Source organism: Embiotoca jacksoni, unplaced genomic scaffold (genome assembly GCF_022577435.1).
Source record: "Embiotoca jacksoni isolate LCO1_2020_lvr unplaced genomic scaffold, fEmbJac1.0.p SCAF_59, whole genome shotgun sequence".
NCBI lineage: Eukaryota > Metazoa > Chordata > Actinopteri > Embiotocidae > Embiotoca > Embiotoca jacksoni.
In genome coordinates this window covers 577,364-649,452 of record NW_027185413.1, presented here as the reverse complement: position 1 = coordinate 649,452, position 72,089 = coordinate 577,364, and the positions used below count along the sequence as shown (strand labels likewise).

Genomic DNA, 72,089 nt, shown 5'->3' with positions numbered 1-72,089 from the left:
TGTGTAAACAGCTGAATGGGTTCTTTTCAGAAGTTGTAGCAGTGAATACCTTCCAGATACCTGAAGGTTCAGTCTGGTGGACTCTACCCATAAACCGGATATAAAAGAGTTCGTAGCTTCCGACTCAGTAAAATGGTTCCGATGCAGAAGTGTCGGGCATGTCTGTTTGATTGACAGGCCTGTGGTGCAGTCAGCTATCGGTGGGCGGGACGTAGTATCGTCAGGTTTCCAATCAGATCGGTCAGATCCACCGCTGGCTCCTCCCCCAGCTCGTCCAAATATGGTCACTTCCTGCTCCGAACTAGCAAGATGGTGACGGACAGAATCTGAACTGGAGGCTTCATAACGTTCACAAACCAACGATGACATCACTGATGGTTGATGACATCACCGCTGGCTGCTGATTGGTTCTGCCCTTCACTACAGCTGGCTGCTAACATGGCCGCATCCAGTATGTGTGTTGTTCCTGGTGTGTACTGTGAGTAAGTCGGTGCTCGTGGTGTTTTTCAGAGCCGATCCCGGAGTGTGACGTGGAGCTGTGGAACAAAGACTTCATGCAGCGCAGCGAGGAGCTCTACGACGCCATGATGGACTCTCACTGGGAACCTCTGGATTCTGTCGACTCGCCCATCCCCCCGGTCTCCTGATGACTTCTCTTTCCCTTCTTCTGCCTCACTTACCCTTAAATATTTCAGCTTTTTATGATTTGTTTTTTTACTCCCGGACTCTCCCGCCACACGGACACCTTCTGGAGGCCAGCTTGAGTGGACTGCCTCAGAACTTCTCCAAGTGAAGGCTGAATGTGTACAGGTGGACTCGTTGCTCTTCACACGTTAACCTGACTGATGCTTACTGTGTAGGTGATAAACAGGAAGTGATGTCACTGTGTCGTCTGTCTACTCCACCTCTGGAGAGATAAAAGTACTGCAGCTGTGTTGTTGTGTGGCAGAATTTCACCTTGTAATTATGTCACTGAGGAACAAACACCACAAACATGTATTGTTGTTGTGATAAGAAGCAAACGCTGACTTTGCTCTTCCAGTTTTTGGCCCCATCTTCCCGAGACAAACACCAAAACTCTGCCTTTATTGTGTTTTGCCATGAACGACCTGTCGGTCCGGGACGGTCATCAGAACCGTTTTGTACGTACACAATGTCAGCCTTTCTGTCCTGTTCATTTTATAATGAAGGATTTCTCCTGCGTTTTTTTAATGTGTTTTACGTGTTTTTTTAGGTGTTGATGTGTGTGCGTAGGGAGAGATGGCAACGACGGAAATAATTAACCTCAAATGTTATTTGTGTCTGTTTTCCAGACAAGAAGCTCGCCGTGTTTCTCTAATCAGCAAACGCTTCGACCTCCCGATATATCTGAGCGCTGATTTCATATGTCCGGTTTCTCCGCAGCGTTTGTTTAATGGCTGAAGTTTTGTATATATTTTCTTTCTGGAGATGTTTTATCAATAAAATTTAGGAGAGAAATGGTCTCCTGAGAGTCTGTGAGAAACTGTCAGTCATATTATTGGGATAAATACCACCAATGTCAGTACGAGCAAAACTTTTTCTCCATTTTTTTTAGTTGCATCCTTGGAAACAGAATCCTCACTCGGATGGGGCGGGGCTTGATCTGGGAGTGGGCGGGGCTTTGTCCGGGAGTCAGCAGGATTTAGGCTGGAATTACCTGGGTGTTAACCAGAAGTTGTTCATTTAAACCGGAGATTAATATGGATTGATTAGAAGTTGCTACATTTATTAATTATTGGAAAACTATTTGCAAACAGCCCCTGAACTGAGCTTCAGAGGAATGTCTTTATCACAAGAGGAAGAGAACTATTTACACAACACGGGTTTTTTTTTTTTTTTTATAGATATAAAAGTTGATATATTTATTGTTATTGTTGGGCTATAGTAAGTACTTTATATTTTGTTCAGCAAATAATGTGTGTGTGTCGTGGAAGGAGAAAGCTGAAAAAAGGAAAACAACCCGGTAGAAGCGAGTCAGCAGCTGGAACCTGCAACTCATCCGGTTAGAACAACGATATTTTATACAAACCTGATGGAAACGAGCCGATGACAGAAATGAACCAGGAGAGTCGCTGGACACAGACAGCAGTGTGTAAACCAGGAGGCGGGGCCACGTGTGTAGATGTGTGCACACAGCTAGTGTCTGTTAGAAGCCTTCATCAACACGGACGCTGACACATTTACTCGGATGATACTCGTCAGAAGTACATGATCCGTAGCGGACAGTCGTTTCAGCCGAGTACTTGTCTCATCCCTGATTACCGAACAGGAAGTGCATCTGAGGTCAGCGCTGTCACGATTAGTCAAACAATGGACAGAAAATCCATCGGTGTTGTGATCAGATTATCGTAATTCTGGAAGCTAAAATGTCATCTTCTGTTTGTAGTTTTTCAAATTTGAGGATTTGCTTTTTGTCCCATGACAGTAGACTGGATGTGTTTGGATTCTGGACTGTTGATTAAACAGAAGACAGCTGGAGGTGTCACCTTGGTTGGTGATGTCATCAGCACATTCATTGATGGTGAAGTTACGTTGGCGTTACATTTGTTCCAGACCTTCATATTCTCCTCAGGATGAACTGTACTCACTTTGTTGACTTTTCCTTTATATTGAAATTTGTTTGTTGTTAAATCTCAGACTAATTTTTCTAGCTGGCACCGATTTGAATGTGTACAATCCTTTAGCTTCCTGAAAAGAACATTGCAATTAACCTCATGAACGTTGTGTTTAATGTCGATTAGAGCTTCAATGATCATTTGATTTATTAATTAGTTGATCTACAAAATTATTCACCAACTACTTTCATAATTGATTAATTATTATTTGATGAAAAATGCAAAAGAAAAAAGATGTGGTTCCAGCTCAAATGTGAATATGTTGTGGTTCCTGTAGTCCTCCATGATAATTCATGGTCTGGTTGTGTTTCTGGTCGGTCGCCTGCTGATCGATCGCTCACAGTTTGTTCCTCCAGTCTGGAAACCCTGTTTACGTTCATACAACCCCTCTGAAGGACCAATAACAACCGCTCAAGCATTTCTTTCCTCAATGCAGTTGCGGAGTTTCAGCGCGTACGGCGGTCAATGACGGAGTCCTGGAGAAAAAGTCTACTCGCGCATGAATTACTTAATTGTGGCCAGAGACAACAGTTCGAGCGCACGTTTTAATTCATTTGTCTACATGAAATAAGAAATAAGCACGGCACAGCAGGCTTTCTCCTCTCAGCATGAAGTTCACTGCACCTCCTTCAACTGTCAGTCCACCAACTATAAAGTCAATAGCATCCTCAAAGTTACCGTATCGATTTAGTATTTTGTGTGCACAAATAAAAACATTTTTTACCTCCATGGCTGCTCCGGGGCTCCGCAATCAATAAGTATTTAATGGGTCCAGTAGTTTCAAATGTACACAAGGTCTCAACCCAGCAGGAGGCAACAGCTGGAAACGTTTCCCTACGAAGTGACCGGGTCCAAACAGTCCCAGTGAATGAAGGTCTGTAATAACAGGCTGGAGGGTCGAGGACATGTAATCAACAGATTAAACAATGATCAAAATCATTATTTGTGGATATAGTGTTGATTAGCAATCATTGGCTTGCTAACAGGCTAAATGGTGGTGAACATGGTGAGCATTAGCATTGTAGGTAGTTAGGTAGGTAGGTAGGTAGGTATTTACTTTATTAATCCCTGAGGGGACATTTTTTTTCGCTACAGCAGCATACAGAAGCAATAAGATAATAATAGAATAATAAAAAGCAATAAAAAATATAAAATGCACAGTATATACAGTACATACAGTACAGTATATATATCTATATATATTATATACAAACAACCAAGAAACAGACAACAGTGTTATTGTTGTGTGATGGATTTTGCCAGAGGTGAGTTATTGTACATTCTTATTGCGGTCAGCAGGAATGATCTCCTGTATCAGGAATGATCTCCTGTATCTGGAATGATCTCCTGTATCGGGAATGATCTCCCGTATCTGGAATGATCTCCTGTATCGGGAATGATCTCCTGTATCTGGAATGATCTCCCGTATCTGGAATGATCTCCTGTATCTGGAACGATCTCCTGTATCAGGAATGATCTCCTGTATCAGGAATGATCTCCTGTATCTGGAATGATCTCCTGTATCGGGAATGATCTCCCGTATCTGGAATGATCTCCTGTATCGGGAATGATCTCCTGTATCTGGAATGATCTCCTGTATCTGGAACGATCTCCTGTATCAGGAATGATCTCCTGTATCTGTCCTTGTGACAGCAGCTGGAGGAGTCTTTTGGAGAACGTCCTCCGCTGTCCCTGCAGCAGGTGGAGAGGGTGGTCAGGATTATCCAATATGGATAATAGTTTGTTCAGCGTCCTCCTCTCCACCACCTTTTCCAGACTATCCAGTTTGTAGCCGATGATGGAGCCGGCCTTCTTCACCAGTTTGTTAAGTCTGTTGGTGTCTCCGGCTCCAATGCTGCTCCCCCAGCAGACCACAGCGAAGTACAGTTCACTGGCCACAACAGATGGTAGAACATCTCCAACATCTCGCTGCACACATTGAAGGATCGAAGTTTCCTCAAGAAAAAGAGTCGACTCATCACCTTCTTGTAGACAGCATTGATGTTGGTCTTCCAGTTCAGTCTGTTGTCATGGAGACACCAGGTACTTGTACTCCTCCACCATGTCCACATCCTCTCCCAGAACTCTCAGCGGTTGTGGAGCCGTCGTCTTCCTCCTGAAGTCGACCACCATCTCTCTGGTCTTGGCCACGTTCAGGAGCAGGTGATTCCTTCCCGCCCACTCCACAAAGTCCTCCACTACTGCCCTGTACTCATCCTCCCGTCCATCCCTTATACATCCTACCACTGCAGAGTCATCAGAGAACTTCTGCAGATGGCAGGACTCTGAGTTGTACTGGAAGTCAGTGGTGTAGAAGGTGAACAGGAAGGAGACAGAACAGTTCCCTGAGGAGCTCCAGTACCACTGACCACCGTATCAGACAGCACACCGCCCAGACGGACAAACTGTGGTCTGCCTGTCAGGTAGTCAGTGGTCCAGGAGACGGTGGACGCGTCCACCCCCACCACCCGCAGCTTCTCACTCAGCAGCAGTGGTTGGATGGTGTTGAATGCACTGGAGAAATCAAAGAAAGTGATTCTCACAGAGTCACCGGTTCCATCCAGGTGAGACTGAGCTCGTTGCAGCAGGTAGATGATGGCGTCGTCCACTCCCACATGAGGCTGGTACGCAAATTGCAGAGAGTCCAGAGAAGATTTCACCAGCGGCCTGAGGTGGGCCAAGACCAGCCTCTCCAGCACCTTCATCACATGAGATGTGAGGGCAACCGGTCGGTAGTCGTTGAGGCCAGATGGAGTCGTCTTCTTCGGTACAGGAACCAGGCAGGACGTCTTCCACAGCACTGGGACTTCCTCCTGCTTCAGGCTCAGGTTGAAGAGGTGTTGTAGGACCTCAGCCAGCTGGACGGCGCAGCATGTTAGCTCTGACAGGAAGCTCCATGTGCTGCTGTTACACACAAACAGCTGTCAGAGCAGCTCACCTAGTCTCACAGGCGAAAAAGCAGAAGTTTGTAAAATGTACAATCGGTCTCCAGACGCATTTTTTTGTTTTTAATTTCTGTACTAGTTTAAATTGTTTTATGGAATAGTTTGGTGAAAACAAGACCAGTTTTTATTAACAGGGACACTGTTTAACAATTACCATCAGCTTGATAATACATCACTGCACTTGAGTTGTTAGAACATATTCAAATCTGGAATCTTTCAAGTTCTCCATTTATTGGTTCTGTGTCCGACTGATCTGGTTCTGGAACCGCTGTTAGTCTGTATGAAGGACAGGAGACAGATTGGACTCATCCGTCAAGACTCTCAATCATTACATCTCAGAGAAAACACCCTTTAATGACTTCCTACACATTGACTTCATACATTTAGAAAATCCCTGTTTTTAGACTTCAGCCCACTTCGTCCTCTCGTCTGTCCGGGATTGAATTCATTGTAGTTTTAGCCCTCCAATGTTGGATGTGTGTGTGTTTTTTTCCAGTTAACTGCAGTGATCACGGCTCAGCTGTGCGTCCTCTGCGTCGGTGATCTTGGTCTTGGTGTTCAGTACTCCCAGACCGGGCCTCCAGGGGCAGAATCAGCCGGGCCCCCGACGGTACCAGACCTGATACAGCCCCCTCCAACTCGGACAGCCCAGCGCACCCCCCCAGCAGCTGGGTGGGGAACTGAGGGAAGTAAGCTAAGAGACAGAACACGGCCATTTCCTCTGCCAGCAGCAGGCAGCAGAGACAGAGGAGGAAGACGAAGGAGCCCATGAAGATGCAGGTCCAGCCCCAACTGGAGCGCAGGAACATCCTGGAAGAAGGAGAGGCGACATGAGAGCAGAGCTTTACAAAGAGGAGGAGGACTCAGCCTTCAGTGGAGAGAAATGTGTCTGTCAGGATCCCTGTCTGACCCTGTGTGTTCACCTTTTGTTCCCCGATCTCCTCTCCTGATGTGTTCTGTCATTTCCCTGTTTGTTGTTGTTTGCCATGTGCTTGGTGTTTTGTTCTGTCCTCCTCTGCCCGCCTCCAGACACCTCCCATGATCAGCCTGCACAGCTGTGGACAATCCAGCTGATCACCACCTGCAGGTTGACACACCGGTTCTTCATCCCACTAATCACCTCCCGACACTATATCAACTCTGGTTCCTGCAGTCCTGGGTGGTCGGTCCATACGATCTGCTACGTCCACTCACCCGCACCCCGCTCCACCTCTATCCAGCCTGGTGCCCTGTGTCGGACCTCGGGAGACCACACACTCTATCCAGATTGCCTGCCTGCTTCGGTCTCATCCTCCACCAGAAAATAAAGTCTGTTCTGTACCGGAACTCGATTCTATGTCTGTATTTGGGTCCTATCCTGTCCCACCTCATAACAGAGTCGACCTGCTGAGAAGCTGCAGACTTCAACACACTCAGTGGCACTTTCCAAATGTTTGCAGACCTCCTCCGATGCACTTAAGACTTCCTGTGTGTTGAAACTGAACTCATCGATCTGCAGGGAAATCCAGAACTTCATTAAATTAAGTAAAAGTAGAGTTCAAACTCAGTGATGTCCATCTTCAAACCCACGGGGGGTTTCAGCTGCCACCTCCCTCTGAGCTGATGTGGGTCGGCTGTCTGAGAAGAAGAGCTGAACAGTGCCGGGCAGCAAGAAACACCAAGAATGACTGGAAATAGTTCATGTTGAGAAGAACTTCTTTTAATACCTGAAGCAGCCTCGTTGGTAATTTGATCAGGCCACTTGAGTTTGAGCTGTTGAGCTAAAAAAAAACCTGCATGTTTTAGTGTCTTTCAGCGCATTGTTTTGGTTTTATGGCCAAAGAATTGAGTGTTTTGATTTTTTTCATGCTGTTATTTGAGCCGTGAAGTGTTGAGCTGCTGAAGATGGCGGATGTTTTTCTCAGGAGTGTGTGGAGATGAAAACAGAGTTGAAAGGAATATTTGACCAACATTAACCAGGTGAACAGAAATTGCCATGACGACAGAAACATGACTCCAGATTACTGTTCATGCTGTTCAGTGTCTGCTGAACATATAAACAGACATCTGTTTGTATATTCATCATATCAACTGAATTAGATAATAACGTGTTGATGATGAACAGAACCTTTTCTCTGATGAGCTGTGCAGCAGCAGAGGAGGATTCCTTCGTAGTTTAGATTATCAACTGTACATAGTATACGAGTCATGAGTCCTGAGCATCCTGAACACAGAGCAGCAGGTGGTCGAGGGGAGTTTGAACACGGCTGCTGTGGAGCCGTTTGCAGGAGACGCTGATAACTGGAAGAGTTGCCCAGGAACCGGCCGCCAGGTCGGTCAGGACCAGCAGCACCGTGTTGAGGAACATCTGGACCCGGGAACAGAACTCTGATTGGATCTGAGCTGATGTCTGAAAGTCACCTGCTGCTGGTTCTGAATGCGACCGTGCGGTTCTGGATCTGCTCGTAGCTTCAGAGGAGTTCAGCTGCAGCTCACCGAGCTTCTTCTTGGAGCTGTAAGTGGAGCTCCTCTCTGAGCGGGTCCAGCAGCTTCTCCTCTGCTGGTTCTGGCCGTGGAGGGACCGAGGCCTTCAACGGTCGTAGCTTCAGAAGACTCCTTGAAGTGTCTCCGTTGGAACTGCAGCTGCTCTCCTCTCCTCTGCCACGTGTCTCCGCGGCCTTGAAGGTGTCACGTTGCTGCGACTGCAGTGACTGAATGTTGAACCGGTTCCTCGTGTTCATGTGGACACGACAGAGTTTCTGACTCGGTGAAGTTTAGAGGCTGAGAGTTCACCGAGCTCCGCCGACAGGAGCCGCCAATTAAGCGTGTCATCGATTACATGTAACGTGTCACATTGTGTGTGTTTGTGTGTTCATGTGTATTAATAGCAGGAACGTTTGAACTGCATCTGGGCTGAGACTCAGATGTCGTAGCAGTCTGTCTCTGTCAGTCGAGAGGCAACACGCGTGTCATCAGGCAGAAAGTGGGCCATTTTATTTTTGTGCCGTATTATTTGCCTTATAAAGTAATTTAAATTATTTGCTTTTTTTTTTGGGTTTTAGCATGTCGTGCTTTATTTGTAATTTAATATGTTATTAGCCACTCTGCTCCTGCACCTGCAAAAGTTCTGCTTCGTTTCAAGGACCAATCAGAAGCGGCCAACAGAGTCACAGGAGGGCAGGACACCCCCCCCCCCCCCCCCCCCCCCCCCCCCCGCCAGGTGGACACCAGTTAGTGGAGCCGGTATATAAAGGAGGAGGACGGGCAGGAGGACGGGTAGGAGGACGAGCAGGAGGACGGGCAGGAGGACGGGCAGGAGGACGGGCAGGAGGACGGGGCAGCAGGATGGGTAGGAGGACGGGGCAGGAAGACGGGGCAGGAGGACGGGCAGGAGGACGGGCAGGAGGATAGGGTAGGAGGACGGGGCAGCAGGACGGGGCAGGAGGACGGGTAGGAGGACAGGCAGGAGGACAGGCAGGAGGACGGGTAGGAGGACGGGGTAGCAGGATGGGTAGGAGGACGGGGCACGAGGACGGGTAGGAGGACGGGCAGGAGGACGGGGCAGGAAGACGGCCGCATCCCTGGAGGAGGAGAGGACGGTGGCCAAGATGGAAGAACCAGAAGCAACACGTTTCATTTTAGCTGTTGGACTTTCTTTTTATATTTTAGTCGTTCCTCTGTAAACTGGACTTTAACTCTTTTTAACTTGTTTTATTGACATTAAGCTGGACTTTCTGTTTTAGTTTAGTTTAGTTTAGTTAAAATGTAATATTACTCTATTTTTATTTGTATAGAAGTTGTATATAATGTGCATTTTAAACTTTTTTTATATTTAATATTTTTTATTACCTCTATTTTATATTCTGTAATTTGTTGCTTTGCCCTGTACATGCTTCTGTAACGACAAAATGTCCCCTTGCGGGATTAATAAAGTATCTATCCATCTATCTATCTTAACATCCGACCAACCATGGACTTCCATGATTGGATGTGTCCAGTCAGACCTCAGTGACACTGACTTCAGCATCAGGAGTTCATATCTGGATCAACATGTCTCCACACGACAGGAAGTGACACGTTGGCCGTCTTCAGGTGTTTGAACCATGAAGACGTACCTGCCAGTAGTTGTCATGGACCGCCCCACCTCTTATACTGTTCCTCTTTGATACGTCCGTGAGCTGCCCACAAAGAAAGGCCATGTAAGATGTTACGTTGTGCTCATGAGGGCTCTTACAAGTGGGTACATCTGACCGACATACTGATGAGCTGTCTTACAGCTTACAGTCCATTACCTGTCCAGAACCAAGATGTCCTCCATGAACGTTCTCACCAACTGTGCTCATAACATTTGATGAATTTACCCGAGTCTTATTATCAGATGATTTTATTTTGAGATGCAACTGAAAATCCCTTTTGAAATATTTATGGACCAATTTTGGTGCTGAAGTGTTGGAAAGTCCAGATTGGTAAAGTGATCCTCTGCAACGTGAAGCCGTTTTTTCAGGGAGCAGGTGGTCGTTCACCTTCCGGTCCACTCCTGTACTTATCGACATTAACGCTGATTATATGACTGGATGAAAACAACTGATAAATTCTTGCAAGATAGACATGTTGATGTGTCACATGCATAGATTGTAGGCTTGTATTAAAGTCTCATTAAAGGTTGATGCTGCAAGCAATTGTGGGACTGCGTTGTCTCCTTTCAGTGAAGCTCCTTTCACAAGCATTTGAAGAATTCAAGTAGCTCTTAATAAGCGGCTGCTGCTTGTTTAAATCATTTCACCCAGTCAGGAATCTTCTGAAGGAAAATCGACTGTTCGAAGGCACACGAAGGTGAATAAGATTTGAATGAGCGTTTGGGACAGACGCATTTAGTGGATCACTCAGTTCACAGACGTCCAGTCTCTCTCAGGCTGCCTGAGGCCTGACTCCTCCCTCTGCTCTTCACCGGGTATAAAGCAGCTGCTGTTATTGTCTCTCTCTCAGCTGTCCTGAGCCTTGTTGCTGTTGCAGGTATGTAGTGAATCATCGCTCTTCTTCCAGAACACCAGTCGAACATGCTTCTCGCTGTGTGCCAGTTTTCAGCTCTCCTTCAGTGTTGGGGACCTCGTGGTCTCCGGACATCTCCTGTTCGGTCAGCAACGTTCCAGACGTGGTGAGTTTAACCCTGTGGAGATGTTTTAGTTGGCAGGAGGGTCGGCCGGGTCCAACTGACCTGGTCCTTCTGTTGGAGGTTCTCCTGCTGCAGGTTGGTTTTGTACTATTTTGCTTTTCACTTTGTTCAATTTAGATTCTTCTTTTCTTGACTTTGTTGTTTCTGTTATTTGCTTCTGTGGCTGTTTAGTTTATCCTGGTTCTTTCGGGTTCCTGAAGTTTTTCCCTTTTGATTGGGCGTTGTATTTGTTTCAGTTGACATCATTTTATATTTTGTTCGTGTGTGTGTGTGTGTGTGTGTGTGTGTGTGTGTGTGTGTGTGTGTCCTCGGTTCCTCTTATTTTCTTTCTTTAGTTTTCCTTATTTTAAACTAGTTTTATGAATGTCAGACTTCTCTTTAGATTTTAGTTTTGTGAAGACTTTATTTTAGACTAACATGTATTAATTTGAAGAACTTCCCACAAACCGTTACTGAAAATGGGACGTATGGACACATGGACGTATGGACACTTGGACGTATGGACACATGGATGTATGGACACTTGGACGTATGGACACTTGGACGTATGGACACTTGGATGTATGGACACTTGGACTGATGGACGGACGCACAAACTGGGAACCAACTACAGTACTTCCTTCCGCAGGTGTTACTATTGAAGAGGCAGTTTGAAAACTCGGCAGCTGGCTGAGCTGTGAAAACTATTTTCTCCAGCAGATGGCAGTGCTCGTTGGTTCATGGCGACGCAGCTCAGAGCAGCTGTCACTCACTGGGTGTAGTGTTGCTGCTTTCATCTCACTTCTCTGAGTTTCTATATATGACTTGTTTACAGGCGTTTACTCTGAAATAACCCGTAACAACAATAGTTGTTTTTTTTGCCATCTGACTTTTAAAATGATGAAGAACAGAGTGAACTTGTCTTGAAGTGAAACATTAAGACACAAAAAGTACAAACTACTGTCTAAAGACTTAATAATATCAAATATATTTTACCAAGACCTGGGATTCAGAGCAGTACGATGGTTTCATTTCAGGACCTTCCTCATCATGCAATAATCCATCAGATCCGATTGTCTGTAGTGTTTATAAAACCACCAGCGTGTCATAAAGTCATTATTAACACAGAAGTATGGATATGCAGAACAATGGGCAGAAAGTCTGTATCTTTGCAACTGAGCATATCAGTTTACACTGAACTCCACATTGTTATGATACAGCATTTACAAGTATTGATATTACATCACTTTTATAATAATTAATAGAATAAACAGCAGCAGTAATTCATATCTTACAGTCCATGGAAACTGCTGATCTCCTTTTCATGTGATTGGCCTGCAGACAGCCACAACAAGCTGCTCACAGTCAGAGGAAAACAAGCTGAGTGGCGTTTCTGCCTTCAAAATAAAAGCATTGCTTAAACCTTCTGGGGAAACGTGATATTGTGATTTTTTTTTTTTTTTTTTTTAACCGGCTTTTAAGGAGACATTTGAGATCAAACGGCAACAAATGCTTTTACAATGTTTAGTTTGTTGAATATAACCTTTGTTTCCACGTTAGTTTTTTAGTGCCCATGTTGTATGTGCTGTTTGAGCAGCAGTGAGAACAGCTGGTGTTGCTTCTAAATTTAGAGTTCAGCCATCACAAGCTTTGACTGGACTTTTTAAAATGTCTGCTCAGGAAAAATCTGGGCACATTAATTTCCTACCTGTTGCAATTATTTACAGACATTTGACATATTTTTGTTCTGAAAAAATTTCTTGAATCACAAGGTTTTGAAGGCAAAGCCACACATATTATTTACCAGGACTCACACACTTCATGATTACCCTGAACAGGCTGCTGCCATGGAAAGCTTGACAATTTAACTCAAGGTCCCAATAATAATAAATGAAGTGCTGTAAAAGCCCAGACAGTAAAAACAATGTCATTTGTACTCTTAGGCAGATACATGTCTGCCACTAAGAAAACCAGGAAGGTGGCTTTAAAACTGCAAATTCATTCAATTTAAAAAATACGTGAAATTAAGATTTTTTTTTTTTTTTTTTTTTTTTTTACACAGTGACAGAAAAACAACTTCTTTTTTTATTTTACAACTTAACAAGACGAAACTTTGAAACGTTAAGAATACAAAACAGAAGGGAAAAAACAAACAACAACAACAACAATAACAAATAATAACACACTGGCACACAACCAGCCTGACATAATTACATCTTACTCATCAGGTCAAGTCAACGTGGTTTTTAATCTGGCAGAGTGAAGTCCGGTCCAGGGGGGTCCACCAGGCTGAGAGCAGCTTCTGTATCTTGACAAATACCTTGACGTATTCATGAAGGGTGTAAGTCAACCAGAAAAATCAGGTTTAATTAACCGAACTTCAGAAAAACAACAGTATATTTAAGTAGCGCAGATCCAGGCACCTTTTCGTGCAGAGCGAGGTTTTTTCGTATATCAAGGTGAAATCTGAAGGATGAGCGGACCAGGACGCGTGTTGGTGAAGATGTGCTGGTGCAGGGACATTTTGGTGTTCATTTTGAGGTAAACTCTGCCAGTTTAATGTTTTCATTCACTGCTTCACTTTGCCGGCCAGAGAACACGCTGGATGGATGAAGAAGTTTAATTTGATCCCTCCTTAGTCACTTCAGTCTTCAGGATCTTTTTCAGGACATAACAGGAAAAAATCTGAGATAAGAGTTTTTCACATCATTGTTGGTGCAACTCTTCAGCATGTCCTTATTATTTAAAGGGGTTAGTCACAATGTCAATGTTTTCCCCCAGAAAGGGGCGTGTCGAGGAGAGCCCCGCCCTGGATGATGCAAAGGCTCATCAGGAAACTTTTGGCTTTCAGCACATCTGCCCCATTTTGCAGGAAAACAAACAACTCTCAGTAGACTTCAATTTAAAATAGCTCAAACTAGTAAACTGGTAGAAACATTTGATTCACTTTGGATTTGATGAGAGAAGTTGAATGGGAGTCTATGGAGCCGGAGGCTTTTTGGAGCCGACCTCTAGTGGCACTGAGGGAACTTCTGGATTAGCCATATTTCCAGCCACTTTTATAAAGTCTATGGTTTAATTGGAGTACAGGTGACCTTTGACCCCAACATCTAATCAGTTCATCTTTAGTACCAAATTCTTGAGCTTTAACGAGAACAGGACGGACAAGACGAAAGGTGCATCCGGTTCCGACCGTCACCGGAACGGAAGCGTTGACCGGTTGGCTATTATTTTGAAAAGTCAGACAGGAAACCGCATCGTATCAGGTCGCGGACGGCTCACCGCTCTTCACTCCAGAGGAGTGGGAGCGTCTTCCATCACTTTGAAGAGGAGCGACTCCGGCAGCTGCAGCGGCCGCCTCTCACCCTCCCACGTCCCGCCTTCAGTCACCGATACAACACCACCGGTGGAACCGGCCGCCATCTCTCCGCCGATAGGTCCAGTTCTCACCGGCTCATCCGTCCACATCACGTCGCTCCGGAGAACAATCTGCACACTCTGGACTTCATCAGAAGCAACAGCGCAATACTTTCCCTCCGGTTCTGAATGACGGGCGGTCGGTTCGACTTTGACGATGGTGGCACCTACTGCGGAGGCTGGGAGGACGGGAAAGCCCACGGCCACGGCGTGTGCACCGGTCCCAAGGGCCAGGGCGAGTACTCCGGCTCGTGGTCGAACGGGTTCGAGATAGTCGGGGTGTACACATGGCCCAGCGGGAACCTGTACCAGGGCTGCTGGGCGCAGGGGAAGCGGCACGGACTCGGCGTGGAGACCAAGGGCAGGTGGACTTACCGGGGAGAGTGGACTCACGGGTTTAAGGGTCGGTACGGAGTCCGGCAGAGCCTGAACACACCGGCCAAGTACGAGGGAACCTGGAATAACGGGCTGCAGGACGGGTACGGCGTGGAGACGTACGGGGATGGAGGTGAGAGGGGGGGGGGGGGGATTCTGTGTTGCAAAAACATTGTGCAGGTGCTCAGTGACCACTTATTGACACACACACACACACACACACACACACACACACACACACACACACACACGCTTCTTCACAACTAGATGCCTAACTCTGACCTCAACCTAAATATAAAGTTAATCCTAAATCAAAGTCAAGAGAAAGTGAGGACCCAAAATGTCTTCACTCCTGTGGTGTCAAATTAAAACTGGTCCTCACAAAGATAGTTGCTCAAGCACACACAGAGACACACACAAACACACTCACACAAGCACACACAGTGGAACCATTGGTTTGTATTTAACATGTTTATTCATTTTGGAGTAAACTTCATCTCCCCTTTATACAAACAAACTGTCTGAATTATCATAAAAGACATCTTTAATTTTTGACTTTTCACAACAAAGGTGATTTATGAAAACAACCATACCTCAGACTTCTGTCGTTTTGAGCCTATTTGAGTCTGTGAGATTAATTATTCTGCTCTGATTTTGCTCTTGGGCTTAAACATATAAAATAATGAGATCCGTCCTGAGACTCTCAACACACCCTTGTTTTTATCTACATTAAAAGCTCGACTTGCATGTGCAAGTTGTTGAAGAGATGTTTGCAGTTTACTCAGGAAAAGTGGCAGAAAACCAGCCATGATTGGACTTTTCAAGTTGTATTCTTTCACCACAGCATTCGGTGCCTTTTGGTTGCACAACAGACACATTGGTTTATTACTCATTATAAATATACTCATTATACTCACTGCAGCCAGCAAAGCGAATAAATACCTGTCAGTCCATTTATTCTGGAGCTTGTTGATAATGTACGTCTCTCTATAGCAGGTGTGGTGCAAGTAATCTCATAGCAAATGATTCCAGCACACACACACACACACACACACACACACACACACACACACACACACACACACACACACACACACACACACACACACACACACACACACACAGGGTTCCCTCCCATACATGCTACCACCCTTGTCTTTGATTCAGATGTGTTAAATTAGCTCAAAGATTTGTACCTGACTTTATTTATTTATCACTCCACATACTTTTTGTGGATTTCCCCTCAATGCTGCATCATTGAAATTGTTAGTTTCCACTGCGTCTAACGTTTACTCATTGGTTGTCTCTGAGAAGAGTTGGTTTCACGTTCAGGGGTGGGTAGGCCTCTCAGTTTGGAGAAGCAGCAGCTGTACCAGCACTGAGCTATGTACCGCCGTGGACAGGGTCAGCACCATAACGCAGTTCGGCCACCTAAAAATAAACCCACTTAAAGAAATCAGTATCAGTTTAAGTGTTCACTATGTTTAGAATATTTTCACCACTTTACCTTGGAGTCACACGGTCTTTCTAACAGGGAAGTGTGCTGTTATATCCAGCTATACTGACAAAAATAGTCATTTTACATCACAAAAAACACAACTTTCTCATCTACCAATATGTTAATCAATGAGTTTGTTAGTGTCATTGTGAGACTGGTGTTTTCTCACTACATTTTAATCCAGTATGACACCGTAGTCACACAATAACACAAACAAACTGAGCGATCGAGGCAGTGGTCAACCAGCAACTTCTCCAAGGTACAATTACTGTTTTTGTGAAGGGAGTCTGGTGGCTTTTCTAAAGGTAAGGAAAAGCGGTGAATATATTCTAAATAAAGTGTACACTTAAAATACTAATGTTTTTTAGGCAAGCTTTTTTAGTTGGTTAAAATATATTTAATTGCTGACTACAGTAGCACATAGCTTAACCTCCATACTGTTAAAGCTTTGATTCTCCAGACGAGGGACGTTCAGCCATCTACTGCAGGTGAAATACTGACTATGGTTAAATACCTCAGACAACCTCAGCTACTAACACGGCTGTTGTCCATCACACTAAATGCACAAGTAAGTTCTCGGTGATAAAAGTGTTCAACAACTCGTTGGAGATCATTTTTGTTCGTTGTTCAAGCTCAGCTAGATTTAAGCTAACGTTACTTTTTGACTGTAAATGTTTCTTTTACTGTTTGTGCTAACGAATTATACACCACATTTTAGTCCTGGGCTGTATGTATTTGTCTGGTGTATCATTTATTTACCTTTGGTATGGCATTTTTATATATCGGCTTACCAGTGCAGTGTTGAAACAGTAGCTGTAACTTTACTCACTCATAGAACTGGAGTTACATCCAGGTGTCCTGAGTGTTACACAACTTTACACTCTTCAAGAGGCACCGCGGCACACAACATCTGGAGCACCAATAATCGAACATTTGGAAACACACTGCAGAACGGCCTGCTGAGTACGCTAGCCAGCCAGCCAGTCAGCATGACTTTCTGCTAGCAGCTGGGAGAGGCTGCATATCTACAGTACATCCAATAACAGAAAAGAAAGATGGAAAATGATAAAAGAGACCAGAGACGCACCAGAGAGGAGCTGTGTTTTCTGTCTAGAATTTAAAAAATCCATCATAGACCAAAAGGCTTTTGTAAAGTTGGTTGAGCCACTGTTGTTGTCGTTGGTGGTAACACAAGCAAATCACTCCATCGCCATCATCATCAGAAAACATGTTGGAATAACCAAGAGAGAAAGTAATCACAGACTTTGGATTTGGGGCCGACAACAAGTGGTGCCAGTAAAAGTGAAGCCAATGATGTTGACATCGCTTCAGGAGCTGTTTTCTCTGACAGGAAAAGCAACAGACAGTCGAGAAAACTGTGTTGAGAGCAATAATTAAAACACTGAAATCACATTCTGTTAAGTCAAGGAAGAAAACAAGAATTACCACTGGAAACCAAATAAGGCCCTTGAACAATTGGAAATATTAGTTTGGTAATTTCAAAAAATGATTAATAATTAAATAATAATTAGAATTAACTGATGGTCAACTAACTACTTTTTTTTTTTTTTTTTTAAAGCTTTGTACTTTTTAAGATTAAGTGAGAGGACCTTGATTTCAGGGGATTTTGTCTTTCCTACATTTCTATAACATCTGGGAGCACCTGGCGCTAGTGTTGGCAGGATATAGAAGTTTCAGTCAACGTTTAATTGCTCTACCCAAATTGCGGTTAACTATTTAATTATATTTTTCTGTTAATTTTGTGCCACTGTGTAGTTTAAGCCTAATCGTAATTGAATAATACACGTATACACCGTATGAAGAAGAGCCATTTACTGGCTGCGGTTTTTGGCTTTGAAATTTAATCCATGAAGTTAATGTCAACAGATGCTCATCAAAATACAGTCGATTGAATACTAGAAGTCGGTGGTACTAATTGATCGCTAAGCCGTAGTAGACGAAGGAGGTGTAAGGAGATGATGCCAGTCAGAGCTCATATGCTGGACGATGATCTGGAAATTATAATGTAAATATGACATTTCTGTTAGTTTCATCCAACTACGACTAGATTTGCAAAATGATTGTGGTCATTGGCCGTCCGGGGGTTCTGTAGCAGGCCGACCTGGTGTGAGCATCAGAACCACGTGTTGGTCCAGTGGGAATTCAATGGATTTTAAGACCAGTTTATTCGTTTTGCTGAGTATTATTTGAAAACCGTTGTATAACGTGTTGTCCGGCTCTGGAGAAGCTTTGCCATGTCTGATGATGTCATTCTGATGATGTCATTAGGTTGAACCTAAGGACTAAACCTTCTTCACAGAAAACCTGTGCTACAGGTTGGAAGGACTGGTTTTGATAGAGATGAGTGAACACCAGGCAGGGAAGGTCTAACTAAGGATGTTATCCAGTTGTATCATGGGAATCGTAGTATCCAGCATTTCTGGAAATTGAACTTCTGCTGTTTTGATTTTGACCGTTCTTTTTTTAAAATACGTCTCTTATGAGTCCTCCAAGTTTTTTGGACAGACATTTATAAATTGCTGAAGTACTCTTTAATCTTGAGGCTGATTAAAAACGAATCAAACTAAGCTGCTGCATGAAGCATAACACTCGAGAGACAACGAGAACTTTAAATGCATGATCACTTCTTATTTATTTATTTTTTTGTAACCAATTCTTCTTCAGCACTTGTACTTAAGTGCAGACCTGTGCTCTTACCACTGTGTATTACATCAGTGTGTCCATCCCTCTGCTGCAGTAAATGGGTTGTGGACCTACTTTTACCCACCACCGGTTATATGAAACCAGTTCTGCTTGCCAACCGAATGGCCTCCCTCCCTCTCTCGCTCCTACTCTCTCTATCTTTAGCTCTACCCGACACCTCGATGTGGCAGAAATTAGTCCATCTGACTTCGTCAACTTGTTTTCAGCTTATGCATTAGGGTTTTGCCAACAGGACTTTATAAGAAAGCACAGATCACTGGTTTAACTGCCCATTTAAGAAAGAAAAACAAGTACACGGTAATGTCTGCCAGTCGAGCTGTGGTTGTTCATTCACCAGGTCGTACACTGTGTTCAACAGAGCTACAAAACGCTCCATGACCCGTGCAATGAAAAGCAGGGGTTCTGTCTTAGTTGACATACAGTTTACCTCCAGTGTAGACATTGTTATGTCAACTCGTGCACAGTCACTCACTGACTTTGTTTAATTAAAACTTAATTAAGAAAAGTTTCCAGAAACCCCTGCAACTCTTTTTATGCCTTTGGATGCACCGGGGATAGCTTTAGCTGGAGGCATCATGTTTTTCCGTTTTCTGTCCGTTTCGCTTTTATGGAATTTCTTCAAACTTGGCAAAAAGCTTCACTTTGGTTACAAGGATGAACTGATTGGTTCACGTCCAAGGTTAAGATCACTGTGACTGCAATTCAACCCATTCTCAATAACATGATACCTCACAAATGTCTGGAGAGAATTTCTTCAAATGTCCTTGGCCTCAAGGATGAACTAATAAGTTTGGTGGTCAACGGTCAAAGTTCCAGGTAACTGTGACTTTAGGTCCCTCCCATCCGTCCATCCCATTCTCGTAAACACAATATCTCAAGAACACCTTGAGTAAATTTCTGCAAACTTGGCAAAAAATATTGATTTGGTCCCAACGACGAACAGCTTCCACTGATCCATTCTCATGAACACTATGATTAAGGAATGCTTGGAGGGAATTTCTTCAAATTTGTCACAAATGTTTACTATTAAAATTAATTGATTGGATTTTTGTGGTTACAAGCCACGGTCACTGTGGTCTTTCTTTGTGAACGCAATATCTCAGTAACACCTTAATTGAATCCCTTCAAATGTGGCACAAACAATCACGTATGCTAAAGGATAAGCTGATCAAATTTTGGGGTTTAAAAGTTCAAGTTCAAGTTCACTGGCCTCAACAAAGAACCCGAGGCAGACTGAGATGGCTCAATATACCATCTTTGAGCATCTGTTCCACCTGCGATGATCTACCGTTTGTAGGGTGACATCTCTATGACTTGCAGCAGACAGAAACATTATCTGTTGTGAAGATCTTCAACTGTGTTTTTTCCCCCCCAATTTAGCTGAACAAACATTTGGCCAAACCCTCCATCAGTTCCTGGACCTCCGGTGGAGATCAGTAATAGTAGGTCCTGTCTCTTCTGGAGGGACAAATAGGTCACTAAAGCCCGGTGGTGGTTTTGGAACAGCCATAATGAGACTGACTTCCTTTGGTTAGTTCGCCGCTCTTCTCAGTATGTTGATGCAGGAAAGGATAGAAGGTTTAGCCCCTACGCCCCCCAACTCCTCAGGTCCAGTCACCCAGATTCATATTGGTGGAGTTTTTGACCAGAAAGTCCAATGCAATCCATGATGGGGAAAGCAAAGTTCTCATCTGCAGTGATGTATGTTTCCAGGGACCACATCATTTAATGCCAGGAATATAATAACTGAACCTTTCCTAAAGCAAACTGGCATGTTGTCTCATCAGCAAACGCAAAGCTTTGGTTTTCACTTGACTTCAGTTGTTTCCGTTCTTGGGCGCCAACCAATGACAGTGACGGATGAGGGAATGGGTGCACGCCGGGTCAAAAACAGCCCAACAATGCTTCCTTTTCATCTCAATCAACATAAATATGAGAGCAGATTGGTATTTCTCTTCACCCTGCACCGTCACCAGATTGGCCCGCCGCCCGGTGCTGTGTAAACTGGGTTTTACCCGTGAGGAGAGCTCGTTACGACAACAAGCTGCAGTCGGGTCAAGACCCTGGTGAGGACGACGAGCGCTCAGATGAGCTTCCCCGAGACGATTTCTGACAGTGTGACCAGAAATTCTTTGGGTGTGCAAACCAACTGTTGCGTCACCTGTTTGGGCGTCTGGTCTCGGATGATGCTGCAGGTGAAGCCACTGGACTGGCGCTGGTACCGATGGGCTGCAGGGGTGATGCCGGTTGGACGCACTGCCTGAATCTCTGAAACAACGTTGAAGCGAGTTATGATTGTGAGACAGCATACGAACTGCGTGCTCTCTCTAAACTTGTGACATCTGTGGCAATGTGTCGCGTGATGAAACGACATGTTTTAGAGGGTCCTCTTATTGCAATTAGCATGCTTTTTAATCAGCATATTGACACGCTGCACCAATCATGAGGATATATTATCTTGATAAAGGTGGTGCTCATTTACAAGGATTTAACAATTTGTAAAAAAAATTGTGGGAAATAAATGTTTTGTGTCCATAAAAGTCTTAGATATTTTATTTCAACTCATAAAAAAATGTGTTTTTTTGATTGCATATTTTGTGGTTAAAGGTAACTGTGAACATTAACGACATTAACGATGGCTCTCCTGAAATATTGTGTCCACACCAATGGAACCGTCTTGGACTCCACAATGAACTGATTCGATTTTATTGGTGAAAGGTCAAGGTCAATGTGACCTCATGTCCCATTCTTGTGAATGTGATATATATTTAAAACTACTGGAGGAAATTTCATCACAAATGTCAACTTGGCTTCAAGAGTGAATGATTAGAAATTGGTGGCCAAAGGTCAAGATTACCGTGACCTCAAAAAACTTGTTTGTGGCCATAACTTAAGGATGAATCCACTGATTATGACAACATTTTACACAAATGTTTAATCGGATAAAAAAATATTAAGTGATGACATGTTAAGGTCAAAGGTCAGCTTCACTATGACATAATGTTCTGCCAAAACACTTTTTCGGCTATTTTTTTAATACCGTAACTGAGGAACTGAATCAGATTGAGACCACATTTCACATTTGGTCAGATACTGAATTGGCCACCTAGAAACGAACCACCTTTAAACTGCGATGGTCGTCTGTGCTGTTGGGTTGAAGATGTGTGTGTGAAGCACCTATGTTTAAGAAATGTGTAACTTCTTTGCAGCAACGTCCATATTTGAAGTGTTGTTTACCGTCATGGCTTCAACTTTGTGTTCTATCAGAGTCAGTTTTAGAGGCCAAAGTTGAATGCATATGAGTCTGGATAAACATGGAGGAAAACTGCAACTTTGCCAGAGGAATACCACTGAGAGACGGCTTCTCTAGTTAATTTGACAGAACTGCAAGTAATTGGAGAAACTTATCGAGTACAAGCCAATGAGGCTTTTTTTCTTCTTTGATTTTGTTTCCAGAGGCTCGTCCAGTGTCGTCAGTCTGCCTCGGTGGAGAAAGCTTATTCCACATTGCAAGATAAATGCTTGGCATTATGCTTGGCCATCCAACAGACTTCCCAGTGTCTCAAGTTACTTCCATCTTTTAAAAATAGCACATTCTCACATTCTGCAGCAGGAGCCATCAGGGCAGAGCCGGAGCTTACCTAACCAGGCCACGGAGCTAACTGTTTTATCACCAAATGCACCGCTGGTGGTTTTAGAATCACAACTGTGGCATGTCCGAGCTATCAAAACACCTTTCAGACTCAAGCACACCTCCAACATGCAGGCTCTGGATATCTTCTCAGTCAGCAATTTGGTTTGAAGGCATGAAGTATAAGTACTTAGTTGTAAAAGAAAGTTAACTGTAAAATATTGGGTTTTGGCATTACAGATGTTTTACACAACGCACAGGTTAAACATGGGGGTACTTATCAAAGTTAATAATTGAATTCTTTTTAAGTGTGCCGATCCCTGGGGTCTTGGTATGACACACAGGACTTACTGGGACACTTGGAAGTCTTAATTCAGTGGTTTTACATACTTTTGATATTACCTGGTTATGAAAAACTTGTAGTGGGCATTTTTTTTTTTTTATATATCAATCTCTAATTTATTGATGTGTTTAGCACATCTCTGCTTTAGTTTTCATTGGACTGAAAGAGATGGAGGGTACAGATCAACTTTATTTTGGCTGTGAGACAAAGAGGAATCCACATGATGGACTGATTGGTGACACTGGAATCAGGACTAAAAAAAAAAAAAAAATCACCATTTATGGGTCAATGGCGTTCAAGGATTTACAACAAAGTCAAATTAAAAATTAAAAAAAAAAAAGAAAACATCTTTTGAAAAATTTACCATTATTGTAGTTTAATGCTTAACTTGCTACATTTCTGGTAAATAAACAGCTGTTAATAGGAACGATGGGTTTGGCTCATAAAGGAACGTCACCGTATAACCTCAGTGGTTTTTTTTACGATCGGGCATACAGGGACAACTTTCATTGAGCTGCTGCGTCCGTGTGGTGCTGAGCCATCATAAAATCCATTACGTTTCTTCTGTCGCTGTCTATCTCTTTACTGGGTCCTCTCTGTGATTTAAAATGGGCATCAGAGCGTGCTGCAGGCGGTCCAGAACAGCTGATGAGCTCAGGGCTGAATTTCTTTACACAGTACTGCCCTGTATAACGTTACAGACAGTGTTAATGGGTTTAGTTTGCTTTTGAGAGGTGGTTCAGACCAGTTATTACTGATATCTATCTACCAACATGAGTTTACTTTATATGGCAGACAAACCAAAATCTGTATCCGTATCCTTACTCGGAGGGGGCGGGGCTTAATCCGGAAGTGGGCGGTGCTTAGAACGGACGTTGGCATGGACGAACCTGAAGTTGTTTATTTAAGCCTGAACTTGATATTACTTGATCAAAAATTGCCACATTTATTATTTATTAGTGAACTATTTACAGAACTAGTGTCTGTTAGCAGCCTTCATCAATATAGGAAACAGTCGTATCAATGAAATGCTACTACTGAGTCTATTAAAACACTGATGACTCAAAATGTTCAAAAACTACAGACATCAGATTATTTATCATCATTGATGAACCTAAGCAAGAAGATTAACTCCTATTTGAACAGCTGGCAGTTCATTACAATGTCTGGCAGTTTTCCGTAGATTCCCTCGTGATTCCTGCAGAACTCTGCAGGAAGCGCTGGTTTTGATGTAGCTGATGTCCTGAATGAAACTGTGGCAGAGTCTTTGTCATTTAAAAATAAGATCGCATAGAGGCATGAATGAAGATCACCACGTTGTTCCGATTATCTGTGCAGCCCCAAAACAACCATGTTTCTGAAATAATTGGGACGCTTTGTATAAAGTACATTCAAACAGAATGAAATGATTTGCAAATCATGTAAACCCATATTGAATTAAAAATAAATAAATAAACAATAAATCAAATGTTGAAACTGAGAAATTTAATTGTTTTATTGTACGTCTCCAAAAAGTTGGGACAGGATCATGTTCACCACTGTGCTGCATCGCCTCTTCCTTTTACAACACTCTGTAAACGTTTGGGAACTGAGGAGACCAGTGCGATGTGTAGTGCGATGAACTGTGTTCACAGACGATGGTTTTCACAAGTGTTCCTGAGCCCATGCAGTGATTTCCACTCCAGAATAGTGTGTTTTTAATGCAGTGCTGCCTGAGGGCCCGAAGATCACCACCATCCAATATTGGTTTCCAGCCTTGTCCCTTGTGTTCAGAGATTTCTCCAGATTCTCTGAATCTTTTAATGATATTATGAACCGTAGACGATGAAATCCACTAATTCTTTGTAGTTTTACGTTGAGGAACATTATTCTTAGATTGTTGCACTATTTTCCAACACAGTCTTTCAGAGTGGTGAACCTCTCCCCATCTTCACTGCTGAGAGACTCTGCCTCTCTGAAATCATCTTCTTATACCCAATCATGTTACTGATCTGTTGCCATGGTAACCTCATTAGTTGTCAGATGTTCCACCAGGTGTTTTTTTTTTACTGTTACACAACTTTTCCAGTCTTTTGTTGCCTCTGTCTCAACTTTTTTAAGAGGTGTATCATAAAATAGAAAATGAGCCGTTTCTCAAAATAATACTATTTCTCGGTTTTAACATTTGATATGTTGTCTTTGGTCTATCTTCAAATAAATATTGGTTGATAGAAATGAATGAAATGGCCAGTAAAAATGTAAAATGGTCTCCGGTTATGTTTAGGGGTTTTCAGCTGATGATTATTTTCTTAATTATCGCAACAAAATCACTTTCCTGTTGCCTTTTTTTCCACAGTTAAGAAAGCTTACATAAGAGATTCACTTTTTACTTATAAGATGACTTCAATGATTAATCTATTATCAAATTAGTTACTGATTATCATATATTTTTGGAGAAGTCGTTGGAAAATATTTTAACCGTCGCTGCCTTTTATTTGTCCACCCAGTGCTTCCTACATGTATGCCTCGGTTTGGTGACTATTATCAGTATTAATTAGTACATTTTAGTATTTTACAGTTCCCTCACTCTCCGTCCTGTCTCCTCTGTTCTTGCTGTAGGTACATATCAGGGTCAGTGGACTGGTGGGATGCGTCATGGCTACGGCGTACGCCAGAGTGTGCCGTATGGGATGGCTTCTGTCATCCGCTCACCTCTACAAACCTCGCTGGCTTCCATCCGCAGTGAGCAGAGCAACGGTACCGTGCTGCGTGACAGCTTGTCTGACAGCCCTGCTGGCACACGCGGCGGCTTCGTACTCAACTTCCACTCGGACGGAGGCGGCTCGGAGAAGAAGGGTCTGTTCCGACGCGGCTCCATCTTCGGCAGCCTTCAGCGACTTCGCAAATCAGACTCGCGCTCATCGATTTCCAGTAAGCGTAGCTCGGCACACAGCGACACCACCATGAGCCGCATCAGTTCAAGCGACGCCAACTCTACCATCAGCTTCGGAGAAGGAGACCCGGCCGACGACTTCCTGCCACTGGAGGACAACGTGGATGCCACCACCACCGAGTCCTACATGGGCGAGTGGAAAAATGACAAACGCAGCGGCTTCGGTGTCTCGGAGCGGTCCAACGGGATGAAGTACGAAGGCGAGTGGCTGAACAATAAGCGCCATGGCTATGGCTGCACCATCTTTCCTAATGGCACCAAAGAAGAAGGGAAGTACAAGAACAATGTTCTGGCCCGGGGCATCAAGAAGCACCTGATCCCCCTGAAGAACACCAAGACCAAACAGAAAGTGGATCGCGCCATCGAGGGAGCAGTGAGAGCAGCGGCCATCGCCAGAACAAAAGTTGAGATTGCCATCTCCAGGTATAACGTTTTATGTATGAAAACCTCAGAAAGCTACAACTAAATCGTGTTTCTCCCTTTTTCTGTGTAATTTAAATACTTGTATTTAGGGGCATTGTTGATTTTAATAATAGGCTGAATTTAACTTAAAACCTCCTGGTTAGTGAAACTAACTTCCTCCACACTTATTCATCAGCCAATCAAGCCCCGTAGCACCTCCAGATTGTAATGACTAAAGCTGTCTTCAGACCAAACGCGAAGCGAATTACTCCCGCGGAGCGATTACATACAAAGTCAATGCAAAGACGCGTCTGCACAAGTTGAAAATATTTAACTTGAGCGGCCGTAACCACACGAGTAACGCGAGGCGAACATTCACTCTGCGTTTGCTCTGAACCACAGACTAGATATAAAAGTGTTCGTAGCTTCCAGGTCTGAAGAATTAGGCAGATGCAGAAATGTCTTAAGCTGCAATACCACCGAGGGCTCCAAAAAGCCTCCGGCTCCATAGACTCCCATTCAACTTCTCTCATCAAATTCTCAGTCTCAGGCCTCATTTTTCAGAACCTGAAGCTCCGAACACTTTTATATACAATGCAAGGCAAGGCAAGTTTATTTGTACAGTACATTTCAACAACAAGGCAATTCAAAGTGCTTCACATAAAACCATTAAAAGCATCAAAACATCAGGCAAAAGAAAAGGACATTTAAAAACAATTAAGAACATTGATTGAAACATTAAAAACAGTCATTAAAACATTAAACACGCTAAAAAATAGGATAAAAGTTACAGTGCAGTTTAAGAAATAACTTTAACAGAAATGACTGTTCGCAGCAAAGAGATGTGATTAGCATGAGTGACATGGCCGTATTATAATGGAAAAGTATTGAATCATTGTTTATTAACTTGCCAGCAATGTATTACACTGAACTGGAGCCCCCTTTGCCGACCAAACTATGGACTAACAACATTTCTAAATGACCTTAGGCATATTTTGGCTGTATTATGTTCTGTAAAAAATGTTTCTTATTCTGGTTCTTATCAGAACACATATTTGCTGATTCCAATATGTCTGTGGTAGGCCCATGTTGGTCGGGCTTTAAAAGTGTTGCAGAGTCATTTTCATTATGATTAATGCAGCTCTAGTAAATGAGCACTTCCATTAGGGCTGAGTGTGGAAAACTGGAAACCTCCCAAAAACTGGTGAAACTCCAAATTTACCACAAAGCAAAAAAATGACCGATCTTCTTTGATAATGAAGATGTGATGTTGAGATTCATTTGACATTTTTTCTTCCTTTTAAAAAATACTTGGGTGTATATTTTAATACAGTAGTCATATATAACCAACAGCTACCGCTCTGTAACAAACAGTAATTGTCCAGTTACCAAGAAGCTTCAGCACATTTGGAGGAGGATTGTGGAGAGGGAAGCAGCTGTAACAAGTGGTTACAGCTGCTTCGTAGCTTTCATGTCTGAACAATGAGGCCGATGCAGAAGTGTCTTCAGCTGCAATACCAGCGAGTGCCACTAGAGGTCGGCTCCAAAAAGCCTCCGGCTCCATAGACTCCCATTCAACTTCTCTCATCAAATCCAAAGTGAATAAAATGTGTCCATCAGTTATCTCGGTGTTGTTAGCTAAAGTCACTCCTTCTTATTAGTTTTCTGGAGGTCCATCTGAAAATAATCCCTCATTCATTAGAAAAGAAGATTCAAGAAGACCTGTTTTTGGGGGCGTGTCTGTTTGATTGACAGGCCTGTGTTGCAGTCAGGTTACAGCTATCGGTGGGCGGGATGTAGTATCGTCAGGTTTCCAATCAGATCGGTCAGATCCACCTCTGGCTCCTCCCCCAGCTCGTCCAAATATGGTCACTTCCTGCTCCAAACCGCTCCGAACTAGCAAAGATGGTGACGGACAGAATCTGAACTGGAGGATTCATAACGTTCACAAACCAACGATGACATCACTGATGGATGATGACATCACTGATGGATGATGCTTGGTTGGATGTTACAACTTTGCAAATGTTCAATCAGCTAACAGAGTTCTGTATGTTTTTTTTTTTTAAATGGTGTTTTGTGTTGTAGTGAGATTTCATACATCTGTGCTCAGCGGTCTTAAATTTCTGAGACACTTGTGTGGAGACTACTAAATAAACCATAAGTATATCATTAGAAGGGCAGCTGCACTGTGAGAGTATGTCAGTCACTTCTTTGGTGGATGCTAAACTTACAGAGTCTGTTGTACTTTATCTGTGTATTTTTCAGGACGTCCCATGCCTGGGCCAAAGCAGAGGCTGCAGACCACACGGCTCAGTCAGCCAGTCAGGCTTCAGATATTGCCAGAGCTGTGGCCAGAGAACTCTCCCCGAACTTCCACCAGCCAGGTACTGGAACAGCAGCAACAGCACAACGACTCACAGCACAGCCCAATCAAGTTAGACCAATCTAATGCAAAAGACTGCGATATTTAAAGAGTCTGTGATATTAAGAAAGTAGGCTCTCGACCTCTTCCACAGATTTGAATTGCATCACTGTGAAACGATTAAAACAGCTGACCATGGCATAGACAATAATTACTACTAAAGCTCACGCTGGTTGTTTACTGTAAATGTGCACATAGAAGGAACAGATCATTAGTAAAAGTGAAAAGAAGAGACGGACCAGATAAAATAAACAACTATCCGACTATAAGACCTTTAGAAGTGTATACAGAAAGTATACAGTATTCTGGATGGTGCATCCAGAAAGTATTCATGGCACTTCACTTTTTCCACATTTTATGTTACAGCCTTATTCCAAAATGGATTAAATTCATTTTTTTCCTCAAAATTGTACACACAATACCCCATAATGATAATGTGAGAAAAGTTTTTTTTACATTTTTGAAAATCTATTAAAAAGAAAAAAAAAATCACATGTACATAAGTATTCACAGGATTGTCAGACCATGAGAAACTAAATTCTCTGGTCTGATGAAACAAAGATTGAACTCTTTGGCCTGAATGCCAAGCGTCATGTTTGGAGGAAACCAGGCACTGCTCATCACCTGGCCAATACCATCTCTACGGTGAAGCATGGTGGTGGCAGCATCATGCTGTGGGGATGTTTTTCAGCAGCAGGAACTGGGAGACTAGTCAGGATGGAGGGAAAGATGAATGCAGCAATGTACAGAGACATCCTTGATGAAAACCTTCTCCAGAGCGCTCTGGACCTCAGACTGGGGTGAAGGTTCATCTTCCAACAGGACAACGACCCGAAGCACACAGCCAAGATAACAAAGGAATGGCTTCGGGACAACTCTGTGAATGTCTTTGAGAGGCCCAGGCAGAGCCCAGACTTGAACCCGATTGAACATCTCTGGAGAGATCTGAAGATGTCTGAGCACCGACGCTCCCCATCCAACCTGATGGAGCTTGAGAGGTCCTGCAAAGAAGAACGGGAGAAACTGCCCAAGAATAGGAGCCAAGCTTATAGCATCATACTCAAAAAGACTTGAAGCTGTAATTGCTGCCAAAGCTGCTTCATTGTGTGTAGAATTTTGAGGAAAAAAATTAATTTAATCCATTTTGGAATAAGGCTGTAACGTAACAAAATGTGGAAAAAGTGAAGCACTGTGAATACTTTCCGGATGCACTGTAATAGTTGGCTGTCATGCTCCCTGTTGTTTTGGCTTATAAAAACTGCTTGAGAAAATAATTGACCTTTTTAAATGGTACCTGCTAATGGGAAGCTGTTATCTACTAGTGAAACATGAGTTTATTTGTGGTATGATGAGGTGTTAGTAGAACAGCAGGGATCATTCTTGACTGACATTTGTCCTTTTCAAATTGATTCTAGCTATTCTAAAAACCTTGAGCTTCATTCTGGTTGGTAGTGTTTTATCAGTGTTTTCTTTAATTTATAATTATGTATTGTAATGATGATTGATAATTAATTAATTAAGACCAAGTACACAGTCACTGCTCACAGAGCCACGCTGGCAGTGCTTACATGTACCAGAATGCACTGCATGCCAGCTTCTGACATTAAACCCAAATCCTTCAGTTTCCCCTTGTAGCATACATAAAAAAAACAAGATCAGCAAGACAATATTTTTAAATCATTTAAATGCAAATAACACAATTTGGTAAGAAAACCAACTGCTTTCAGATCCACATTGTCGGCCAAAACAGTGTCAGAACCAATCCAGAAGTAACTTTGTAAGCAGCATCCCCATAAATGGCAAGAAAATTACTGAAATTGTTCCTGTTGGGTTAGCGAGCCATTTTACCATTCCCATTCGAATCCCGTTTAATGTGTAAATTTTCACCATTTCAGACTCGTGTTCCAAGTTTCACCATTTTTCAGGCGTGTTTAAGCTATCAAAGCAACAACAATGACCATTTTTTGTGGCGAAATGCGCAAAATGGTCACCAGCGGCACCGACACACCGTTCAACAAAAACTAAATCTTTTAATAACTTTTCATCCCAAAGGTTTTAGGATTGCACAGTGCAAATTTCAAGTATGTCTCATAAATTCTGTAGGAGGAGTTTGTTAAAGTTCAACACATGGAAATGACCACAACTATACAGAAGTTGTACAGTTAATAAAAAAAAAAAAAGAAAACTTGTGTTTAGGGTGTCGCTCCAGGAGGGTTTTTGGTGATGCTGCATGCCTCGTGAGGTTTGTACACTGTAAACCAGTTTACATCAGAGGTTACTATCCATTTAATAAAGTTCTTGGTCTGTCTATGAGGACCTGCAGCTGTCCCATCACCTCAAATACCTTCAGCGCAGCGTTGAATGAAAAGTATAAAACTCAGAGAGCAGAGAATGTGAGTCTCTCTCAGCAGCTCGTTAGTAGATGGAGAGGCCAACACCGGCAGTAGTGGGATTGAACCATTAGCAATTTCCATTGCGAGGTTCCAACCACTGACAGCGGTTCTTGTCTGTGAAAGGAGCAGTGTGTGTTTATTCATATTCACCAAATGGACTGGAGTGTTTGATCAAATCTGTGGTGATTGGCAGCGTCAGTTGAGGGGAGCAAATGTAGATTTGAAGAGTGTTGAGGTTCTTGGTTGACTGCAGCCCAGGAGGCCAAATGTTAGAAAATCAAGATAACTGTCTGCAAAGACTGAACAAGCTGAGACAAAATTACCGACTACGGTCGATCGGAGGGACCTATTCTTCCAAAAAACTTGCAACCTCGCTTCCATCAGAGTTGGGACATTGTGTAAAATGGAAAACAAACAAAATGCAAGTTTATTGTTGTTTCATTTCAAATTTTATGTCCTGAAGCACAGAGCCTGAGTTACAACAAATGTGTAACTGTCCTAATACTTTGGCTGTGTTCAGGCTACCAGCCCAGATCCCATTTCTGTCATATCCGATGGTATCCAGATTGATTTTTGTAAATCTGAACAGCAAAAAAAAAACACGTGGAATGTGATTTTTCCAATCCGGATCCAAACCACATCTGGAGTTGATTTGAAATGTGATTCCAATCATATTTCTGCAGATGTGTCTCAGTCCGGACGCTCCGCTGGCTCAGATCGGATTCCTGCCGTCGTTCACAACGCGACACACGGTGACAACATGATTTTCAGAGCCAACAGTCCACGGACAGAAGCAGAAATAATCTGTCCGCTGCCGCTGTCGCAACCATAGCAACCCATGTAGATAGGTTGGTGTTGTCTGGACATACCAAACCTGATCTTTTTACTTGTGCATAGCAGTGCGGACAGTCTGTCTTAAAGATCAATTTGAGAATAAAAATCTGATTTGCCTGCAGTCGGAACACCTCAGTAGACTTTGAGATTCCGTTTCTGTCGGTTCATAGCTTTCTTATCTGTCTTGTTTCTTCAGGCCCCGACTATGTACGGCAGAAGTATAATGAGCCACTCGAAGTGAAGGAGGTTCCTGTAGAGGAGAAAAAGGAGAAATCTCCATCAGGGAGCCCTCATTTCTACCGGAAAGGCACGACACCAGACCATTCTCCTTCTCAGAGTCCAGCTGCCAGCCCGGCTCATTCACCCACGGCTGTTCAAAAGACTTTTTTCTGCACTAAAACTCCTTCCACCATCATTTCCGTGAAGCCGGCCTCGAACGAGAACAAAACCCCAACAGCCGAGTCTTTGACAGCAAGTAAGCAACTTTAATTATATTAATCTGACCAACATGTCTTTCTCATAAAACTTTCTTCATCGGCAATTAAAAGTTTATACAGACAGTTTATGTGAAACAGAGTTATCTTTACAGTTCCAGTCAAAAGTTTGAGCACACCTACTCATTTTCTTTGTTTTATCTATTTTCTACATCATGGAACACAACTGAAGACATCACATCAGGTTATGTGGTGAGCAAAGAAGTGTAAATACAGCAAAATATGTTTAAACGTTTAGATTCTTTAAAGTAGCCATCTTTTGCCTTGATTACCATGAATAGTCAATTTCTTCCTTTGCCGGGACTCTTCTTGTGAGACAGTTTCATCATTGTGTTTGAAGCTCCATTTGAAGAAACTTTTAAAGTTCTTGAAATTGTCCAGATTGTCTTAAAGTAATAGATTGTTTATCTTCTATTTTAGTTTTTTAGTTCAGGTCCATTTCAATTCAAATTAGTATTATTTAGATTTGGCACCACATCACAACACGTCATCTCACTTTACATGTCCAGGTCAAGACCTCAATATTTTAGAAAAAAACTCAACAAAGCAACAATTCCCACCTGATCATGTGACAGCACCAGGCTGTCTGCCCTGACTGGTTGCTGTGAGGGGAGAGCAGAGAGAGAAAAGAATAGCAGAGAAAAACAAACACCGGGCAAGTTTGTGGGACCAGTAACCGCCTATTAGAAACATGTAATGCTGTAGCCAGAGCGACCTGCAGAGCGGTACTGGGAGAAAATACACCGCGCTCGGGGAAAAACGCTTCGGTGGACACGGGATGTAGGTCGCTGCAGCGGTGGAAGTGTCGGCTGGTTTCGGCGCGCGCTGAATGGTTCTAATGAATCCGAGGTTTATATCCAGTAGGATGGACCGACTGCCAACGATTCCCAGAATCATATATTCCCTCAGTGAGTTTGGATCTGGGTACGCCAGGCTAGTACAGGAGAGTAAGCCACGCCTGTTTTAACAGCCAGTATGAACAATTACTGTATTATTAAAGGCAAATTGGTCTCAGTTTTATTTGTTTTTAATTTGTTCTCAAATTGATTTTATTTTGATTGACCTGTCAATCATCTGTAAAGCACTTTGATCTGCACAAAAATGTACAGAAAGTGCTGTAAAAAAATAAAGTTTGACTGATTGATTAAAAGCACTTTTATTCACAGCCATCGTTCACCCGTCCAACGGCAGTCGATTACTATAAAACATGCTTCACAGCCTTTGATCAGCGCGCTACTTCCTCTTCCTCCCGAGCCACCGATAATATTTCATGTGTTGGTTCTTTGGCGAACTATTTTCTTCTCTTTTCCTTTCTTCTGCTCGGCAGGCATAACAAAGGAAGCATCGAAGATTTCTCTTAAACAAGAAGTAAGGCAACAGGAAGCTCCTACAGCCGTCAAAGCAGCACTTCCTCCACCAGCCAGCAGTTACCCCAGCAACGGACAGCTCCATTCCCAGTACCACGGTTACTACGTCAAGGCAGATAACAAGCTGCCGCCACCTGAGGAACCGCTCGGTGTGGAGGACGACTTTCACCCGTCAAGCATAGCACGTCTGCCGCCACCTGCCAAACAGATAGTGACACCTGCACCGAGACCCGTGCCGACCCGGAGCCCCTCCCCGGCTCCACCCGGGAAGGCCAAAGCACCGGAGCCTCTCAAGCCTAAAAGACAGGAATCCACCAAACCGAGGAGCCTCGCAGAAACCAAGAAAGCTAGTATGGAAATAGCTGCTGAACGTGTGGAGGAGGAGTCGGTGAGTTAGTTCAACTTACCACACGTGTTTAACTCTGAATAACCTCACAGTTCTGTCAACGCTGGTGTGAAGAGTCTCCGGCTGTTGTTAGGTCAGGGAGGGCCGTGACTTCACCGATAACACTTCTCTCTGGCTAAAGGTGCTTTTACACGTTGAAATCATCAGGTGTAGTTTCTCATGCGCATGAGAGCAGTCGTACTCTGGATCCCCAATGGAACATGATTGTCAAGCTTTTCAATTGAGTTAAACAGGAAGTAGACTGCCGAAACCTGCTGTGTTGTTGTTGCACGTTTATCCCCTAAATTACTTAAATCACGTCAGGTTGGTAAAACTATAAAACACCTTGAGTAACTCATTTATTTCTACTAAGCCCTCGTCTCTGTGGTATTTCTCATAGTGTCTATCTGTACGATTTATCTGCTCATTCTGTAGCAGGCTGCGGGGGCTTTGAACTGACCCCAGCTGACCTTAGGCAAGATTTTTGATTCTACAATTTCAGCTTCAAAGTTTTGCTTCAGACATTTTTTCATTTTCAATTAGTTTGGGTTTGGTACAAGTTCCTCTTAAAATGGGCTATACATAAGATAATACATGATTGATACTTCTACAGAAAATGTTAAGATTGCATAAATTACAACATTTTTACATTTGTTATTTATACAATGCTTTGAAAAAGTTACAAGCAAAATAATTTCAATATGTGGCCTAATAGTTCTTAAGTGCTGAGTTGAACAAAACAAATCCATGCATTTAAGAGTTTACAGATTGGAAACCAACAGCATCTGAGCAGGCAGGACTATTAGACACGAGGAAATACATGTTGGTATCAGACACAAGGGAATTACTCAGTATAATCGAAGTGGCCGAAAACGAGCTTCACCAAACGGGTTTACTGAACAGTGAGAGAGATTTATAAGCAGGATGGTTTGATGAGGTGTTCGTCCACAGGTGTGTCGCTGGTCAATCACAAGGGAGAGACAGACGCAAGCAAACAGACACATATGCTGTGTTACAAATGATGTATTTACGTACTGACACCAGGAACACCAGGAGGATGCACTCAACATGGTCAAAAAAAACAGTGCTGCTGCTGATATTTTTGGCGAGTGCAGAACTGCAGTGTACGATTTGATCGAAATTCAAGTGATACACAAGTCAGTGTACTAACATGGAAGAGTACTATGTGAGTGTACTAACATGGAAGAGTACTATGTGAGTGTACTAATATGGAAGAGTACTATGTGAGTGTACTAATATGGAAAAGTACTATGTGAGTGTACTAACATGGAAGAGTACTATGTGAGTGTACTAACATGGACGAGTACTATGTGAGTGTACTAACATGGAAGAGTACTATGTGAGTGTACTTACATGGAAGAGTACTATGTGAGTGTACTAACATGGAAGAGTACTATGTGAGTGTACTTACATGGACGAGTACTATGTGAGTGTACTAACATGGAAGAGTACTATGTGAGTGTACTTACATGGAAGAGTACTATGTGAGTGTACTAACATGGACAAGTACTATGTGAGTGTACTTACATGGAAGAGTACTATGTGAGTGTACTAACATGGACGAGTACTATGTGAGTGTACTAACATGGAAGAGTACTATGTGTGAGTGTACTAACATGGAAGAGTACTATGTGAGTGTACTAACATGGAAGAGTACTATTTGAAACAAAGCCACAGAAACAGACAGACAGGAAACACATGACAGAAGGACCTGATTTCAGGTAACAAATATTAAATATATTAAATATATACATATAACAGCTACGTAGTTGTTCACCGAAGGTATTAATGACAAACCCCTCATGCCTGACGTCGTCAACAAGAACTCCTCTTGACACCGTTGACAACTGAGTACTTTAGTTGTCTCTGCTATTGCTGGCTTCAAACACTGACATCACTTATATATATGATAAGCTTAGAATATGATATGACGGATGACTGTTCACGATGTGCCAGCTGTCGGTTGTTAACAACTACCAAACTATCTGCTAGCTGAAAATAACATGACACAATCAACCGCAGTAAAAAGTTCATCTCCAAAAAGGATAAATCACCATGGCGATGCTTTTTCTACACAGAAATAAACCTACTTTTCCAAACATTGAGTTTTGTTATTGTGCTTATCTATCAACCATTTACCAGATCTGTGTGAGTGAAGTCATTTAATCAAAGCTTCTCTTTCTTAAACAGACACTTTTAGAGATCATCATACAGTGAACTTGTGTCCAAACCCAGAACATGTAATATAACATGACCTCCTCTTGTTTCTCCACAGGGTCCGAACTCCATCTTGGTGGCTCTTGTGATGCTGTTGAATGTAGGTCTTGCAATTATTTTTGTCCATTTCCTCACCTGACCAAATCTGAACTCAGGTAAGTTCATATGAATCCTCACCTCCACAAAGTATCAGCTTGTCATAACTAAACCTTTTGGTGATGAGTTTATCCCTCACTCAGAGTTATGTGGACAATTTAAAACACATCCAAATGAATTTCATGTTTTTCTACAGTATCTAAGCATTTTACTCCGAGCCACAGTCCCACTACTGATGCTACTAGTCAGTCCCTCCAGGAATTTGCGATCACAATAAATAACGCAAATTCAGGAAAACTACAATATTTGTGGGAGTTGCACTTTTTTTAAATTCCCATGATTTTTCCGCAGGTCTATATGTTGAATGAACATGAATTAAACAGCATCTAAAGCTCTTATTTTGACAGCTGATGTAGTCCTTGTTTCTATATTCCAGTCACAGACGCTCTGTTCTGGAAACATACGCAGCTTTTAGGAGCTTTTAGGAGCTTTGATCTCCACGGTTCTCTAAGTTCAATAAATACATAAAAAAAGATTAGAACTGAAATATTTCTGTGATGTGCAGCATGATTATTATCACAGGAAGTGATTACATAATTATTCCTTTATCACGTAGTATTGCAAATTTTTTTCTAATTCCCACAATTTTACGTAAAAAACAAAAACATTTTGAGAAAAAAAATCACCGCAGAATGATTTATGATCGCAACAATCACTAAAAACTCAGCAAAATACTGGAGGGACTAACTGTTGTCTCATTAATACAAAAATGTTCTATACTGACTTTTCACTTTTGCACACCAGGACGGTTTTACTTCTACAAAATAGAATTCTTCCTGCAGTGGCAATTCAGCTTTGTTAAATAGAGTTTGTTATGTAATCCCAGATTAGGTATTCATTAATAATCTACTCAGACCTGACAGGTTAAACCTGCGCTGGTCCATCTCTGAACCTGGGTCGAACATTGATGAGACGCTGCTGGAGGAACTTTAGTCCAAAATAAATACAGCAGAGTACGTCTCTGCAGTATATTTGATCCTGGGTTTTTCCTCTAAAGAAACGATAATACGACAGAAAGGTTCTCAAATCTCAAATAAATGAAAGATTTCTATGACCAAATTTGTTCTAGTCACTTCCATTTTAGAGTTTTTCAGTGCAGGGAACTGGAAATGTGTTACGTTAAATCAACTGAACATGATTTTAGGCTCTGAAAGTAATGATTTAAAAAGTTGAACTAAGTAAATAATTTAAAGTTGATGTTTTTACAGTGTGTTCCTGAACTACTGGACAGCTTTTAATGTGACAAGTCTGTGCACCAAACTCTATTAGTCCTTCTATTAGTCCGAGCTTAACAATTAAAGTTATTCATCACATATTTTCAGGCACTAAACCCTTTTTCTTTTTCATACTTTGTCCCACAAACATAGTTCAGATATGATCAGATTCTAGACAATCTTTTTTTCCTTGATATAAAAACTAATATAATTTGTTTTAAAGTATTATCAAATTAAATGATAAAAGATCTAGATAGCCTAAACTGTCCTGAAAAATATAAGATATGGCATGAATGGTTCACCCCTATAATGACTGAGATATGAGCTTAAAAGTGAAGCTGGTGAAATCACCCTGAAAATAGGGTTCAAAGGGTTCAAATAATATTTACAAAATAAAAGAATAGTGTGGTATTATTTTAAATACATAATTACACTATGATTTTAGTTGGAATTTTATTTGATTTTTTTGTTGTTATTTTTAAGTTTTTACTCATGAATATCTCCGTACATGAACAGGATTTTACATAGATTTTTCTGTCTTAAAAAGTGTTTGTGTTTCAGTGTTGTTTACTTTGATAAATGTGTAAACATGTGTCCAAGTCCCTGAATGTCATCCAGCATCATAACAGCATTCTGCTCTTAACTCCCAACCTTTCTGACCCTGCAGTGGACTCATCCAAACTAGTGGCCTGAGCTGCTAACTCTCCATCAGCCGAGAGGCCCTTTTAACAAACGGCTCCAGACAGAACAGCAGACTAAAAATAGACGAGCGAAGGAGCGGGAGGAGGCGAATAAAACGTGTGGAGGAGTGAGAGCGGAAAACAGGCAGAGAAAGAGAAAGATGAAACCACCACCACCTCTGGATGGACTGAAGAACCGTCTTTGGTGCCCGAGTCCGCCCTGATTGGACCGGGGATGATTTGTGACTCCTGCTGTGAGTGCAGTGAAAGGTGAAGCTGGCAGTAGCGGGTTGGAAACGGGCCCTTTAGCCCCTTCTGTGGGTTCTCTGTCAGGGTTGGAAATAAGAGGAGCCCTGCAGAGGAGAGTGAATGTGACGAAGTGTAAGGCCTGGCATGTACACCAATCAGCCCTAACATTAAACCCACCGACAGGTGACGCATAAAATATGAAGCAGTCCAGCAGTCAATCCTGCCTTCATGAGCATCGTCATGTTTGTTCCTTTGGGAGACTGTAATCTGTACTGAGAGGTGTTCCTAATATTTCGTCCTTCCCATTGAAATAAATTGAGAAGACAAAATATGAGGAACACATCGCAGTATAACCCAGTGCAGTTCAACAGCATCAAAATGTTCCAAACTGTACTTTAAAATAAATCAACAATCTTTATAAAGACAATTAAAAACTGATTAAAACAATTAAAAACATGATTAAAACAATTAAAAACGTGATTAAAACAATTAAAAACATCATTAAAACGTGATTAAAACAATTAAAAACAATGATTAAAACAATTAAAAGCGTGATTAAAACAATAAAAAAAATGTGATTAAAACAATTAAAAACGGTGATTAAAACAATTAAAAATGGTAATTAAAACATTAAATACAGTGATTTAATATTAAAAACAGTGATTAAAACATTAAATACAGTGATTTAAACATTAAAAACTGATTTAAACATTAAATAAGTGATTAAAACATTAAATACAGTGATTTACACATTAAAAACTGTGATTTAAACATTAAATACAGTGATTTACACATTAAAAACTGTGATTTAAACATTAAATACTATGATTTAAACATTAAAAACTGATTTAAACATTAAATAAGTGATTTAAAGATGAAATAAGTGATTTAAACATTAAAAACTGATTTAAACATTAAATAAGTGATTTAAACATTAAATACAGTGATTTAAACATTCAAAACTGTGATTAAAACATTAAGCAACCTAAAAATAGGGTAAAAGTTCCAGTGCAGTTTAAGACATAAAATACATAAATGCAAGAAATGAATCAAAATCCTCAAATGTGGTGAAGTGTAGAAAAGTGTTTAAAGGAGCTGAGAGCTGCAGCAGACCTACAGCTTTCTGGGAGTTTGTTCCAGATATGTAAAGGGAGGTTTTATTGCTGGACTTTATTCTTCATCTGTCAGTTATGGCTGACTGGTGTATCCTCCCTGTAGATTCCTGCCATGTGGGTCTGTCGCTCCATTTCCATCCAACTCTTTTGCAAATGTGGAAGTTTGAAAATGCTGCAATAAAACGTTTGTGCCTTGTCCCGCCGAGTCGAAGAGAATTTGTTTGGTAAATGATCCACCTGAGGAGCAGAGAGGACCTCCGCAGTGTTACTGCAGAAATACAGATTTACTATTAGATGGACTAATTATACTTTGGAGGTAAAATATTGAAAAAGAAAAATGCTGAAAGCACGTTTTGAACTGTGGTGAACTTTAATCAAACTGTTTGTGCCAAACAGTCAGTAACACACTTTTATTATTGAGTCAGCCACCTGCTCTATAATGTTTAACCAGTTTCTGCTTCAAGTGAGCAAGAAAATGTCTTTTAGGTCGATGTTGTTGCTTCTGCTCAGGTTTTTTTTTTTTTTTTTTTTCTAAAAACCCACATGAAACTATTTGGATGGAAACCAAGCTTGTGCAAATCTCGGTGTATCTTACACGCTATACTTGTGCGTCCTCCGGTTGTGTGGGAGTGTGCGTGTGGGTAGGGAGGTGTTGGACTGGATGTGTTGGCAGCTGATGGAAGCCGACAGCTGCCGTACCCCTTTACAGAGTGACGTGGTGGGTGAGGAGGGCCGCGGTAGGAATGTGAGGCGCTCAGCTGGTTCTCTCTGCCGGGTCACAGCAGGGGGGGGCTGGATTTCTATCTGTCCGTCCATCGATCTGTTTGGATTTGTTTTTATCGGTTTCTGTGGTTGTCAGTGCCTGCAGCTTTTACATACTGAATCAGATGCACATGAAACAATCAGAGAGGTTTATTTCAAAACCAACATATGAAGTTACATTTGGAGAACGTTTTGCCATCTGGTTGGTGAGTGAGAGCAGGTGTCATTTTAAAACTATATTCCTGCTTTAATGAATGATCAAATATCGCCTTCACCAGTGCTGAACCTCATTTATATTCCCACTGGCTGCAGTACTTGAGTTTAAATGATACTGGTATGCTCTATGATAGATATATCCTGGTTATGACAGATGTTAGCTATATAGAGTGTGTTGTTAGATTATTAAAGGGACAATTGAACACATTTACATTCACTCCTAAAGAATCCAGTTTGAACTGACTGTTTCAACATGTTTAAAACCTTATCTGTACGTTTTATTTAAATGCAAACGATTCCTTATTATTCACACAGTTGAGAGTTGGAATATTAATTCTGGTTTGTTCAATATTTTATTTGAAGAAAACTCGTCTCATCTGTTCTCATCATGAGGAGTCAGTCACTCACTCGGTACCAGACGGGAAGTTTAGCGGAAGTTATTGGATTGTGATCATTTCATGACGGCATCGAAGATTTTATTGAGGATTGTTGTGCTCTGAATGACTCTGATTCACTGAAATGAATGAAACATGTAGGAGATGTTTGTATTAAGGGCCGAGTAGTGAAATCAGGAAGAGGATTTTCTACCAAGATCTTGATTCATAGTTAAAATATAATCGGAACGATTTCACCAGTGAGGAGAACCAAACCGTTCTTACTAAGTTTAGTTAAAACTAAGTTTACCTGTTTGTGAGTGTCTGAGTGAACGTGAACGATCGTCTGCGTTGGTCTGAATCAGGACACGTCGATACACAAAAGTGAAACCATCACCACATAGTCAGAATACTTCTATTTATTAAATAAAAATCACTTCAAACTGCTAAAACAAAGGTTAAAGTGGAGTTTTATTCTCTGTAATATGACGTCTTAATCTCCTTTTCAACAACAAAGCTGACGACAACACCCAGAACACCACGACAGCCATTCGCAGCATTTAAAGGCTCCTCAGAAGGAGAACGTGTGAGATCCGTGTACAACACAGCACGTGCTCATATTCTTTGTCCTTGAATTATATTCTGCTGTTGTTGGAATCTGCAACACGAAGGCACAACCGTGTCCCTGCGCTCACAATGTCAGTCCAAGAAATATTAGATTTGGTGGATTTTTCTCTCAGAGCTGAGATATGATTTACGTGCTTTCACGTTTAAATTTCAGTTTTTGTATCATTAGAAGTTGTTGCATCCTAGTTAGGACATTTTTAAATTGTAAATATTTTCGATTTAAACGGTTAAATTGAGCATGGATAAACAGCCAGTAAAGTACTTTTTGTGTTGAAAAATATTATATTTGTTGATGTTGATGATTTGATGATGATTTCTCTTGACGATCATCATTTTGTTTTAATCTAAAAAAAAGTCTTCAGAAGAAAGAACTTAAATTGTTTATGTAGTTTGTTTATACAACACGATACACTAGAAAACAGCTGTGATGCAAAATATGTATTATTTATTTATTCTTCTTTTTTAAATGTGAAAAAACATGCATTTTGCAGCTTAAACCAGGACAATAATTAGTCTGTTGGTTCAGATGAATAATCATCTGCTACTTGATGTGTTATCAACAATGTATATTTTCAGAAAAGACATATTTGAATAGTTCCTTAAGACGATGGCGCCATGATTCAGTTTGGTTTGATGGTCTGTTAGCTCCAACAGAAAGGCAGCAGTGACACACTTTATTTTATGGGCCATGAAGAAATCATTTTTGCAGGAAATTTGCAGAAAATGTTAAGAAAAGTGTGCGCATGAAAAATAGTGAGAAAAAAAAAAAGCCTTGATGGGATGTTTGATTAATTTGTTGTGTTTTTTTGTTAACGTGTTTGATTGTAATACAATGAACACGCTGGTCTACCTTCAACTGCCTTTAAAGACATTTCTTATAGGGATATTGATTACAATACTTTCAGAGATAATACATGTAAGATTATTTCTGTAGATTAATATTATAAGGTGATTTGTATTTGTTCACATTTTGATGTCGAAACGTTGTTTGTGTTTTCCTGTTTTTTGGTCATTGAGAGGTGAAGACACAGCGAGCATGAATTATTTTCAGATTCTTTTTATCTGCATTTTAAATTCACAGCTGGAACAGAGAAACTGTTTGTTCCATTAAAAACGTCCATTTAAATGTTGTACGTCCTAAAACAGAAACTAACAGAACTTTTGCTTATTTTATTTTGCATGTTGTCCACGGTATAATCAGAGCGATCACTTCAGACCTGCGCGCTCATGGAGAACAACGGTGGAGAAGTTATGGCTTTGACATCAGAGAGTTTTTTCTGGAGCACAGATTTATATTCTGAGGAATATTTTTCATATATAGTTTATTCAAAGCTGCTGTTGTGTGAATGTAGTTTTAAAAGAAAAAAGAAAAAGCATGGAATTGCCCTTTGAAATGAACCTTTGCTGACATGCCTGATGTCCAGTATATTGATGTGTTTGGATGAAAGGTGCAGATGATGGAGGGATGTTGGAGGTGTTGTGGTTGTGCTGTTCGGTTCAGCGTGCAGATATCGGCTGGTTTTGTCCGGTTAGTTTGGATGTCGGAGTAAAGTATTGTACGATGTGTGCCGTCACGTTTGCGGTCAGTAACTGGACAGTTTGAAATGGACTTCAGAATTTCACAGCAAAGATCAGCGAGGAACATTTTCTTTCATTTGTTTGCACCTTCAGTGCCGTCATAGTATCGTGCATGTTTAGATGAATACGGTGATGAAAAGATGGATTTGCATTTGTAAGATCCTTCAGAAAGTCCACCGACTGTCTGGATGTTCAGTGCTGTTCAGTATCTGCAGGGAAGTAGTTTCTTCTTTCCTACGTAACAACACAGATGACAGAACTGTTGAACTACGGCGTCCCGGAGGGGCCATCCAGAGAAAAAACATTTAAATCATGCACACCAAATACCATTTTGTTTCCGCGTTTCAATTAATTCAATCCAACGTTTCAATTAATTCAATCCAACGTTTCAATTAATTCAATCCAACGTTTCGATTAATTCAATCCAACGTTTCAATTAATTCAATCCAACGTTTCGATTAATTCAATCCAACTTTTTCATTAATTCGTACGCATGTTTTAATTCATTTGTGCACACAAGACAATATTATATAGAGAGACATCACAGCAGTCTTTCTCCTCTCAGCATGAAGTTCACTGCACCTCCTTCAACTGTCAGCTGACCGACTATAAAGTCGATAACAACCTCAAAGTTATCATATTACCAACGATGTAATCCACAAACTCTCCGTATCATCGTTATTGACTGTTACTAACAATAATCTTTTGCATCTCTTCATTACAGCCGTCCTTCGTTAACTGAAAGCCTGTTGTGCTGTGCTGTCTCTCTTTATATATAAACTTAGAAATAGTATTTTAGTATTTTGTGCGCACGAATGAATGAAAACATGCACACGAGATAGTAAATTGTGGCCTTGATTTAGTATCTGGTGCTCACCATTTAATTTGTTTCTCTCTATGGCCACTCCCGGACTCCGTAATGAACACTCGCTGTCGAACCGTCAGGATGCAGGAAGGAGAGGATGGTCGTTGACAGTAAACCTGCTGTTATAACAGTGGAAAAACCTCCGAGAATATATTTAATGAGTAAACTATCATCCTGGTAGCAGATGTAGAGTGTGTATGTTTGAAATGTGTTAAAGGGGTGTGGCCAAACTCAGACTGGCTGTTAACCCTTCAGTTATACGATGACTAGAAGAGTTTACAGTTTGAGGTCTTACATGACACATTAAACAGTTTTAAAGTTCAGAAACTAATAAACTGCAGTACTGGAGCTTTTTAAAAAAAATCTTAGATGTTGTAAATATACATTTGGTAAACATCAGCTTGAGGTTCTTCAAATTTTAGATTCATGTGTAATATATAATCTTCACATTGGAGCAACAGAGACAAACAGATCAAACCCAGTAATTTTATTTTAGGCTTAAACGCCCTTTAATCATAAGAATTTCCTGTTTCCTTTTTTTTGCTGGATTGTGGATTTTGTTGGGTTTTAAGCAGAGAACGTTCTGAGATAAAACTTCACTCAGGTCAGATCTTAGAGGTGAAACAAGGTTGTTGTTACAGGAAGAGGTCGTATGAGGCGAGAAGAGAAAGAGTTCGAACCGCGCTGGGCTGGAAGTTCTTCCACAATATGTTTGCTTTTTCAGGGAGTGCCGAAGAAAAAGAGTCTTGAATGTACCGGGAAGGTTTGTGTGGGCTGGATTGTAATTTTAAAGTTGAATCTTTAATTTAATGAGACATCTTTGTTTAGAGGTATTCTAACAGACTTGTATGTGTATGAAATGAGTGCCAACATTTTTTCCTGTTAAAACTCTGTACAGTAAACTTTCTGTTACTTCTACTATGTGCCATCAATGTCCCCAACAGGACGATCTATTATAACTGATGTCTGAAATAATAATGACAATCTCTCGTTTCTCTTTGTATAGGATTTCTACATCTCTGTATATTCTTTATGGTTTCTAAGGCATTTTTAGAGCCTTTTTTTTCTGAAACTGTTCATCACTGTGTTTTTAATATTTGGCTTCATTGTTAAAGGTAACTGTCATCTCGACTGTTGCAGGTGATACAGTGACCATATTGTTAACGGTCATCTTACAAAAACTTTTTTTTTTTTTCTTTTCCATCCTTGTTTTTCTTTTGAAGTTGTTTCTAAGGAGATAAATTAAAGAGTGGGCTATCATTTTACATCATGGGTTTGTGTACTCTTGTCCATATCAATCATCAACCATCAGTGATGTCATCGTTGGTTTGTGAACATTATGAATCCTCCAGTTCAGATTCTGTCCGTCACCATCTTTGCTAGTTCGGAGCGGTTTGGAGCAGGAAGTGACCATATTTGGACGAGCTGGGGGAGGAGCCAGCGGTGGATCTGACCGATCTGATCGGAAACCTGACGATACTACGTCCCGCCCATCGATAGCTGTAACCTGACTGCACCACAGGCCTGTCAATCAAACAGACACGCCCCCAAAAACAGGTCTTCTTGAATCTTCTTTTCTAATGAATGAGGGATTATTTTCAGATGGACCTCCAGAAAACTAATAAGAAGGAGTGACTTTAGCTAACAACACCGAGATAACTGATGGACACATTTTATTCACTTTGGATTTGATGAGAGAAGTTGAATGGGAGTCTATGGAGCCGGAGGCTTTTTGGAGCCGACCTCTAGTGGCACTCGCTGGTATTGCAGCTGAAGACACTTCTGGATCAGAACCATTTTACAGACCTGAAGCTACGAACTCTTTTATATCCAGTCTGAGGGTTGAACTCGGTATTAGTCTCTGTCAGAAGTGCAGAACACATAAAGAAAAACATTGTAATGAACTAAGGAAGTGTGATGTCTGAGTATTACATATTAAGATGTGAATTTATTTATTATCAAGGAATGAAAATATAAAGGCTTCTTTGAGTCTTTTTTTTTTTTAAAGAAACTGGGTCAATGAACAGAATTATATTTTTCAGTCCTCGGGAAATTAAGAACACTAATCCAGACTCCGGGACAGTAGGTGGCAGTAATGAAATTTAGATGCTAGATGCCCCCTGCCACTCAACAACATCATAAAAAAATAAGTAGAAGCGATGTCTCAGAATAAGACATACAGGACTCAACCATACCGTTTACAAAATAAAGAAACCCTACAGGATCATGTGCTCATTGTGGGCAGCCAGAGACAGTTCAGCACTTGCTGGAGTGTGTTAAATATAATGATGAAAGGAAAGAAATGATCTTTGCTCTAAAATCTGCAAAAGTAGCATTTACACTAGAAAGCGTGCTTGGGGAAGATTTGATCACGGACCTTCTCAATGAAACAGGTTTAATTTAGGGTTGTCTTGGTTGTTTTTGCTCCACATTCCAGTCCAGCAGGTGGCGGTAATGCGCTTTAAATTGGTCTGACAACCGCCAAAGAAGAAGAAGAAGAAGAATACGAAGAACAGGAAGAAGAAACACCTTAGCAGTAAACACCGGGAGCCAGATCATCATTGTTTACTTTGGTTCTTCATCCTGCCGGACAGCTGTGGACATGTCAAGACTTCAGAGCCTGAAAGTTTTCATCTGCCAGCGGCTGACTGCGACGGTGGAGGAGGTGATCGGCCACTTAGAGACAACTTTAACGGAGTACGAGGAGGAGATGGAGTCCCGCCATCGCAGGCTGCTGGACGCGGTTTCAGCACCGCAGGATGTTCTCCAACGAGCAGGTGTGTAACGTGAACGGAGTCATTACAGGTGAACGGAGTCATTACAGGTGAACGGAGTCATTGACTGAATATCAACACAGCCTCGGAGGTCCTGCTAACTCGGCTAATGTACCTGGAGCCCACTGCTGCGCGCGCAGACTCCGCTTCAAAAACACGGCCGAGCCTGACCCCTCCTGATACTTCACCTTCATTTATATTTATATATATATATATATATATATATATATATGACCCCTCCTGATACTTCACCTTCATTTATATTTATATATATATATATATATATACATATATATATATACATATATATATGACCCCTCCTGATACTTCACCTTCATTTATATTATATATATATATATATATATATATATATATATATATATATATATATGACCCCTCCTGATACTTCACCTTCATTTATATTTATATATATATATATATATATATATATATATATGACCCCTCCTGATACTTCACCTTCATTTATATTTATATATATATATATATATATATATATATACATATATATATATACATATATATATGACCCCTCCTGATACTTCACCTTCATTTATATATATATATATATATATATATATATATATATATATATATGACCCCTCCTGATACTTCACCTTCATTTATATTTATATATATATATATATATATATATATATATATGACCCCTCCTGATACTTCACCTTCATTTATATTTATATATATATATATATATATATATGACCCCTCCTGATACTTCACCTTCATTTATATTTATATATATATATATATATATACATATATATATATACATATATATATGACCCCTCCTGATACTTCACCTTCATTTATATTTATATATATATATATATATATATATATATATATATATATATATATATGACCCCTCCTGATACTTCACCTTCATTTATATTTATATATATATATATATATATATATATATATATATATATATGACCCCTCCTGATACTTCACCTTCATTTATATTTATATATATATATATATATATATATATATACATATATATATATACATATATATATGACCCCTCCTGATACTTCACCTTCATTTATATATATATATATATATATATATATATATATATATATATATATACATATATATATATATACATATATATATGACCCCTCCTGATACTTCACCTTCATTTATATTTATATATATATATATATATATATGACCCCTCCTGATACTTCACCTTCATTTATATTTATATATATATATATGACCCCTCCTGATACTTCACCTTCATTTATATTTATATATATATATATATATATATATATATATATATATATATATATATATACATATATATACATATATATACATATATATATGACCCCTCCTGATACTTCACCTTCATTTATATTTATATATATATATATATATATATATATGACCCCTCCTGATACTTCACCTTCATTTATATTTATATATATATATATATATATATATATATATATACATATATATATATACATATATATATGACCCCTCCTGATACTTCACCTTCATTTATATTTTTATATATATATATATATATATATATATATATATATATATATATATATATATACATATATATATATATATACATATATATATGACCCCTCCTGATACTTCACCTTCATTTATATTTATATATATATATATATATATATGACCCCTCCTGATACTTCACCTTCATTTATATTTATATATATATATATATATATATGACCCCTCCTGATACTTCACCTTCATTTATATTTATATATATATATATATATATATATATATATATATATATATACATATATACATATATATACATATATATATGACCCCTCCTGATACTTCACCTTCATTTATATTTATATATATATATATATATATATATATATGACCCCTCCTGATACTTCACCTTCATTTATATTTATATATATATATATATATATATATATATATATATATACATATATATACATATATATATATATACATATATATATATGACCCCTCCTGATACTTCACCTTCATTTATATTTATATATATATATGTATATATATATATATATGACCCCTCCTGATACTTCACCTTCATTTATATTTATATATATATATATATATATATATATATATATATATATATATATATATATATATATATATATACATATATATATATATATACATATATATATATGACCCCTCCTGATACTTCACCTTCATTTATATTTATATATATATATATATATATATATATATATATATATATATATATATATATATATATATATATATATATGACCCCTCCTGATACTTCACCTTCATTTATATTTATATATATATATATATATATATATATATATCTATATATATATATATATGACCCCTCCTGATACTTCACCTTCATTTATATATATATATATATATATATATATATATATATATATGACCCCTCCTGATACTTCACCTTCATTTATATTTATATATATATATATACATATATATATATATATATATATATATGACCCCTCCTGATACTTCACCTTCATTTATATTTATATATATATATATACATATATATATATGACCCCTCCTGATACTTCACCTTCATTTATATATATATATATGACCCCTCCTGATACTTCACCTTCATTTATATATATATATGACCCCTCCTGATACTTCACCTTCATTTATATATATATATGACCCCTCCTGATACTTCACCTTCATTTATATATATATATATGGCTTTACAGTAACAGTGAGTAAGACCTGTTTCCAAACAAAAGCCGGGTTATTATTATATATAATTTATGGGATGTGAATGGATCACACGAACAATATACGATTATTTGTATTTATTATTATTTTTAGTTTTCAAAATGAAAGCCCATAAAACGTTATACTTTGTCATATTTATATTTGTTCCCAAAGAATAATGTCATATCAGAATGACAGCAGTCATTCTGGTGTTTGATGATTTAAGCCCTCAAGTTGTCCTACCTGAGCTGTAGTCCCTCTGATTACAGATGGACATGTGAAGGACACTCCCTGTTCTGATATTAGACCACCTCGATGTCTCAGGAAATATCCGTTCACTCTGGTTTGGATTTTCAAAATGAAGGCCCTCCAAAATGTTCTACATAATGTGAGGGACACTACCAGTTTCCACGGGGCTTACTTCAGATTGATAGGAGACCATCTCAATGTGTCCGTCAGACGGTATCAGTACATATGTATGTACATACAGTCTTCTTAGGTGCATGCCCAGTGGTTCTGTAAATCAGTAAACATGAACAGATGATGTGCTGAAGTTTGGATTAATTCATTTGATTGCTTGTCTTTGTTTTAACGTTTTTCTGCAGACATCCCGCAGTTAGTGATTAAGGAAGAAGTTTCCTCAGAGCAGCAGCAGCAGTGGAGCATCGGCCCGGACCAGGGGAACCCAAAGCATCCACATATTAAAGAGGAAGAAGAAGATATCTGGAGCAGCGTGGAGGAGGATGGCACCAGGTTCACCTCGACCGGAGAGAAGAGAGATGAAGAGGCAGCTGGGTCGGCACAGCGTCATCCGCGACAGACGGAGGAGGACAGAGCGGCCGAGTCTCCGGCCTGCAGCTCAGCTCCGCACATAAAAACAGAGGAGGGCGGCCGAGGGCTGGAGCCGGCCAGGGGCGTCGTCTTCGGGGTGAAACGTCCGTCCGGTTTTAACGACAAAGCTTCACGGTCTCCTGAAGTTGAGACCGAAGACGGCAGCGACGACGAGATCCGGAAATCTCCGACACAACTGAATACTACGAACACGAAAGTTTCTCCAAATCACGTGGAATACAATAAAATATTCAGCTGCTTCAGTTGTGGTAAACGATTCAGCCAGAAGCACCACCTGCAGACGCACATGAGGTGTCACACGGGGGAGAAACCCTTCAGCTGCTCCGTGTGCGGGAAGACGTTCGCTCAGAAGGGAAATATGACGCAGCACCAGAGGATCCACACCAGAACCAAACCGTGCAGCTGTCCTGTCTGCGGCGAGAAGTTTGCACAGAAAGGAAATCTGACACAACACATGACGGTACACAAACGGGAAAAATTCTGTTGGTGAGAGACGAACACAAGAAGACAGAATGAAGAAAACATTCGGTCAATAATCACACGTCAAAATGTCTTTTTGTTCATAACCAACTCAGGACATTAACATCAGGCAGTAACGGCCCAGATGTTCCTCTGGGGCGCTTCGTTCCCAGATCTTCTGGTCTGCTGATGGGCTGCACCTGTGTGAATAGGTGAGGAGGAGACACACCTGGAAGAGCTGGGAATCAAAGCTTCATGTAAATGCATCCATTTATATGCATAAAATGATAAATAACAAGAGTTGTTGTTGAAGTTTCTGACTCTGATTTTCCCTTTTTTGCCTTAAATTTCAGTGTCTGTGTAACAAATGTATGTCCCTGATTGAATGTTATTAGTTTTACTTTCAACATTTTAAGCAATTATTTAGATGCTGAAATAACTACGACTCAGCGTTCTGTGGTTGTTTCAGCTGAAACGGCAGAAACACTGGTTTTTAGTGGAAGTCTATATTCTTCACAACCTGAAGATGAGATGAGCCGTGAAGTATGAAATATATTCGATTCACAGCGAGCAGCTGTGAACTGTTGTTGACAAACTACAACCCTGTTTCCAAAAAAGTTACCAAAGACAACATATCAAATGTTAAAACTGAGAAGTGTTTTTGTTTTATGTCAAATATCTTCTCATTGTGAATCTGATGTCAGCATCATGTCTCTATGAAGTTGATCCAGGATGATGTTCACCACTGAGCTGCATCAACTCTTCTTTCAACAACACTCTGGAAACCTTTGGGAACTGAGGAGACCAGTTTCTGGGGTTTTGAAAGTGAAATGTGGTCCCATTCTAGCCTGATAGAGGATTTCAGCTGCTCAACAGTTCAGGGTCTCTTTTGTTGTATTGTTCATGTCCTGATGCTCCAGATGTTTACTAACATAAAAAGTATAATCTGTACAGATGTGAGTCTTCTGATTTATCGGAAGGGAAAGTAGTTGTTCTGTTTTATTATTCATTGATATTTTACGTTTATTTATGTAGTGTGAGAGTCACAGGTCTGCTCAGCTGATTCATTTACAAAATGAGATGCTGATTTACATGAGAATTATTGAGAACTGGAGTTTGAACCATAAACAGATCACCTGTGCAACATTTTAGTGGCTCCTGTGTCAAAATAAAAACAATTGTCGACTGCTTACGAACGGATGTCTGGTCTGATAAGCTTTTATTAGATGGAATCAGATCTAACTGGATGTGAGTTTTTCTGACTTCCTGTTCAGACTAAACAGATGAAAGCTGTCCGACTTGGTTGCAGCTGTTTTGCACCCCCCCCCCCCCTCCTCCTCCTCCTCCTCTCCAGGCCTGACGTCACTGGGCGGGAAGCAAGCCAACGAGCAAAAAATGGTTGGAGACACGTTTTTCTGAACATGTCCACACTGCAAACCCTGAAAAGTTTCATCAACCGGCATCTCTCTGCGGCCGTCGAGGAGATCTTCGGGCTGCTGGAGACGACCATCTCCAACTATGAGGAGGAGATCAGTCACCAGAGAAAGATGCTGGAAGACGAGAGGTCCGAGTTCCTGAATAAAAAAGCAGGTTTGTAGAAGTTTTTTTTTTTTTGCATTTCACTCATCACCTGTTTCTTTAAGAAGGTGTCTCATTTATCCTCAGTGGCTGAACGGACGGAACCGTGATCCTGCAGCCTCTGCAGGAAAGATGGTTCAGCTTGTTTCGGTTCTGAAGTCAGAGCACATTAACGCCGGATGTTCAGCCTTTGAGCGCCTTCAGAGTAAAAGTGGAGGAAAAAAACAAAAACAATTTTTGTTATCGTCATCTGTATTTTACTCATATTTCCGCGGTACATCATTTCCGGAATCCATTTGGCGTTATTTGTGCGCGAATATTTCACGCTGCGAGCGGACGTTATTTGTTTTTTATCTTTGAATTCACCGGATGTAATTGCGAGGCTCTGAAAATTCAAAACAAGCTGCCAGGAAGCTGTGCTGACCTTTACTGTTGTTAACTCAGCTTTCTCTTCTAAAACAGGGAGAAAATAGACCCCATTTTATTTTGTGCCACGAGACATTTAGTTAATAAACCAGATTTCAAAACAAGATTAAGATTTTATTGAACGTAATTAGATGTGAGCGAATAATAAAACTTTATTTTGACTTTAATTTTCAAAATAAAGGCCAAAGAAAATCTGGAAAGAGAAATAAACACTCCATCTATTGACACTTTCTGTGTCTTAATTAAGCCGCTAAAGAATCCAGTCAGTTTCATCATTTTGATAAACAAAAATAATTCCAACAAAGCATGTGTTTGTAATTTAGTCTTTTTTATCTGAATATTTAAATAAATGTGTGTCTAAATAGATGCATGTTCATGTTTCTCTGTCCTTGCTCTGTTTTTAATCATTTGGGTGGTTTTATGGTTAAAACAGACAAAACTGGTCTGAAGGACAATAATCTCTTAGACATCTCAGTAATATGGTGAAAGCTCACAAACACTGAAACACTCAAAGAGGACTCACAAAACAAATTGTAATAACTTTAAAAATATGTTTTTATCTGTTTAGGCTTGATATGTTTATAGTTTAAAAAAACAAACTGTAGCAAGGAAGCCTGCCAGGAAAGGTAAATAGATATATAGATACAGTACCAGTTAAAAGTTTGGACACATCTTCTCATTCAATGGTTTTTCTTTATTTTTATTTTTTTCTACATTGTAGAGTCATATTGAAGACATCTAAACTATGAAAAAAAGTGTTGAACAAACCAGAATATGTTTTATATTTTACATTCTTCTAAGTAGCCACCTTTTGCTTTGATGACAGCTTTGCACACTCTTGAGATTCTTTCAATCAGCTTCATGAGGTCGTCACCTGGAGTGGTTTTCAGTTAACAGGTGAGCCTTGTCACGAGGCAATTTGTGGAATTTCTTGCCTTCTTAATGTGTTTGAGAGCATCAGTTGTGTTGTGCAGAGGCAGGGTTGGTGCACAGCTCTCTACAGTGAATAAGTTTATTCAATGACAGTTGTAATCCATGTTATGGCACGAACCACTCAACTAAGTAAAGAGAAACGACAGTCCATCATTACTTTAAGACAGGAAGGTCAGTCAATCCGGAACATTTAGAGAACTTTGAATGTATCCTCAAGTGCAGTCGTGAAAACCATCAGACGCTCTGATGAAACTGTCTCTCATGAGGACCGCCCCAGGACAGGAAGACCAAGAGTTACCTCTGCTGCAGAGGATAAGTTCATTAGAGTTACCAGCCTCAGAAAATGCAAATTAACAGCACCTCAGATTAGAGCCCACAGAAATGCTTCACAGAGTTCAAGTAGCAGACACATCTCAACATCAACTGTTCAGAGGAGACTGCATGAATCAGGCCTTCAGGGTCCAATTGCTGCAAAGAAGCCGCTACTGAGGAAGAAGAAGAAGAGACTTGATTGGGCCAAGAAACACAAGGAATGGACATCAAACCAGTGGAAATCTGGACTTTGGTCTGAGGAGTCCAGATCTGAGATTTTTGGTTCCACCCACCGTGTCTTTGTAAGACACAGAAAAGGTGAGCGGATGGTTTCTACATGTGTGGTTCCCACCGTGAAGCACGGAGGAGGAGGTGTGATGGTGTGGGGGGGAGGGGGGTTTACTGGTGACACTGTTGGTGATTTATTCAGAATTCAAGTCATACTTAACCAGCATGGCTCCCACAGCATTCTGCAGCGACATGCCATCCCATCTGGTTTGAGCTTAGTGGGACCAGCATTTGTGTTTCAACAGGACAACGACCCCAAACACACCTCCAGGCTGTGGAAGGGCTGTTTGACCAAGGAGAGTGATGAGTGCTGCGTCAGATGACCTGGCCTCCACCATCACCGACCTAAACCCAATGAGACGGTCTGGGATGAGTTGGACCGCAGAGTGAAGGCAAAGCAGCCAACGAGAGCTCAGCACCTCTGGGAACTCCTTCAAGACTGTTGGAAAACTATTCCAGGTGAACACCTCATGGAGCTGATTGAAAGAATCCCAACAGTGTGCAAAGCTGTCATCAAAGCAAAAGGTGGCTACTTTGAAGAATCTAAAATATAAAACATATTCTGGTTATTTTTTTTCAACATTGTAGATTAATATTGAAGACTTCAAACTATGAATGAACACATGGAATTAGGTGGTAAACAAAAAAACTGCTTTAAATACCTGGTATGAACCATCTAGTGCTCCGATGACTTGGTTCATACCAGGTATTTAAAGCTCTCACGGCTGAATATCGTGTTGTCAGGTGCATAAACACAAAGCCAGTTAGTTAGAGAGGTCCATGTTGGTGAGTTGTTGACGTTTTTTTGTACGTTGTTATGTTCTCAATTTATGTGTTTTCTTTACTTGCAGATCTGCAACAAGCTATGAGATTTCGAGTGATCGTCGATCATGATATCAAGAAGATAACTTTCCAAAACGGCATCCCGTCATCGGTGGAGGACTTCATTAAAGTGTTCAAACAAGCCTTTCCATCTCCACAGACATCGGCCTTCAATACAAAGACGCTGACTTCGACGACTTGTTCACTCTCACCTGTACAGGTGACCTGAAAGATAAAGACACACTGAAAATAGTGCACGTGCCGCCGGCCATAATAATGACCACGGTGCCTCAGGAGCGCAACCCGGACGCCTCCTCCGTGTCCTCGGTGGACGTCCTGCTCTCCGTGGACCACAGGACCTCACAGGACCACCTGATTCCCAGTCCGCCTCCCACTGAGAGACAGAACCTGTGGCCCGCCGTCTTCCCCATCCCAACTTTCTCCTACAACACGGAGATGGCTCTGAGGCAAGGCAACGAGAAGTTCCTGAAGGACGGCACCCCGCTGACGGTACCGAGCGTCAAATCCGACATCCTGGAGCGCCGGGCGGAGTCCATGTTCTCCTGCACGGCGTATCCCAACGACCCGCAGAGGGCTGCGGTGGCACGGGCACTCTTAGAGAAGGGAACCCGGCTCTTTTAACGGATGTTACGGCTGGCAGCAAAGCCTGAGATACAAATGTGTAAACTACAGAAGCAAACTGAAAGCACACGGAAACCCCGAGTTGATGAGAAACACAAGCTGGACGGCGACAAAAAAAACCTGCCAAGAACATCAAGAAGCCTCGTAAATCGGAGGTGAACTACCTGCCGCCGCATCCCGCCGGGGAGGGTGAGACTGGAGCTCATCGCAACCAGCAGGACGAAGGACAACGCTCAGGTCCTCAAAGACATGATGTCCTGAACGGACAGCTGTCGAAGGCGGGAAGTCGTCGGTCAGTCGGTGCAGGTGGCAGGATTCAAAGACAGATGGCCCGTCCTCTTTCATCCCACACATGTAAACAAACCACAGCGAGAAGTCACCTGATGAAATCAATTAGAACCAAGAAAATCAACAGGAGGATAAAGATTACGACACAGTTCAAGGTTATGTTGAACTAATTGTCCCAAACTGAATTAAAAGCAGCGAAACAGAAAATCTTAAACCCGATTATTATTCTTGTTATTTAGTATTTGTGGCAGCTCTGGTCTATTCAACTCTCCGCTCCGACACATTGGTACAATCTATTGCACGAAGCACAAACGTAATATTTGCTGCTACTGTGATGCCCTCAATAATGAATGAAACTACAATCAAAGGATATATTTCAAGTTTTATTCACAATAGTTTGGATACCTGCAAAAGAAATCCAAACAGCACGTGAGTGGGAAGAACTGCACGGGGAGATCATAAATTGTTGGGTGTTTCTATAATATTGATAATCTGATAATCACACCATTGATTAAAAACAACTGACTCAATCAATCTCTAGAAATACAAAAGCAAGTATAGTATTTTGTCTCATTTGTTTCACGGGTTTTTCTTCAGTTACTTTTAGAAATGCTCGGAGTGTTTCCTCCTCTTATTTTGAAAATCCTTTGACAGCATTTTCTTGCATTCACTCAGTGAAATAGTTTAAATATTATTGCAATCGAGTTCTCCAGCTCGCTAGTAGCTAGTTTGAAGTAAATAAATTGAGTGGAAATGATTGTGCTGCATTATTTTAATCAGAAGTATGTCATAAAGCCTGTTGTAAATGTCCTTAAACACGTAAACCAAACACACAAAGTGTACAACTTAAACTGCAGCCTCAAAACTTTCAGATCGATATCATAATCTAGTGCTGCCACAGTCGTGAAATTATAGTTCACAATTAATTGTTATATAAATAATTGTCGTTAATGATTTAATTGTCTTTTTCTGTTCATTTTATCCCACTTTTGATGTTTGGGCCTGATTATAGTTCAATGATACACGTAAATCTCATGAAGAGCCAGTAGAGTCAGCAGGCGGTCGAACATTAGACGTTCAGCGCCGGAGATGACCAGTAGGTGGTGCTGATGGTCCAGTTATGTGCCAGTGAACACCAATCAAACCTCAAACTGGAAATAATGTTAGTTTCTTCCACAGATTTTTATACAGATGGATGGAAATGAGTCCAACGATTATGCAAAATAATTGTGGTCAGCTCAAATAATGGTGATGATCTAATAACTGACGTGTCTTCACTATCAGTTATTGACAACATGCTGTGTTTCAGATAAATGAAGAGTTCAGGAGGTGCAACGTGATTCCTCTGGAGTCCACGTTCATCTGCCAGCTGGACCGCTACATGCCAAAGTTCCTGGATCTGTTCAGCTCAAAGGGGGGCACTGTTGGACAGCGCATGAAGAGTGTGTCGATGGAGCTGATACAGGTGAGGTCAAGGTGGTCAAAAGTTAAAAACAAATGTCTCTCATTCCTGTTTTTGAGGTCGTCACAAGCTGAGAAAGTGAAAAGTCTTATTGAAGACATGATGAACAAGTGAGGAACGAGTAAATTGTGAGTCTTGAGCTTTTGTTTGTGCTCAAACTGAAGGACCCCGACTCGTCAGTGGTGAAGAAGAGGGATGTGACTCTGAGATGCCTCATTGAGTACGTGGGGGAGAGCGTCCAGGACCTCGTCTCTGACTACAGCGTAAGTCATTCTACCAGTTTGGTGGAAAAGCCTATTCACATAAGAATCACAGTTGTATGATTCCAATCTTCTGCAATTCTGGATCGATTTTCTAATTACATTAGTTGAGAGCACTGAACAGTTTACTTCGAACACAAACACCATCTTAAAAAACATGTTTATAGACCATCTCTCCGGAGAGACATTAATGATGGTTTTATTGATCTGTGCACTAGAAAAGTGTCTCAGATATTTGAATAACAAATGTAAAAAGGGAAATCCAATGTCTGGCTAGCTGTGTGGAGGTGAGGGGGAGGAGACAATCCCATCATGAAAAAGGTGTGCATGTTGGATGCAGCTAGAAAAATGGCCAATAAAACAGTTAATTTCTGTCACCTCTGACTTAAAAACAAACCTCCAGGAAATCACCATAATTAATGCAAGTTCAACCACTTTCAGCAACATTTGTGGGAGTTTGCAGTTTCACAACATTCTTAGAATTTCACTGCAATAAACAAACGAAACAGATGAATCAGAAACATTCGCTTGTCTGGCAGACATACTTTTTTTGGGGGGTTGTGCATTTGATCTGTTTTTGCTTGTTTTGATTAGAAATTAGAAATACATAAAAAAAATATTTTTTTTTAATTTTTTTTTTATTTTATACACTTTATTAATCCCCGAGGGGAAATGTCTTCACTACAGCAGGGGGGTCTCTCAGGGGGGAGATGCTGCAGCAGGCTGCCACTAGCTCGGCGCCAGGTAACCTGACCTGAGGTGCATGTTTTTGGATGATGGGAGGAAGCCGGAGAACCCGGAGAGAACCCACGCAAGCACAGGGAGAACATGCAAACTCCTCACAGAAAGGCCCAGGACCGGATTCGAACCCGGAACCTTTTTTGCTGTGAGGTGACAGTGCTAACCACTGTGACCTGACAGCTTGCTGTTGTTTTCAATATTGCGAAGCAGTAAATGCACTTTTATAGCGTCTTCTCACCTTAAAAAAGGTTGTTGCCAGTACGTTGCTCGATACTTTGAGTTTTGATGGTAGCTGCTTATTAATCATCTGTATGAAGGCTGAATAATGTCAGGGCCTGGTCAAAAACACACCGGCCCTCACAAGACCGACCCAAACTTCTCATCGGTGCCTCATCTGATTTGGTTTAGTTGAACTTGTTGGAATTTGAACTTCTTTTATTTATTTAATTAAAAGTAAAGGACTGTGTCTTCATGTGTGTTTTAGAAAACTGCGGAAGATAAAATGCAGAAGGACCTTGAAACACAGAGTATGAGGATCTACGTGTGTCACCAGCCGGACGCAGTAGGCATCATCATTGATGGAAGTCCGGTGCTGACCAGTCTGGACAACCTGTCCAGAGCCTGCTGCCTCCTCCTGGGTCTCACCTACGCCCTCAACCTGGACTATCCCCCCAAACTCACCAAAACCTTTGAGGTTTTTCAAAGACTGTTTGTAGGACTTGACACACTGCAGCCAAAACCAACTTCCAAGTACATCAGTCTGAAAAACAAACTCCTCACCTGAACAGTTCGGTTCGGTTGGTGTGATATTTAGGACGGGGACACCCTGTCTGTTGAGTGGACAGTTTAGCTGCATTGATTTCATTAGTCGCAGCGAATTGGTTCTAACAAACATTTCTGAGATGGACGAGTGAAAAACAGACTTGGAAGGTTTTCTTAAAGGTTTCTGTTGATTTGATAAAAAGGATTCTCCTGAATGTTTTTACTCTGTTTTAATGGATAAGGGTTCAAACACACCTACTGTAGGACACTCCTGTCTACTGCTGTATTATGGTGGTGCGTCATAAACTAACAAAATAAAAAGGGCCACTGACCTCTAGTGGCCTTTAGCTTCCTTTGTCAGGTAGATTTCTGCTTCAGTTCAACAGAAGTGAGTTGAGTAAATATCTAATATTCCACGTCACTCTCAGTGAGATGAGTCTCATGAAGTCAGAGTCCGACTGTACTGCATCTGTTTGAGGGCTTTCAGATGGTGTGACGCCTCGTCTGACCTCCTCTGGATGCTTCAAAAAACAAACAGTGACGAGCTTAGGTTATTCTCAGTGATAAAAAAAAAATGGTTTGTGTTTTTTAGAAACCATGAACCAGATTTTTTTTTTTTAAAGTAAACTCAATTTTCTCTTCTAAACAGACAAGTTCAGACCAAAGTTTATATTCCGATGTAGTTTAACGATTACCTCTGACAGGATGAATAATACTGAAACAAATTCCACCACTTTAATGAAACTGCTTTAATACGTTTTAGTTTAGGGTTGATTGAGAGAAAGTTCACTACTTTGGCGTAAAATTAAAACTGACATGATTTGGATACACTGTGATATTATTTGGTGAAATTGTTGTGAACATTTAATGTTATTACTTTTAAATAGAGGCCACATCCATCATAAAATGAAATATCTCTCGTTAAATCCTCTCAGTTCTCTCGCTGCAGTATTTCTGGATCAACTGCAGGCTTTTTAAAGAATAACTGGGACATCCGGACAACAAGGAATTATAATAGTCTGGCACATGCAGCGTCATGCAGAGGCAGGGTGTTTCTGATTTTGATTAATATTACAGAGATGAAAGAAAGCTCAACACAGCTTATTTTATTACAAAAATAAACGCCTCCCAACATAAAATATTCCAGGTCAACAGCACCTGTCGCTGTGACCTCGCAAATAAAAAGAGAACTGAAGACACACATCTTGAACAATGTCACCAAAACGTCCACATTTCCACTTCTGTTTTTTCCTCCTGGTGAAGATTATTCTGCTGCGAACCAGAACCGTATTTCACTCAGTGAACATGTTAATCTGTTCAGCCTCCACAGGGAATCATTTGCAGTCCTTCCTTCCTTCCTGAGCGTCGACCTCGGCTTGATTTTAACCAATCAGCTCGTGCCGAAACCGGCCGACACTGCCATCGCTGCAGTGTCCACTAAAGTGATTTTTCCTGATTACAGAATATTTTTAAAATTGATTTAACGAACGCCAGCAGCCTGACGAGGTGCTCTGACGAGGTGCTGACCGTTTATTCTGCTCTTTTTCCAGTCAATAACAGTTGAACAATGTTAACGCTGCGCTCGTCACTGTCACCAGCCGTCCAATCGCAGTGAAGGAGGGGCGGGACGAACACCGACGCTGATTCCCCTTCAGAGAATTTTCAACATACAACTTGTTAAACTGAAGCAAAAACCACTGACGGTATATAAAAGAGTTTGTAGCTTCTAGCTCTGAAAAATGGTTCTGATCCAGAAGTGTCTTGAGCTGCAATACCACCGAGTGCCACTAGAGGTCGGCCTCAAAAAGCCTCAGGCAGTAATTTCCCCATTAGCTCATGCTGCAGGTTTTTATAAATCTCTCTGATTGGTCGGCCCTTCAAAGCATCTGTACAAACGCTGATAGGAGCCAAGTAAATGGTCTGTACTTGTATAGTTTTATCACCTTTCGGTCTCAAAGCGCTTTAACATGTTTTCCCATTCACACACGTGAGACAGATCACCATGTAAGGTGCTGCCATCAGGAGCTCATTCACACACCGATGGTTCACCATCAGGAGCAACTTAGGGTTCAGCGTCTTGCTCAAGGACACTTAGGCATGTGGACAGGAGGAGCTGGGGATTGAACCACCAACCTTCTGATTAGTGTGCAACCCACTCTACCGACTGAGCCACAGCCACCCATGAATTTTTTTTGTATTTTTTTTTTTTTTTTATCAGAAAAATGCCTGTTTCACAAGGCAAACTGCTGGTTTGCCTTGTGAAACAGGCATTTTTCTAGTAGAATAATTCACTTTCTGTAGATCAAAAGCATAATTTCCATTGAATGTACCCTGAGCAGTGAACTTGTGCAGATGAAAAAAGCAGATTTTGGCACTGAAATGACAGAATGGCACTACAGTTCATGGAAATGTTGAAATACAAATATTTACATTTTGTTGATCATGACATGTACCCCATTACTTACATCCAGAAATCACATTCAAAAGGTTCATAAATATTAAGAGCAACTGACTAAAAAATGAGTTCATGTAGGTGTCAGTGCAATGTTGATGTATGTTAGCTTAAAACAGGTAGCTGAAAATGTGATGTACAGTAAGGTTAGACACGCCCTCTGAGCGGCGGCACATCTGTCCGACTGAGTGCAGAATTATTGCCAGATCAGAGTCCAGCCTATAAGAAAGACACCTATCAGTTACTTTATGGCACAGTTATCTAATCTACACAGATGTAAAAGTCATACGCAGGGGGAATACAGTTAAGTTTGACCCCAAAGCCAACCCCTTCAAGATGTGGGACTCTGGTTTTGAGGAACATTTAAAGTATTAAATGGCCTTTCGGTAGAAGATGGCGGTGATGATACAATCTATTGGCTGTGGAAGGCACATGAGGACGAGGATCAGCTTCGGGATGCAAAAAAGAGAATCAGAAGTGAATTCTAATTCTTTGGGAGGATGGTTAAAGTTAAGTTCAAATAAGATAGCAGGTCAGTGGAGACATGAGGTTAATCTTCACCAAAATCACACTGCTTTGGAAGCAAATCCCTGGTGGTAATTTCCCTTTACAAACAAACATCCCCTGCTTATTTCTTGGCATGTGTGCTCAGAGAATGTACATGTGCATATACTGTGGTATGTGTGTGCATGAGTTTATGTGTTAAGTGACCAGACTATTCACAGAGAAGAAAACTGAAGCTGTGAGCGACAGTCGGAGCAGACAGACTCGGTAAATATGGCAGTTCACTGAAACTTGGCAGGTTCAGAAACACGTTGCACAACCAGGCCGGGAAGGAAGGTCGGCTGCTGATCGGTGGTCCGTTTGAACAGATCCCCGATGGCGTGTGTCTGGGGGAGGGCTTCAAATGTCACTGCTCTGCAACACTGAGACAGTCAGGGACAGCAGTTGGGTTCGTTTCTACCCATACCGACATAACAGAACTGGTCCTGGTACTAATCTAAAACCTGCTGTAACCATCAGGAACTCCATCAGGAGGAGAGACTCGTTCTGAGTGAACAGATACTAAATGTTAGAACAACGAGAAGCACGATGGATGCGAGAGTCTTTGGCGACTAGACCCCGTGGGGATGTCCTGATATTAACAGGGGAGGCGGTGCGTAGTGCACAACCATGAGTGTCAGCTTGATTGATGGTGCGGAGACGGCAGATCTGGATGACGGGAGAGGTGGAATCTGATGAGCTGGACCGGAGGAGGGTCGCAGCCCAAACATGATGTGGAAGAGAGGAGCACAAATTTAAACTTTGACAGCAAGGGAACGATTGGATGGTTGAGATTGTGGTGAAGTTTGACTGGTTTACCAGAAACACCCCGTGGTCATGTGATTAGAGACTTGGGAGAGAGGGAATTGAAGAAGAATGCGATATAAAGAAAGTCTTCCTGATCGAACTTGTGCTTTTAGCTCCCTTACCGTGACCGATTCCACCGGGCAGCTTGATTGGTGGATCTTCAAAGACATCCATGAAGTCACTCCCGAGCCTCTCTGCCGGTTCTTCAGGGCGTCCATGAGTCCAGACAAGTCCAGGATTGAGAAACCTGTGGTGCTCCGTAACGCTGCTTGGAGCGAGTACATGTATCCCGGAGGAGGATTGTTATCTGTGGATGTGGATTGTGATCGAGTCATCGTATTTCTAGTTGTTTATGTTTTGACACTCGGTCGGTCGGTCGGTCGTTACTTTATTAATCCCCGAGGGGAAATTTTTTTCACTACAGCAGCATACAGAAGCAATAAGATAATAATAGAATAATAAAAAGCAATAAAATAGCAGTAAAAAAATATTAAATATAAAATGTACAGTATATACAGTACATACAGTACAGTATATATCTATATATATTATATACAAACAACCAAGAACAACTATTGAACCTTGCTGCCCTTTCCTGTCTTTTAAGATGTATTGCATTAAGTTGGCCACATACACTTCACACACATTGAGAGTGAGAAATAATTCCTGGATCTTCTCCGTGATTCGAATCTCCTCCAAAGTTTAAAACGTTTTTCCTTGACCGATGCTACACGCTACCACAAACAAGCTAACCTGCTCAGTGAACGTAATAAAGACTCTTCCAGTATGCTAGTTAGCGTTTTATTTACAATGTAAAAATAACACCCATTGAACATAAGGCTTGTCTGATGAAGGGAGCAGTTCAGTTCCAAAGCAAATGCAACCGACTGAAACTGGAGGCAAAAATTCAAGGGCACAGTGATGAAAAATAAACAGAAATACTCGTTGCAATCAGATGATTTGTTACGAGGACCATAAGCTGGAGAGTCTAAATTCAACTTTGGCAAACTTCTCGTATCCTCTCTGCCACTTCCAGGCAGTGAAGGATTCGGGCTCTCTCTCTCTGGAGCTCCTCGGGACTCACTTGACCCGCCAACTTGGCAGAGAACAGGACCAGGTCCTGCATGAAGAGGCCCACGCCCCCCCGGGGTGCCGGAGGGATTTGGGTCAAAGTGCAGGAGTCAAAGCGAAAGTTGATGTTCTTGGCCCTGGGAAGGTCCGGCTGCCGTTCCTCGATCCACGTCAGGGGTCTGAAGGACGCAGAGGAAATTAAGATCTACTTCATCTGTTTCCTTATTTACTAATATGAAAACCAAGAAATAGAACGCATTGGAACTCAGTAGCCCTTTAAAGATTTCACTAATCTGAAGACCCCGAATAAAAACTAGTGAGGTTACAGTTAAAATCAATGTGTGTCCAGACTCATATAATACATGGAGTGAAGAAGGAACTGGGCCAATACAGCTGACTGAGCTGTAATCGTAGACGAAGCTTCAAATACTGAAGTTGCTGCAAAGAAGCAACAAATTCTAAAACATGGAGGCTTCGCACATCTTCAGAAGATCCATACAGTCATCACAGTTATCAGTGTCTGAAATGTCGAATACGGTCCCAACCTGCCCTTCTGTTCCTGAGAAGTGCTTTTGGAACATTATGATGTCAAAGGGAAGATTAGCTTGGACCTTTTTATTCTATTAGAGATTTGTGTGATATTTTGTCAGAATTAGCATCCGAATTAGCTTATGGCCAAAAATGTGATTTGTGAGTACACCCTAACCTTGACCTTTGACCACCAGCATAAAAACCTATTCAACTGATAACTAAAAAAAAACCTCTTAAAACCTTCTTTTGACAGATGAAATATGACAGATTATACTATTTTAAAACACCAATTGCTGCAGTAAATTCACTATAATGTTATTAAAAAAAAAAAAAGTATTTTATTCATCACTTTATTCACATGAATACCACGTCAGGCGTTATATACTGTGTACACTGTACGTGTATAACTAGAGCGCCAAATATGGATTACTTCACCACTCAAAAGTAATTCCCAACAATAACACTGTTTCCAGTAGCAGACAGGTGCAGTGTGTCCTCTCTCACCTGTTGTCAGACGTGAGCAGCTTTGCAGTCATCTTAGTGTAGTTGTTGGCAGAGTCCTCCTCTACAGTGGCTGCAGTCACTGACAGCTCCCCGAACAGCTCCACCAACCAGGTGAGGCGAGCGATGCCACTGAACGCCAGGAAGCCGAATCCAGGCTTCAGAGCGCCGCCTTGAACAAGTTACAGTATGCACATCAGATTGTTGTTAATGAGGTTTCCCCTCAACCATACAGCTTATTAAACTGAACCAAGAACCATTGACGGTATATAAAAGTGTTTGTAGTGTCTGATCCAGAAGTGTCTTCAGCTGCAATACCAGCGAGTGCCACTAGAGGTCGGCTCCAAAAAGCCTCCGGCTCCATAGACTCCCATTCAACTTCTCTCATCAAATCCAAAGTGAATAAAATGTGTCCATCAGTTATCTCGGTGTTGTTAGCTAAAGTCACTCCTTCTTATTAGTTTTCTGGAGGTCCATCTGAAAATAATCCCTCATTCATTAGAAAAGAAGATTCAAGAAGACCTGTTTTTGGGGGCGTGTCTGTTTGATTGACAGGCCTGTGGTGCAGTCAGGTTACAGCTATCGGTGGGCGGGACGTAGTATCGTCAGGTTTCCAATCAGATCGGTCAGATCCACCGCTGGCTCCTCCCCCAGCTCGTCCAAATATGGTCACTTCCTGCTCTAAACCGCAGGCCAAATTCCAAACTGGAGGCATCATAACGGCCGTTCACAAACCAACGAGCGACGTCACTGCTGGTTGCCGCTTGCCAAGAACATTAAAGGTGTTTTTTTTTTTTTTCTCCCAAAAGTTCCAGTAACTTAAATTTCTCCATTAACTCATGCTGCAGGTTTTTTATAAATGGAATCATAACAATGCTGCTGCAAACAGAAAAGCTGGTATTCTAAAAATAAAATCTGCAAGTTCAGCAATGCAGCCCCACCCCGAAAAGTCCTGATCCAAAAACGTTATCTCTCTCAAGCAGAGAACTAACCGAGGATGAAACCTTTTCTCCAAGTTCAACGCGTGGAAACACACCAACATTTTAAAACTGAGATGAATGTTTGATAAAAAATGGATAGAAGTCTCACAGGAAGAACGTCTGTTCCTTACCGGTAAAATGAAGAGAAGCTTCCTGCAACACTTTTCCCTCCGTCTGTCTCTTCAGTTCTTTGTAGTCCTCCGTCAGGAGCTCTATGTGTTCCTCATGGAGAATCACTCCTGAACAACACACCACACACCACACACACACACACACACACACCACACACACCACACACACACACACACACACACACACCACACACACACACACACACACACACACACACACACACACACACACACACACACACACACACACTTTAATTAGACCTGTGTGTTTTCTATAAAAAAATTATGTTTTGCCCACAAACATGTCAAAATAGTTGCGATGAAGATGTTATTCTGGAACAAGTTTACAAAAAAGTTGGTAATTTTGCACAAACATTTTTAAATAAACAAAATGTCTCAAGTCTGTTCCTTCCATTTTCAATGAAATATGGCTTTGCATGATTTCCAAATCATTACATTCTGTTTTCATTTTTCACAGTTTTCCAACTTGTTTGTATTAACTTTGCTTTCTCAGGTAATATTTTACAGTTGAGCTCTGCACTTTTTGGACGGTCGAAGTCATTTTGCTGAACTGAACTCCTGACCTGAACACGGAACACGCATGTTAGTACTTGCACAGTTATAAATTTGCATCACCTTTTTCCCGGGCTAAATTCCAAAGGTCCACAGCAGCCTTGTAGTTCATCGTCATGGGATACTCGACACAGACGTGTTTCCCAGCCTGCAGAAACATTCTGTTGAGCCAAGAAAGAAATAGGATTTGACCAGGAAATCATTTTCTGTCATTTAAATAAAAACATGCTATGTAAAATTAAAGAAAGATCAGAACTCCCATTGGTGGCCCAAATATTCCCAAACAAAACTCCTTCCTTCTCAGTTGGGCACCAACCTGCCTGCTTCATGACTGACTGTCGAGCTCGACAATACAACAAGTACATTCAACATCTCTGTCCTTCCAAAAGAAAAAGGCGCACACGTTTACCTCCTACTTTACCTACCTTAATACCCAAATCATAGCTGCCAATTTTTAAAAGACATTTTTGCCATTTTGCTATTATTGTCACATCTTCTTTCACTTTTTTGCATTGCTGACGGTATGAATTGTTTTAATTTGAAATATTTGCCGGCGAGTGTTTTGCATATTGGTGTTTTTGTTGCTGTTTAAAGATCTAAACAGAATATGACCTGCTATGACTGTGCATGAAATTCATAACAGAAGTGAAATTAACACCAGTTCAGACTCTGTCTACTGTCCAGAACTATCACACGTCTGTAAATGTGAACTCACTGATTGATTTGCTGTAATGATATTTAGTGCAGACTCGTTTACAGCTGCATGTCGGAGGTATTACCTGACGTTCTCCTCGTGGGACTCATTCTCAGTGCAGACGAACGCCACGTTGATGTCGTTACTGTTCACAGCCTCGTCCACAGAGATCTGAGCGACTCCCTGCTGAGTGTCCAGTTTTCTCCTGCCGGCACAAACATACTGATGACATCGCTGCTCTGATTAAAGACAGAGTGACCGTTGTTGTAAATTAACTTGACTTTACATTATTAAACTGCAACTTCCATTTCACGAACTTTAATCAAATTATTTTGCATGTTTAGGAGATGTGACCTCATTTTAACTTGGAAAAATAAACATCAATAAGAACAATGATTCTCTGTTCATTTAATAAGTGTTTTCGTACCATTTGCAACTGTAAACAACAAAATTAAAAAGTACACCGAGTTGGCGGTTTATTAACTTCACTGGAACAGTCTGCAGTAAATTCACACAAATAAAGATTCAGAGTCAACTGAAGAGTTTTTATTTGACTTAAAATGGCCTTAATACACCGTCATATCATTTGGACTGTTTGACGTAAAGGAATAGGGAGTGTAGTTAAGAAAAGGAGGCTCTGCATAACTGATTAATTGGTTAATATTTCTGTACCAAGACGTGTTCTGTTTTGTTGTTGAACCAGCTGGTACGTGCATGTGCTAATTCATTACTTTGTATTTCTAAATCAATGGATCTCGATCAATGCTAAAATTCGTGCACGGAAGAACTCGGTGCCGACAGGACGATCTACTGACGATCAGTCACACAAAATAAACCACACACGGGCAGCAGGTCTGAAGGCTCGGTAACAGCACAGCGCTCGGCTCTACAGGAACCGCTGCATCAGCACTTTGTCTCATTCAGAGGCCGTCGGCATGAGAAGCTGCACAGTCCTCTCCAACAGATCCTGTTCAGAGTTTAGATTCTCAAATCTAATTCTTCAGTTTACTTTATTGAAGACCGTTGCGCTCGCCCTGCTCCATAGTAAAATATGAACTGTTATTGCATAGTTCAGTTTTTCTTATCTGTAACATTGATAAACAGCTCAAATGGCCTGCGGTGCCCCGACAGTTTGAACTCTTGTTTTCAAGACGCTCTGGTTGGTCCAGATGTTGTTCAGCAGACTTCAGACTGAACTAAACGTTCCTCTGCAGTCATGTGGAGGTTTGGTTTTGCTCTTCTGTTCACTCGATGTGTGTTTTAATGTGTTTCATGTTTTCTGGCTCTCCACATCTGGTCTGTCAGACAGTGGAAGCTACAAGTTGGTATCTGACATCTTTTTATCGCCCACAAAGAAGAGTCATCAGCTCATAAATCCTAACAACAGTTCATATCACACTTTGCTAGTAAAACTAATTTCTGGTTTAATTTCAATATAAATAACAATAATGTAATTAGTGGAGGGTTGCCTGATCTTTTGCATACTGTACATAACCTTTGACCTCCGAGTCTGTTTGTGCCTGTTGGGCATCATGTGTGCGTTACCTGGAGATGAATCCTTTGACGGACAGTTGTTCTGCAGGACTGCCGGGCAGCGGAGCCAACATGTCTCTGATCCTCACCCAGCCGGCTGTGCCGATGCCAACCACCACCGCTCCGAACATACCGACTGACAAACAAAGAAAACAGGTCTGAGAGCAGGTAAATTAAAAAGCCAGGAAGGAAAATAGTTACAATAAATGCTTAACTTAACTTGGTCTCCCTTTTTAATCACACCTGTCAGACTGTCCTGGACTCTGTTGCCCCCAACAAGGTCAAAAAGTCAAATAGAACCCCACAGCCCTGGCTAAATGAATCCACCCAAGAACTCAACAGAGACTGTAGGAGAAAGGAAAGAAAATGGAAAAAAACTGGCCTACATGTATTTTATGAAATCTGGAAAGATGCAATGAAGAATTATCAGAAGGCAGTTAAAGAAGCAAGAGCTTCCTTCTTCTCCAGTTTAATCTTAGATAATCACTCGAACCCCAGAGTTTTACTCAAGGTCATAGACTCGGTCATAAACCCCTCCCCCTGTCATTTTACTGATGCCTCACAAGAGATGTGTGAGAAGTTTTTAAATTATTTTATTAATAAGGTAAAGGAAATAAGACAACAAATTACCCCCCCAACCCGTGTTTTACATGCCAGTAGGGACATTCAAAGCTATTTTAATCATTTTGAACCTGTATCGCTGTCCTTTTTCCCAAATCATATCTCATGAAATCAACCACATGCAGCCTTGATTTTATTCCCACTAAATTTCTCAAAGAGGTTATTGGCACTGCAGGGCCCAGTATTTTATTGATTATAAATAGCTCCTTAGCAAATGGCACCTACCCATCGATTTTTAAACATGCTATGGTCTAACCTCTTTTAAAGAAACCCAAGCTTGATCCTTCTGTTTTCTCCAATTTTAGGCCAATTTCTAAACTTCCCTTTTTATCAAAAGTTTTAGAAAAAGTGGTTTCAACACAACTCTTAGCTTTTATGAATCATATGAAACAACATCTTTGATAAATTTCAGTCTGGTTTTAAAGCACTACATAGCACAGAAACTGCCCTCCTCACGGTAACTGATGACCTCCTTTTAGCAGCAGACGGGGCAGAGTGCAGTTTTAATTCTTTTAGACCTAAGTGCAGCTTTTGACACCGTAGATCACCATTTTAATTGATCGCCTCAAAACCTGGGTTGGCATCAAGGACGCTGCACTTAGCTGGTTTTATTCTTACCTTTTAGAAAGAACCTACTCGGTCACCATCGGTAATTACTCGTCTTCCACGACACACATTACCTGTGGTGTACCACAAGGTTCAATTTTAGGTCCAATTTGATTTTCTATCTACATGCTTCCACTCGGCCAAATCCTCCAACGACACGGTGTATCTTTTCATTGCTATGCAGACGACACACAGATATACCTTCTGCTGAGACCTGGTGACCCAAAGAGCCTGGATGCTGTCTTAGATTGTCTCTCTGACATTAACTGTTGGATGGCTCAAAACTTTCTTCAGCTCAACAATTCCCCAAACAATAACACCAGTCTCATTAAGAGTCAACTTGGTCCTCTGTCTGCTTATTTACAACCTGTTGCCAGAAACTTGGGAGTAATGTTTGACTCTCAGTTAAGCTTTGAAACAGATAAAAAAAAAATGGTCCGGTCCTGCTTCCTTCAATTAAGAACCATCTCCAGAATCAAACCCATACTGTCACACTCTGACCTGGAAAAAGTCATTCATGCACTCATTTTCTCTCGACTCGACTACTGCTACTCCTTTCTGGCATAAACCAAAAATCTCTCTCCCGCCTCCAACTAGTCCAGAATGCAGCAGCTCGGCTTCTTACTGGTTTTAACAGATGACATCACATTATCCAGTTCTGGCCTCTCAACTGGCTCCCGGTTGGTTTTAGAATTAATTTTAAGATTTTGTTGATCACTTTTAAGGCCCGCCTGGGTCTGGCCCCGAGCTACATTACTGAAATGTTAGCCCCATATGAGCCAACTCACAGCCTTAGATCTTCCGGTGGGCCCGGTCGACGCATGTTATTTTGCCCAGAGCAGCAGAAGTGTATAGAAACTACCTGCAGACTGATTTAGTTTTTTTTTTTTTTAAGTTGACCTCGTCTGTAATTTCTGACACAGCTGTGACAGAGCAGCTGCCTGCTGTTAATTTATCTTTTTCAGTTAAACCTTGGAGAATAATTCAATAATCCGATTTTAAACTGGCAAGATCAGATCAAGCCTGACGGTTCACATCGTGAATTACAAACTCTAGAGAAATGGGAACAGTGTCAGAAATTTATAATAGGTTGAGTAAATTCCCCCACTGTGGGATTAATAAAGTCTAATCTAATTTAATTGAGGCCGTCACGGTGATGAACAAACGTTCCCTTTCAGAGTCTTTCTCGTGTTCTCCTTTTAGTCCTGTGAAGTGTTCCAGACGACATCTTTCAACCAGTACAAACAGTCCTCTTCCATGTAAGGACTCCTGCTGTGTAGATTATATTATTTCAGATCTCACGCTGCTGTTCTGCACTGACAGGAAATGACCTCATCATGTGAACACATCAGCCTCCAAAATATCTGCAGCTTTAATTATTTTACCCAGAATCCAACGTGTTTTTGTGTCCTCTGTTTAACTCAATAAACACACTGATTCTTCTGTCCAGCAGCAGCAGTGGAAAAGAAACACGTTGTGTTCAGGAAGCTGCAACTTCCTCATACGCTTTAATTTGAAAATCTGTCAGTGGCCCCGCCCCCTTCCTCTACAGAGACAAGATGGCGACCGTTTAGGCTCCTATAAACCACCCTGAGTTCAGAATCACATGCTATTTCTTCTTACTTTCTGTAGTACTGCAGTTCCCCTC

At 41.0% G+C, this 72,089-nt stretch overlaps 4 protein-coding genes across 7 annotated transcripts in view; 3 read left to right on the top strand and 1 right to left on the bottom strand.

Annotated features, from left to right (window-relative positions):
- The window catches only part of trnau1apb (tRNA selenocysteine 1 associated protein 1b), a 12,706-nt gene extending 11,202 nt beyond the window's left edge, over positions 1-1,504 (top strand). For both annotated transcript variants that reach the window (XM_069173260.1, XM_069173259.1), the window contains exon 9: positions 511-1,504. In XM_069173260.1, the coding sequence (XP_069029361.1) occupies positions 511-647 (137 nt within the window). In that variant the 3' untranslated portion in view covers positions 648-1,504. The remainder of the gene's footprint in view (positions 1-510) is intronic.
- Positions 1,505-13,997: 12,493 nt separating this feature from the next.
- On the top strand, positions 13,998-45,271 carry LOC138212777 (junctophilin-1-like). The gene is made up of 7 exons (XM_069173338.1): positions 13,998-14,637; positions 25,299-26,055; positions 28,303-28,421; positions 31,883-32,161; positions 33,508-33,935; positions 36,229-36,325; positions 38,208-45,271. Exons 1-6 carry the CDS (start codon positions 14,259-14,261, stop codon positions 36,307-36,309), a joined length of 2,043 nt encoding a protein of 680 aa, XP_069029439.1. The 5' UTR covers positions 13,998-14,258; the 3' UTR covers positions 36,310-36,325; positions 38,208-45,271.
- Positions 45,272-46,335: 1,064 nt separating this feature from the next.
- LOC138212776 (zinc finger protein with KRAB and SCAN domains 1-like) lies at positions 46,336-52,074 on the top strand. Its single transcript, XM_069173336.1, has 2 exons — positions 46,336-46,783; positions 50,179-52,074. The coding sequence occupies exons 1-2, from the start codon at positions 46,609-46,611 to the stop codon at positions 50,913-50,915; spliced, it is 912 nt and encodes a 303-aa protein (XP_069029437.1). The 5' UTR covers positions 46,336-46,608; the 3' UTR covers positions 50,916-52,074.
- Positions 52,075-63,987: 11,913 nt separating this feature from the next.
- blvra (biliverdin reductase A) overlaps positions 63,988-72,089 on the bottom strand; it is an 11,388-nt gene continuing 3,286 nt past the window's right edge. For all 3 annotated transcript variants that reach the window (XM_069173289.1, XM_069173290.1, XM_069173292.1), the window contains exons 2-7: positions 69,227-69,350; positions 67,767-67,886; positions 67,051-67,148; positions 66,415-66,522; positions 65,307-65,475; positions 63,988-64,450 (exon numbers count right to left, since the gene is read on the bottom strand). In XM_069173289.1, the coding sequence (XP_069029390.1) occupies positions 64,195-64,450; positions 65,307-65,475; positions 66,415-66,522; positions 67,051-67,148; positions 67,767-67,886; positions 69,227-69,345 (870 nt within the window). In that variant the 5' untranslated portion in view covers positions 69,346-69,350 and the 3' untranslated portion in view covers positions 63,988-64,194. The remainder of the gene's footprint in view (positions 64,451-65,306; positions 65,476-66,414; positions 66,523-67,050; positions 67,149-67,766; positions 67,887-69,226; positions 69,351-72,089) is intronic.

Excerpts from the sequence above, each read along its gene's own strand:
- LOC138212777 (XM_069173338.1), top strand. The coding sequence starts at position 14,259 with ATGACGGGCGGTCGGTTCGACTTTGACGATGGTGGCACCTACTGCGGA. Across the intron at positions 26,056-28,302 it reads GTTGAGATTGCCATCTCCAG|GACGTCCCATGCCTGGGCCA; the intron begins GTATAACGTTTT and ends TGTATTTTTCAG. Across the intron at positions 28,422-31,882 it reads CCCGAACTTCCACCAGCCAG|GCCCCGACTATGTACGGCAG; the intron begins GTACTGGAACAG and ends TTGTTTCTTCAG.
- LOC138212776 (XM_069173336.1), top strand. The coding sequence starts at position 46,609 with ATGTCAAGACTTCAGAGCCTGAAAGTTTTCATCTGCCAGCGGCTGACT. Across the intron at positions 46,784-50,178 it reads GGATGTTCTCCAACGAGCAG|ACATCCCGCAGTTAGTGATT; the intron begins GTGTGTAACGTG and ends GTTTTTCTGCAG.